We start from the raw sequence: 72089 nt of genomic DNA on the forward strand, positions 1-72089 counted from the left end.
ACTCTGTATCTAGCTTTGATAAAATAAACATCAAAAGAGAACGATAAGACTTAGAAAGTGAAATCAGCAAAGCACTGATTATCTGACCGAAAAATAACGCAGCTCACAATCAGCCAGAGAAGGCTACAATGGCCCTTGTTAGCACAAATAAACGAAAATTTACCTAAATGGTCCTGTTAAGTACAACATGCAAATATGGTCTAGCTATTCGCTGTTTCCGTCTCAATTCCGCAAACTGTAAACTGAAATGTGGAATAGACACAAGCGTTACAGAAAACTACCCCACATGGAAAATAAATCAAATTCCAGCACTTCTAAACTTCAGAACTGACAGGAATAATACGAGTATGTAAGTGGCCAGTACTGAACTGTTACTTGGCTATGCGATCTGTCACTATGTTAACACTAATCAAATTCAATCTACTGTAAACTATTACACATACATGTTACTGCGATCATAAAAAAAATAAAATAAAAAAATATGCTGGGTTGCCCAGGCTGAAGTCCATTAGTGAGGGCTTTTACTCCATTTCTGGTCAGATATTGAAACTTGCAGGTAAAATGTGCTGCAAACTCTGCATTGGCAATTTTATTTGGCCCACAAGGCTTTTGACAGAGAAAGGCATTGCCTTGAAATTATAGTTATGATGTTGTATTTTAATGATTACAGATTATGTGCTATAATATGGGAAAGAGACATTGTATTTTAAGTTTCTTCCCTGAAAGAAGTTTGAGTTTTGTAATCATACGGCCACCTTGCGTGTGTGTAAAGTTCAGCCCAGTCGGTCGGGATTCGATGTAGGTAGGGCATTTGGACGATTGGGAGCACGCCCAGCTTTCGGAATTATTGTAACAGTTTTCTGAAGTGTTGTCAGAGGGATTGGGGGTTACTGATAAAATGAAATACGAGATTAAGTAACCAGATCAGGTGCCAGTGAGGCAGGCTCCCTACCGTCTCTCGCACTGTAAGACCAGGGAGCTCAGAAATTTAGTAAACTGCTTACTTCAAGATCGAATCATAAAGCCATCCGTTTCTCCGTACGTCAGGCCTTTCTTCCTTGTGCCGAAACCAATCACCGCAGGAGTTAGTTGCCACTGACCACCTTTTGTAAAGCCTGCAACCTGTTGGGCTGTCTGTCGGTGTGGTTGCCTCACTTTGACTTCTGGTTCTGTACTGAATGACTTGCAGTTCAAGTGCGTATGTAACTATCTGGACGATGTAGTCATCTACAGTGCGAACTTTGAAGAACATCTTGAGATTCTCAAGCAGGTTATAGAGTGCATGAGAGAAGCTGGTTTAACTCTCAAACCCATGTCTCCATAACTGTTGACAGATGGGTTGGACCAATGGCATGTTGGCCCGCTCACAAATATCGTTTCTGGGGCATACTTTTTCCGCTAAAGAGGCGGCAGCCAAGGAACACCCGCGAGCCCTTTATATCCATAAGATTCCAGTGCTATGTAATAAGGACATTGGTAGATCCGTAGCCACGGTAAATGGTTTTAGATAATTCTTGCCGAATTCTGCCCAGCTCTCTGCGACTCTAAATCGAATACGGCGAAAAGTAGTTTAAGTGGTGTGACAACTAGTAAATAGGTATTGAAGCAATAAAGAGTGGGCTCAGCAACACACCAGTGCTGTGGACCCGCGGTTCCAACATTCCATTCGTGGTCCAGACCGTTGCCTCCAACTCCGAAATATTGTCGATCTTGCTCTTAGAGCAGGAGGGTGAATGTCGCTCCCTGGCGTATGCACCGAGGGCTCTGTTTGGCCCCAAAGTTAACTATTGAGCATATGAGTTTGAGGACCTGGAGAAGTTCAGGTTGTACCTTGAACACAGACGGTTCAAATTGGCAACCGTCAATGAAGCTCTGAACTGCGTATCGGCAAGGCCACGCAAAACCGGCCACATGATATGCTGTCAGAATTTTCGCTTTCCAATTTGATGCAGTAGACACAATGGGATCACAGAATGAGAGGACAGATGTGCTTAGCCGTGTTTTCAGAGAGGAATAGGGAAACGTGGCGGGAAAGGAACAGATGGTGTCGATTTCTGTGGGGGGGGGGGGGGGGAGGGGGGGAGGGGCAGAGGCCACCCTTGCAGGTGGCCGCCGCCGGCTTGTCAGAGATTCCCGCGCTGTTTAACTATCCTGTAGAAGAGTAGAAAAGCGATAACGATTTGGGGGTTATCTGAAAGCACTTGGAGCTCGGGTGACTAATAAGAGAGGATGTGCTATGCTACCACAGTCGGTATGATGGAAGGCTGAAGGTCTGTCTGAGCTCACTACAAGCAGTCTTCAGTTATTTCCATCAGCACCTGTGATGTGGGCACTTAGTGCTTCAGAAAACTAAGACGTAAATCCGCAAACATCTAACCTGGAAGGGCACTGGGGCAGAGATACAGAGACTTGTTAGAAGATGACAAGAGCGTAAATTAGAGAAGCCAAAGAAGGAACTAAGATGGGCTTTTTGAATCCACCAGGGAGTTCCGATCTATCGACAAGCATTTTCTGGACTATTTAGAGGCCTTTTTCGTATCGGACGGAAAATCGCTTTGTCTTTATCGTCGTTGGCGCGTTTACTAGATTCGTGCGACTTAGGAGTACCACAATTGTCTGAGTATTCAACACCTGTTGACTATCTTCACTAGTCTCTGACCTCCAAGAGTATTGATCAGTGATAATGCGGCCTCATTTGCATCACGTGATTATTGGAAATGTTTCAACGATGGAATTAGAAATGTTACTACTACCACCTACTACCCCAACCAACATTCACTCTTCGTATAAACGGAAACTTAAAATCGGCCCTTAAAGTCTACCACTCAGGGTCTCAGGAAAAGTGGGATGACTCTAATTGGCTTTGCGTTTATCCCTGTTTGTCATGACTAAAAACTACTACAGTTAAATACATGTTTTCATTTGCTATTAACTCTCGTTTAAGCAATCTCTGGTCGTTAAGGTATCTGTTGCCGGAGCATGTGAACCTGGAGGAACTGAAGTCCAAATGGAAGGCTGCAAGGAGATGCATCATGCTTGCTCATCAGCGAGAAACTCAGGGGTATAATGTATGGTGACATGCAGTGTCGGTAATAGTGGGTGACAGTGTATGAAATATGCGGAATCAAAGCAATAGTACCTAAGGGATTACTGGTAAAACACTGCACTCTTTGTGGGTCCCTACACAGTCGTTAAGGTTCTAACTACCGTCAGAGTCCTGGTCCAAAATACGCATACACACAGAAAGATCTCATCTAACTCACTTTAAATCGGACAGTGTTGAGATGGATGTCTAGGAGTGAGGGGATAAGGTAAAGCTGCTGCCTCCTCCCAGCCCAAGTTTGGGTTTTAGGGGAGGAGGTTGGACTATCGTTAGATAGTTTTGGTAAGGTTCTTGAACGTCCTGCCGTTGCGAGAGGGCGCGTGAGGCAGCATGGAGGCCCTTCTTAAGCCGTGCACAAGCCTGGAGGATTCAGATAGCTGGAGACTGGACAGAGCTAGCGGTGGTGCCGGTGTGTGGTGGAAAACTTGGACTCCGGATGTGATCTTCCCTGGGACAGTGCTGCGTGATCCAGAGGCACCAGCCGAAGAGGGCCCCAGTACTGTTGACGCCGTGAACACCACAGGCCAAAGTGACCTGCATTTTGACGACGATCGGCGTGCCGTGGGGGCTTGGTAACCACATCAAACCGAGGGCCATCATCCTAACAGCCCTTTTGCTGATCTGTAACTGGTTAGTATCTGGAGAATTTTTTATTCCTGCGGAAACAACGTCGCCTCTGCTTGTGTCTTCGACTGTTAACATAGGCAAATTAAAGCGTATCTGTGTAGACTGTGTCTATAACATTAGAGCAAGATGGGTGGTCAGCTGTGGTGTCACTCATGTTCATATTCTCCAAACCAAAATAAAACATTAGCTTACGTCCATAATGTTCCGTTCTATTGACAGATCGCCTGTCTCATGGTAGATACGGCAGTTAGTGGCCCAGTGTTTGGATTCAGTATTAAACTGTGCACTATTAATTTTCTACATCAGCTAAAATTAAATCAAATGTGATATTTGTGTGCCGTTACTTGTGAGGCGCGGTAGAGGACGATTTCGGTGTATAGGTTCAAAATATGTGTGGAACCTTATGAGGCTTAACTGCTAAGGTCATCAGTCCCTAAGCTTACACACTACTTAACCTAAATTATCATAACGATAAACACACACAACCATGCCCGAGGGAGGACTGGAACCTCCGCCGGGACCAGTCGCACAGTCCATGACTGCAGCGCCTGAGGCCGATCGGCTAATCCCGCGCGGCTCGGTGTATAGGAATGCTTTATATTGACAGATAGGCTTACTGTGTTATTTCCGTTATAGAGATTTAATTCTGTATTGTGTATCGTAAGGTGTCCCGGCACAGGTTGTGGCTCACGAGTTTGTCTTACTTGCTTACTGATTGCAAAGGTTGGCTTCGACCTGATATACAACCTTCACGTGCAACTGCCACCACTACGTTTTTCTTAAAGATTATTACAGTAACGCCGTGTCTATAAATATTGTATCTTGGTATGGCCAGTTTACTGATATCATGCCTAATCATTTTGGGCAGTGCCGTAGTTGACCTGTCAGCTGTAGTTTATTGTTTCCAGACAATTTAATTTCGCACTCTTTCTGCAGTATCGCAGAAGGAACATCCAGCTACTCGTAGCCGTTTTACACGACATTGTTCAACTTCAGTGAGATGTTGGTAACGGCGTCTTCGTTGCCTTACAGGCTTTCAACTCACCACGTCCAGTATCAAAAGTTACTAACTCTCATACCGTTACAGCATCCATTTAAAACAAACCTGATTGGCAGCCCGATAGTGTTGCCACTCTTACGCCGCTCGCGCGAAATTTTAACATACATCATCTGTCAGATATAGTAACACGCTTACCAACTTTGATTTACTTCACACAACTCGTTCGTGGTGTTACTTATTTTCCATCAGTATATATTCGTTGAACATAAATCTATGACGAGGAAAAATAACAAATTTTATATAAAAATGGAGACTGAACTGCTTCTGAGAGGTTTTTGACAGACGATTATTTACCTAATCTAGAATGGAAGACAAAATTTAGAGGTAAATTAATATTTTCTCTGTTTGCCTCTCATTACCGAAGAAGGAATACCATGCTAACATCCCCTTCGATTGTCTTGTGGGAAAAATGTAGGACGTAGTTGAGTGGTATTTTTTTAATCAAACACCCTTCTGCCAAACAATACGTAGTGTCCTACCTGAACGTAACGTGTAGTTACCTGAGTGGAAATTACGCCTTTGCACTTGATATGCAATATTATTTTTTCCAATATTTCGAGACAAAATTTAAGTTAAGTAACTGTGGAGAATTATTTCGTGGCTGTGCATAGCGTTTTTGTTCTGATCGAGTTATTTTCTAACATAAAACAGGTAAGTTCTTTGCCACTTTGCTAGTAAAAGAAATCCGCAGACCGCGCGGGATTAGCCGAGCGGTCTGGCGCTGTAGGCATGGACTATGCGGCTGGTCCCGGTGGAGGTTCGAGTCCTCCCATGGACATGGGTGTGTGTGTATGTCCTTAGGATAATTTAAGTTAAGTAGTGTGTAAGCGTAGGGAATGATGACCTTAGCAGTTTAATCCCATAAAATTTCACACATACTCGTATTTGAACATTTTTTTTGAAATCCGCAGTTGCAAGGAAAAAATAATTTTACTCTAAACCAATTTCTCCTAGTGTAGCTTCTCGAAAAAATTAACCAGAGCTGAAATTCACTATTTCTTTTTACTGTAGTTCAAATTTTCAAATGTGTGTGAATTCCTATGGGACCAAACTGCTAAGGTAATCGGTCCCTAGTCTTACACACTACTTAAACTAACTTACGCTAAAAACACGCACATACACACCCATGCCCGAGGGAGGATTCGGAACCCCAGCGGAAGGGCCGCACAACCCGAGACATGGCGCCTCAAACCGCGCGGTCACTCCGCGCTACTTTTACTGTAGTATTACACACACGACGCCGTTGCCTGGAGCCATGGATAAAATCTAAAATCGCAGACTATCGTCTGAGAGAATAGAACATACTTCCACTTTCAGAGAAAATACAGGAGACGTCAAGTTTTAGGACAGTGAATCAGCGCTGCCATTGCGAGTAGTCAAAGAGGGACTCGCCACCTGCAGCAGAGAGAAAAATTTTCGTCTGGACGTAATGCATTACAACTCACTCATGGTACACTTCTCGGCTTTATAAATGATTTACGTGCCATTCTGTACAATTTTTGGGAATTTTAGTCCTTGTTAATCGAACATCTACTCGACGTTACAAATGTCTAACGGAAAGTATCTACCAAGATATACTTAATGCATCTGAAGCTTCGTCAAAGATCGTTACTGTACATAGAATCCAATGGATAATACATGAAGCCTAATTGTGACTGGAAGATGTTCTCTGTTTATATACGTAGTAACAGGAGAAATTTTGTTTTTAACGACTCATTTCGGAAAATATAGTAATATTCAGGACTGCACACATTTCAATGGCACAGCACTTGGCGGCCAAATTGCCCCGAATGGTGTCTCCCGTCCAACGATGGCATACGCTCACTTCATTTCCACGAGCATTTTATAGTAAGTACATAGGAAATATTCATGAATTTTGTTGTATTCAGTAACGTTTTACCTGATGTATGACTAAGTCAGCAGCGAGGGATTAGCCGAGCGGTCTGGGGCGCTGCAGTCATGGACTGTGCGCCTGGTCCCGGCGGAGGTTCGAGTCCTCCCTCGGGCATGGGTGTGTGTGTTTGTCCTTAGGATAATTTAGGTTAAGTAATGTGTAAGCTTAGGGACTGATGACCTTAGCAGTTAAGTCCCATAAGATTTCACACACATTTGAACATTTTTTTGAACATTTTCTTGTGGTTGTGTAGAATATAATTTGGCTTACCTTCACGCCAGTAGCTGAACTTTGTCACATATTCGAAAACACATTTTGAAATATGTATAAAGTTAACTGAATCTTCCTTTAGTGTTTGGTAGAACTTAATAAGACTGAAAAGGAATACATTTCCTAACTTTCTACAGAATTATCATTATTTTGACACGAACGGGCTTTCGGATTCTCAGGCCATCTTCAGGTGACAACTGAAGACGGACTGAGAAACCAGAAGCTGGATCTTGATAAAATAAATATAATTTAACAGAAGATTGGGAAGTGTTTTCCTTTTTATATTACGTAGGAAGTGTTACTCTGTGAAAAGATTGCTTGTCACCGAGGCTGAGAGACCGAGTATTGAACACAGAACTACCCAGTAGAAAGTTAAAACCCAAAATAATCTAACGCCATTAATATCATCTTTGACAGCAAGAGTTACAGGAAAATATAGCGACGACTTTGCTTTTGTGTTTCCGAGCGAGGTAATAAATTCAGAAGGAAAAGCTTTGTTCGTAAGTAGAACTGCCCCTGACGTCGTTCCACGTGATTGTTCCTAGTGTCTTGACAGCTAACACAATTAGCAAAGCACAATGAACATTCGTTAAAGTGTCAGTTTCCTTTGACTTACTATCGTGAAAGTCTCTCGCTGTGACACGTATTCTGGTGATTTGATGGACTAGTGACTGGTTCGTGTAAAATATAGCTGTCATTCGTTCCCTGGCAGCACTTGTCGCAAACGAGGAGTATTTCTCATTGTGTTTACTAAAATACGTACAAAACAGAGTGTTTATGCATGTCATATAATGGTTTCTTTTGTCCCTTGAAAAATGGCTTATGTCTTAAGGACGTTTTGTCGATATTATATGATTTCTTGTCGCCTACGTTTTAGGTAACAAATTCCTCTTGAACGTCCATTACATGGTGATTTCCATCCAAAGTCTATTTCGATTGAATTTCAGGATGCTTCGTTCCGCCTGCCGGAATAGCCGAGCGGTTCTAGGCGCTACAGTCTGGAACCACGCGACCACTATGGTCGCAGTTTCGAGTCCTGCCTCGGGCAGGGATGTGTGTGCCGTCCTTATGTTAGTTAGGTTTAAGTAGTTCTAAGTTCTAGGGGACTGATGACGTCAGCAGTTAAGTCCCATAGTGCTCAGAGCCATTTGAACCATTTTTGCTTAGTTCCATATCCTACTAATTAAACACAATAGCGACTTCAGACTGAATACTAACGATAATGAGGCAATAACTCTCACGGTACGTTTGCTACGTATGATTTTTAGGTTTTTCAAATTACGGATACGTCTGGATTTGAGTGTGATGTCATTAAAGCGTGACGCCTCCAATCCCTCTTCTGGTTAGACGTAGCACGTTACGATTTCTGAAAATGTGCAGACCTCTTCGTCACAATCAATACATCCGAATAGGTTTCTATTGTGGAAATTAGTCCCTTATGTCTTGACACATATCCTATAGTTATTTCCCTTCCATTATTTGTTAAATCAATTTCTTCCCTCTACGATTCAGTGGAAAACTTCCACATACCTTATTTTATCAGTTGTGACGTTTACGATTATTGGAGTTTGTAAAAGTAAAGCTTTATCCCCGATTCAATCCTGCCACAAACCCCACTTGCGGATTTCATTAATTTAATATGAAAAAATTAATGACCGCAGTCAATGCCAGGTCTCTGGTCACGATTTTCGGTCTCAGGTCTTGTAGCTATATGCAGTTAAATGTTGGAAATACATGTTTTCATAGCACAATATTAATTTCGTAACCAACTTACAAAAAACGCTCACAGTCTCAGTTGACATCGCAGATGCGTTTGCACTGTATCTAACATACATTTGGCTGGCATTCACAAAAATTAATCTAGTTCAGGAGTACATGACATAACCACAACATCAGTTCACTCTGAAATGGCGTCTCTGAAATACATTCGCGTACAAAACTGAAGGACAAAAATATCCATCGCTTGGCGTGTCATACCCAAGTAACATAGCTTGATAAAACGTGGATCATAGACAGGAAGAACTGACGCAGAATATTACATGAGATAACTGTAAGTAATACGCAAAGAGACTAACAGAACTCACACTTTCATTCAAAGACATTTATTACATTGAAGGTTCGCCGATGACATTGTAATTCTCTCAGAGACAGCAAAGGACTTGGAAGAGCAGTTGAACGGAATGGATAGTGTTTTGAAAGGAGGATATAAGATGAACATCAACAAAAGCAAAACAAGGATAAAGGAATGTAGTCGAATTAAGTCGGGTGATACTGAGGGAATTAGATTAGGAAATGAGACACTTTAGGTAGTAAAGGACTTCTGCCATTTGGGGAGCAAAATAACTGATGATGGTCGAAGTAGAGAGGATATAAAACGTAGACTGGCAATGGCAAGGAAAGCGTTTCTGAAGAAGAGAAATTTGTTAACATCGAGCAAAGGATTAAGTGTGAGGAAGTCGTTTCTGAAAGTATTTGTATGGCGTGTAGCCACGTATGGAAGTGAAACGTGGACGATAAATAGTATAGACAAGAAGAGAATATAAGCTTTCGAAATGTGGTGCTACAGAAGAATGTTGAAGATTAGGTGAGTAGATCACATAACTAATGAGGAAGTATTGAATAGGATTGGGGAGAAGAGAAGTTTGTGGCACAACTTGACTAGAAGAAGGGATCGGTTGGTAGGACATGCTCTGAGGCATCAAGGGATCACCAGTTTAGTATTGGAGGGCAGCGTGGAGGGTAAGAATCGTAGAGGGAGACCAAGGGATGAATACACTAAGCAGGTTCAGAAGGATGTAGGTTGCAGTAGGTACTGGAAATGAAGAAGCTTGCACAGGATAGAGTAGCATGGAGAGCTGCATCAAACCAGTCTCAGGACTGAAGACCACAGAAACAACAACAACACTGAAGTCACCACAATTTGTAGTTGTCCCCTGGTTATTACATTGCGTTTCAAGGCGTATGTCCCCATGCTGTCCACAAGGTTTTTACGGTGTTCTTGTAGTAGGGCGTTGTATACCACCACCAGCGAGGTTAACAACTGGTGGATGATTTTTGGTGCACATATACGTGCAGTAATGCGTCTCCTCAACTCTCCCCACATGTGAAAAATGGTTCAAATGGCTCTAAGCACAATGGGAGTTAACATCTGAGGTCATCAGTCCCCTAGACTTAGAACTACTTAAACCTAACTAACCTAAGGGTATCACACACATCCATGCCCGAGGCAGGATTCGAACCTGCAACCGTAGCGGTAGCACGGTTCCAGACTGAAGCGCCTAAAACCGCTCTTCCACAGCGGACGGCCATCTCTCACCTGATCTTGGGCATTTTGGTCGGGGGAACGGAATGGAAAGTCCATTCGCCGAATAGACTGTCGTTCCAAGAGCTACTCCACCTGCACTGTTATATGCTAATTGTCACCCAAAAAAGTGAAGCCAGCGTCGAATGCACCCGTGAGACGACGTACATTGGGAAGTAGTATCGTGTCGCGTTAAACGTGGCCAGTGAATACCGCGTTCAATCATTGGGAGGTTATTACGCCCTACTACTTACTGGTCCAGTCCCGATGCTTTCGGTAACATCGCGAACAGTGCCGCCGGTGTACGCATATCAACAGAACACAAGGTACTAGTCGTCGGGCAAAGCGACTGACCCATGCAGTCGCCGTGGCACTATGAAACGTGAGATTGCATGCCTTGGTGTTCTGTTAAATGTGGTTGTAATTGCACCCGTTGTTTGACGTTTGTAGCTTCTTGCCAGTTACACAATGTAGAGTTATCTGCTGCTGTAGTTGATATCTATCGACCACCTTCTGTCTTTCGGGCAACAGCGCCTGCGATTTGGAACGCTCCCCATGCACGCATAATAACGCTGTGAGCAACACCAAACTCCTGGACGACACTCGTCACACTTGTACTGTATAAGAAAGTGAAACATCTACAGCTGTCCTTACGATGCCATTGATTGTGTACCTACAAGTTTCAGTGCTTCAGTGCACATCTTCAGCCCTTAGCTGATGCCGAGAGGGTTAACACCATCCGTATACACGATGTATCAGAGGCCAACATCTATAACTGGTGTTCGCAGATTACCGCTAAGCGCAATGTTCTCTCTCCAACCATCAACTATCAATGCTGATGGTTGGAGAGACAACATTGCGGTTACAGGCAATTTGCGAAAACCAGTTATAGATATTGGCTTCTGATGCATCGTGTATACGGATCGTGTTGACCCTCTGGCATCAGCTAAAGCCTGAAGATAGTGCAATGAAGCACCGAAAATGGTAATCATACAGTAAATGGCATCAAAAAGACAGCTGTAAGTGTTCCATTTTCTTACATAAGTGAGTGGCCGAAGTCCTTTAGGCCTCCAACCTCAAGTATGGACAAAAAAAAAAAAAAAAAAGACTTGTCACATTTCGTCCTTCTTCCATTTTCTCTGATTCTTCCTTGTGCGAAGTCGTGTTGTATTTTGGGCAGGTTGTAATAAACAACACCACCAAAGTGCACCCTAACTGCTAGCTAGGTTATACATACTCTCTTGGCCCTTCCTTCAACTCTTTGTGTGCGAAGCCATTTCCGTTTGGTGCTATAGTAACGCTGACCTCACGCCACGTGAAGATCAGTTTCCTGTTCCGGCTGGGATGCCTGTGGCAACATGCTCACGAGTTTCCATTTATTTACACGAAGTAGTTTAAAAGTGGTTCAAATGGCTCTGAGCACTATTGGACTTAAATTTTGTGGTCATCAGTCCCCTAGAACTTAGAACTACTTAAACCTACATCCATGCCAGAGGCAGGTTTCGAACCTGCGACCGTAGCCACCGCGCGGTTCCAGACTGTGGCGCCTAGAACCGCTCGGCTCCCCGGCCGGCACAGAGTAGTTAATATGTTTCATTGTTTTATCTGTTTCGTCCTTAAGATTTGCAGAGCAGTGTATATTTAGATACATATGTCCCCAGCTATTTAAGAGACGTGACGTTAATAAAAGGAAAATAAACGTGTGTTAAATAAACTGCCCAAGGCTATTTTAATTAATATTAAATAATAGAATGTTTCTGTAACACATCAAATTTATTTGAATATGTATTAATGTGCTAGCCACCTTACTGACGCCACTATTGGTTCCGCAAACCTGTCTTCGAAAAATAAATTAAGTTAAACTCAAACCAATATTTGTGGTTATTCCAACACTGGATTTCGATTATTCGAATTTATAAAATTTCCGAAGTTATGGAGAGTTTAATACTTCAGTCTGTAAATTTAGTAACATTAACTCAGCTGATGCGTCTGGGTGACAGTTGTATGCGTAAAACTTGATCTTTCTTCCTTCTACATCCGCTGAATAAATTTTCCTTTGTAAACTGAATTTTAGTTTTGTTGTTATCGCTATCGACTAGAGATAATGAAATTATATAGCACAGCCCACTTAATTTTCAACGTTCTTGTCTAACATCAGTTCAAAACACTTAGATTCTCACCTTTACAATTTTCCCGAACTCTTATGGTTCATTTCCACACTATGTTATAGTGTGGACTTGTTTTAGCGAGGAATACTCTCTTCCTCATTGTAATCTGCTTGTTATGTCATCCTTTCTTCATCATTCATGCGTTCTATTTCTTCCATCCATTTCAGCTACTACATGTACTCAGTTTTAATGTTCCGTTTGTCGTTAACCTTTTTTACTGTTGGTTAGCAATACTTTTATCATATCGTAACTTTAGTTTACTATCAGTCAATATTCTGCGCCTAGCAGACTATTCGTCCCATTCAATATTTCCCGTAATTTTTTATTCAGTTTCAAAGAGAAAATCAATACATGAACGAATATTATCATTGATATCCTTGCTACGAGAACTTTTATCCCACGCTTGAATTATTATTTCCTTCGTTGTTTCTTCGATATACGGGTTGAGTAGTAGAGAAAAAATGTAGCATGTTTGCCTTACGTCATATTTAATCCGAGTACTTCTCTCATGATCTCTCAATAAACGTGATTAAAAATCTCATTGAGAGATGAATTTTTCTTCTCTTTCCGACTTCTTTTTTTTTTTTTTTTTTTTTGACTAAAATCTATTTTTTCGTGCACTGTACGTGCGAACCCATCCACCAGTGGCAGTCATAATGAGTGGATGGCACATGAAGCAGCTCCAGCTCCACAAAGTCAATATCGTGGTAAGTCTTAACTGATAACGACAAATTCTGCTTTGGTAGAACACCGTCAGATGAGGTCGATGGGTTTCCGAAAGGTTTACCTGTATCATAGCTCCACAGAAATAGCTTGCATGTCCCAGAAAGTCATTTTGGCATTATTTGGTACCATTTGATACAAATCACATTTTTGTTTTACCTTGAATTCCAAATAAATCACTGATCTGAACACTTTCTCTTGTTAATTTATGCACTGAGTTGGCCATATCTGAAGTATTAGCAATGGGTCTCACAGTACCTCTACCAGTTGAGCCATACAAGTAGGACCTTTTAACGTTATTAAATTTCAGTATGTCACTGACTCATTTCCAGAAACGACTGAGGAGTGTTGACTATCCTAAACTCTTCTTCACTAGCAAAATAATTCAAAACTTATTCCTTGGCACTTATGTTCCTTGCAATTCTCTAATCACAATGTTAAGTAACTAATTATAGTGTCATCCCTATATCTATGTGTGGTAAAGAGAGTCCTCCATCTCTTATAGCCTCTAAAACTTGAACGATCATTTAGGTCCAACCAACAATTCTTCTTGTTTCATACTGAAACACTTTGGATTTTCTGGGCAGTGAAGGAAAGAGACCGCCAAATTAAGAGTCCGATTCAGCGTTTGATTTTTGTGTTGTTTGCACGGTATGAGTGGCAGTGCCAAAGAAGAATATTGATAAGATTCATGTCTTATCAGATGATGTTCGATGAACGCAATCGGTAGTAAAAATTAAAACGTTTCCTTGACTGAAATTGAGCCGGTCAATTTGACTATTACGTAAACTTGAAAGCACGGTCCCCCTAAGTTCCCAACATGTTAAAGTGGCCCAGCCTCCGCTCTTAGAGAACGGGGATTGAGCCCACTTTTACAGAGAAAGAACAGCCCAGAACATTCAGCAAATTAGATCATAAATATTGACCTCGGAGTGAGCGAGTCCTTTCTATTATTTGTATCGCTAATAAGCTTGCCACTGCCATTTGTGAAAAATTTCTAGTACTTTTACTTCACAATTGCCTTGCTAATATCTTATCTCTTGAGTAATAGAGAATCCTGAAACAATGACGACGTGTGTCTGCGCGACTCAACGAGTTACTGTGTGTATGTGTAATCAACTACACACGTATCCACAGGGTTTCTGATTTCAGATTTGTCAGAGAGACAAGTTCTTACCCGTTGTGTTATTCGTTGTTTACTAGCCAAACATTTAATTGTATTAAGTCTGGTGCAAGACATAGGGATTACGAAAAATTTACTTCGAGCAGATAAAAAACCAACTTGTAGACGTAAAGTCGTAGTAACTAGTAGACGCGTACTTTTCGAATCAGATGGTGTAAGGAGGGTATTAGTAATCATAAGGCAGTTACAGCATCGTTGGATACACTCTAAGACTCATTCCTTTTAGTGCCTCTAGTACCGTATACTTCTCTATTTTTTCAAACCCATACCAGTATCTAATACACTGAAAAAGAAAAAAAGACGCATCGCAAAGGAATTACCGAATGGGATGGAAATCGGTAGATGAGACGTAGATGTGCAAACAAAAAATGACTACAGTAGCAGGAAAAGTGAGTGATTTACTCCAGAGAAATAGATTTAGAGATCGAGAAAGTCAATAATGCGTTAGTCCACCCATGGCTGTTAGTCAAGCATTTATTGGGGTTGGCATTGACAAAGTAGTTGGATGTCGTCGTAAGAGACATCACGCCGAATTCTTTCCAGTTGGCCCGTTAGATCGTCAAAACTCCTAACTGGTTCGAGAGCCCTGCCCATTACGCTCGGAAAATTCTCAACAAAACTGGGCCTAGAATATCGTCGAGCTACCGCTGTGCTGTATGGACGCTGGGGATGGCAAGCGAGGGGGTCCTGCTATGATGTTAAATGCCATCACAGATCATCACTCCCAGATGTCGGGCCGTATGGCAGGCAACAGTCGTGTTGGTATCCCATGGCTGTCCGGAGAGTCACTACACACGTTTTGTGGCATCGCATCTCATTCACTGGATTGCAGCTGCTTTCACTGAGGAGCCTCGATTGGAGTTGAGCTTCGATGACCAGCGTTGGCACCCTGGGCAGCGGTGGGATGCCACCAGGACATTAACCGCCATGTTGCCCGACAGCCACGAATAACGTCCAGAATTCAATTTCATTTCATAGCAGGACCTCTTTGCTTGTCATCCTCGGCACCCTTACAGCATATCACTACGTCGACGGTATAATACACCCCATTATGTTGCCTTTCATGTCGACACATCACGAAGTAATGCGCGCTCCCATATGGAGAGAGTTTCTACTGCTTTCCTTCGTACTTGTCAAACCCTAACTTGGCCAGCTAGGTCGTTGGGTCCCTCCTCTGTTGAGAACATTTGGAACAGTTCGGAGGTTTGACGATCTAGCGCATTAGTTGTACAGATTGTCGCACGACATCCTCCAGGAGGGCATGAAACAACCCTGTCAGTCAATATCAAGCCGGAAACTTGCTTACATAAGGACAGGGATTGGATCGACGCATAATTGACTTGCTCAATTTGTGAAACTCTTTCCCCTCAATAAATAATCAAATTTTCATGAAACTGTAATCATTTGTTCGTCTGTACATGTACATCACGTATTCCAATTTCCGTCCCAAACGGATATATCCTTCATTGTGTGCTTTTTTTTGTCTAAGAGTGTACATGCGTTGCAGGGAACCTCAAGAAGGGTAGGAAAATGGTTTAGGTTGTCAAAAGTGATAGGAAACAAATCGCAAAATATCTCAGTAGTCAATCGCAAAAACACTGCGTGATAGTCAAGCTCTCAGAAGACACATCTGGATATGAATTAAACTTCATACACATGCTCATCATCGGCGGGCATGCAATAATCCTCTGTGACAAGTTGAACGGCTGCCAGAATGTGTTAGTGTTGTTCATGGTTGGTCTTGTTAACAGATGTGGTCGGATATATGAGGAACATGAACAGCGTCAGATGTCGAGTGATCGCTTCGAAGGACACTCTGATGCTAGGTATTCCTGTGAGGCAACAATATCAGCACTTGACACGATTCAGATATGACAGTGATCCGATGTTGGACAACATGGGAAACAAAAGAAACGCATACTCGTCGACAGGGTTCCGGTCGACCATGTCTGTCCTAACGGAGGCTTGCCTTATTGTGCACTAAGCAAATCGTACCTCCTTCACATCTGCGTATGCCATCCGAGATTCAATAATGAACATCCTGAGACGTTCTGTTTCGGCCAGCACCATTGATCAGAGACCAGCAGCAGCCGGACTGGAGAGTTGCTTAACACGATAACATGAAACACAGACTACCGCTGAATGGCGTCACATTGGGTTCAGCGATGAATTGTTTCTGAGCCTTACCCACCAAGTATGACCATCGCCAGCGAGCGTGACGGTGACCTGGGGAGAGGTCAGCAATGATCCAAACGTTGGCGAGGGGCAGAGTTGTTACTCCTGGTGTCAAGGTGTGGGTGTGACCTCAATTCAAGGCTGGTAACGGCTGATGGAACTCTGATGAGACCACAGTTCGTTACGGACATCTAGCGCCCTCCTATGCCTCACGTTCAAGAGTATTGAGGTGTAAGTTAGCAACGGAAAAATACTCTTCCACACATGGAGTGTGCGTCTATCAACACTTTACTTGATACTAAATTACTTCCGCGACCGCCATACATTCGGATTTGTCTCCTACAGAACATACGTGGGATAAGTTGAGATGTCAACTCCGTCCTACTGCCAGCATCCAGAATATCAAGGACTAGGCTTTATGATAACCTTACCAACCAAATCAGTGAAAATCCTGGTCAGAGGGCGTGCAACGTCGTACTGATAAATGGGGTCTTACTGCTGAGCCCTTTGTATCATTAACTCCATTTGTAGTCATTGAAAGACATCACTTAACGATCACAAACCGTATAGTTTCGTTTCCTTTCCAACGACCCTACTGTGTGCTTCACTTTTTTTTTGTCAGTCGCATTGGAACGCTGTAAGGACGAAGGTGTGTTTAAAAAATTGGTGAAATTCTGAACAATCTTACAATATATTTTAGACATAGATATGTCTAGCAAAGCTATGACTGACAGAAGGCATTCGCCGTGGTTGCCGCGAAAAGCAAAGAAAATCTCGTCACAGATTTAGGAGGAGTAATGGTTTGCCTACAAGAGAAGTTTGAACGAAACCTAAATAAATGTAGGGATAGCATTGCAAGAAGCTTTCAACGAATTCACAATACAATTTCATTAATAACCTAATTCAGAATCGTATGACCTATCTTTACTTAAACCCAGAAAGCTGTTCTAAATGACGAAGATGTCAGAAAGAAGGTCAAAATTGAGAATTGAGTTTCGCTTTAGAGGATCATAATTCGGTTCCTCCTTTTAATTATCGCATGAAAGTCGAAACGCTACTCCCGTCGGAGGTTCGAGTCCTCCCTCGGGCATTGGTGTGTGTGTTGTCCTTAGTGTAAGTCAGTTATATAAAGTTGTGTGTAAGCCTAGGAACAGATGACCTCAGCAGTTTGGTCCCATAGGAACTTACCACAAATTTCCAAAATTTCCGGAGCACATGTATTTAATTAAATGACGGCGAAACAGAAAATCAAGTGAAATCTTTCAGCTGGATTAGATACCTGTGACATTCTTAAGAGATTTTACTGAAAAACTTACATTCAAGCACTTGAACAACGAAGGATACCAAGTTATTGGAAGAAAGCACAGATCACTCCCGTTTTGAAGAAGAGTCGTAGAACTCGTAGATAAAATTATGTGCCTGTATCGCTGAGACCTTTTGTTGTAGAATCATGGAAAGTATGTCACACTCGTGCACTACGCCACTATTGGGGGACGGCAATGTACTCTATAAAATACAACACGGATTCGGTAAACGTCGATCTTGCGGATTGCTGTTCGCCGATATACTTCTGAGTGCGGTAGATAAAGGGGACCAGATTGTTTCCGTCTCCCTTCAGTTTCAGAAGTCATGCAGGACAGTTCCGCATTATTGTACAGTGAAGAAAAACCCTGTTTACGCAGTATCGAACAAGATTTGTGATTGGATTCAGAACTTTCTCTCCGGGACCGCTCTAAAAGCTCCAGTGTATTTCGGTATACAGGAGAAAATGAAACTGCAGATGGAAACTCTTCTCCAAAGCTGTCATCCACCAAGGCAACAGAGCATCGCGTTCATAGGAGATAAGGCCTTTCTACCCAGCAGCTGGCTACATCGTCTCCACTGGCGATCGTTGCAGTCAGTCGCTACCCCTGAATGACAAGTAACATCGCAAGACGTTCCGCCTGCGGGCCAACAACACGTATGGTGCCGAAGGGCTGGCCTATTGGCAGGCGCCTGCTTCTGTAACTTAGATGCTCTGCAGCACAGTTGTTTGACGCTTCGGAAATTGCTTCCCACTCGCGATTTGTTCTTCAGGAAAGCCTCTAAAATAGTTCGATGTTGGTCGTAACATTTCTGGGACACATCGTACATCACTGACCCGTGAATTGTTTGGACATGTAAATTCAAGCAAGATATAACCTACACTCCTGGAAGTTGAAATAAGAACACCGTGAATTCATTGTCCCAGGAAGGGGAAACTTTATTGACACATTCCTGGGGTCAGATACATCACATAATTACACTGACAGAACCACAGGCACATAGACACAGGCAACAGAGCATGCACAATGTCGGCACTAGTACAGTGTATATCCACCTTCCGCAGCAATGCAGGCTGCTATTCTCCCATGGATACGATCGTAGAGATGCTGGATGTAGTCCTGTGGAACGGCTTGCCATGCCATTTCCACCTGGCGCCTCAGTTGGACCAGCGTTCGTGCTGGACGTGCAGACCGCGTGAGACGACGCTTCATCCAGTCCCAAACATGCTCAATGGGGGACAGATCCGGAGAGCTTGCTGGCCAGTTGACTTACACCTTCTAGAGCACGTTGGGTGGCACGGGATACATGCGGACGTGCATTGTCCTGTTGGAACAGCAAGTTCCCTTGCCGGTCTAGGAATGGTAGAACGATGGGTTCGATGACGGTTTGGATGTACCGTGCACTACTCAGTGTCCCCTCGACGATCACCAGTGGTGTACGGCCAGTGTAGGAGGTCGCTCCCCACACCATGATGCCGGGTGTTGGCCCTGTGTGCCTCGGTCGTACGCAGTCCTGATTGTGGCGCTCACCTGCACGGCGCCAAACACGCATACGACCATCATTGGCACCAAGGCAGAAGCGACTCTCATCGCTGAAGACGACACGTCTCCATTCGTCCCTCCATTCACGCCTGTCGCGACACCACTGGAGGCGGGCTGCACGATGTTGGGGCGTGAGCGGAAGACGGCCTAACGGTGTGCGGGACCGTAGCCCAGCTTCATGGAGACGGTTGCGAATGGTCCTCGCCGATACCCCAGGAGCAACAGTGTTCCTAATTTGCTGGGAAGTGGCGGTGCGGTCCCCTACGGCACTGCGTAGGATCCTACGGTCTTGGCGTGCATCCGTGCGTCGCTGCGGTCCGGTCCCAGGTCGACGGGCACGTGCACCTTCCGCCGACCACTGGCGACAACATCGATGTACTGTGGAGACCTCACGCCCCACGTGTTGAGCAATTCGGCGGTACGTCCACCCGGCCTCCCGCATACCCACTATACGCCCTCGCTCAAAGTCCGTCAACTGCACATACGGTTCACGTCCACGTTGTCGCGGCATGCTACCAGTGTTAAAGACTGCGATGGAGCTCCGTATGCCACGGCAAACTGGCTGACACTGACGGCGGCGGTGCACAAATGCTGCGCTGCTAGCGCCATTCGATGGCCAACACCGCGGTTCCTGGTGTGTCCGCTGTGCCGTGCGTGTGATCATTGCTTGTACAGCCCTCTCGCAGTGTCCGGAGCAAGTATGGTGGGTCTGACACACCGGTGTCAATGTGTTCTTTTTTCCGTTTCCAGGAGTGTATTTACGTGTGGCTAAGTCATTACGAGTACTTTCCAGAGTCTAATATTCTGAGTGGGCGTGAGTGTTTTTGACATGCCCGAGAAGCACGCCAGCGGTTTTGGAGGCCTGGAAGATGACATTACCAGGTAATCTGCCTTGTGGTATCTACAGAAGTTAAGGGCAAAGTGCGATTGATGAGTGTATGATGCACTTTTTTGCTGAGCACTTTGATGTGTAGCTGTACGAGTTGCTATTTAGGACTATCCGTTCTTCCATGAAGTTCTCTGTACTATATGAGTTAATACTTCAGCTAACCACAGTGCTATTGAAAACAGTTACCCGTTGGAATAGTTCACGTTGGTAAAATTCTTTATCTCACAGTTACACGTCTCTAAAAGTTTTTACCATTAATGATAATTCATGAACATTACTTGAATTACTCCCGTAATTTATTGTGTACTTGGAATAAATCCAAGTTTAATTTTACTGTCTGCTATTTTAGTTGAAGACATGTGGGCGTTCTCGTCCAAATTTTACTTGTACGCTCTTTACCAGTCTCCATTTATTTCACAGTGTTTTCAATAGTGGTACGTTGCCTGCTTTCATGCAACTAAATGTTTACTGGGTTTATAATTATTGAGCATTTGTTACTTGATACGTTCTTTTTCTGCATTCAGTTTATGACGAAACAAAACTACTGGAGTGGGACGAAACTGTACGCAGTGTTATGATTTGAAATGGTAACTTAAACTGCCGAGTTTCTGATTCTAAGTCTGTGTTGTTGTTTGGCCGCATTTATTTTCATTTCTCGGACCTTACTTGTTAACGAAGTACATGATAACTATTTGAAGTACCTTATTAATACATTTGTCATTCTTATGTTCGAATTGTTATGTTTTCTTCGTGAGCTGACCTGAAAATGATAGTCCGCGGCTCGTGGTCATGCGGTAGCTTTTTCGCTTCCCGCGCCCGGGTTCCCGGGTTCGATTTCCGGCGGGGTCAGGGATTTTCTCTGCCTCGTGATGACTGGGTGTTGTGTGGTGTCCTTAGGTTAGTTAGGTTTAAGTAGTTCTAAGTTCTAGGGGACTGATGGCCATAGATGTTAAGTCCCATAGTGCTCAGAGCCATTTGAACCATTTGAAAATGATATTTCATTCTGAAGTACGTAAACATATGAAAGATGTGCTGTCCACGGAAAGACACGCAGTTCAGACATATACGGAACTATTCAAAGAACACAATGAATGCATATTGTACCAACGAATTTAATGTGATCATTAAAATCGTTTTAGAAAAGAACCGCATATAAAGTGCTGATCCCACATCAGCACATTACGACGTCTCCAATAGTTATATCTTTTCTATACATTACGTTCATACACTTGCAATACTTCTCGTTAACTCGTATATACCCTACCTTTAAACTAGTCATTCTCTATAACAATTTGATTCTTAACAATTTACCAGTACAGCATCCAGTATTCACAATAATTTACATCCGTCCTAAAGAGCAACCTGCTTTTCAATATTCTGTCGTTCAGTGAGGTGACTTTCAGTAAGTGTTCTGTTAGCAACTTCATAACACTGTCTTCATTGCATCATGTCTCTGTAGCAATCTCTAATGCATCTTTTTGGGACACTGCCTATATACTAGTATTAATTTGCAGTCTAAGAATGTTACCTGTTCGGCATGAATACTGAAGTACTGAAGTCTTGGGATGCTATTTTGCGCACATGTTATGTGTGAATCTTATCAGAGCATCCACAAAATTCCTGGAATCTGTACGTTTGTTCAAGTAATTCCGACGGCAGACTTAATGGTTTTAAAATAGTGTGTGCAACTTATGTTCAGTTTTGAAATATGTTATATACCCATGCTGTGAAGGTAAGTGGGCTTTGGGATGACATCATCGATGCCACTTATGTTCTGTGTTAGACTATCGGCTCGTAATCAAGGCCCAGATGATCGGGGCAACGAAATGAATTACTTGGACGCCCATCGATCAGCACTGCATATCGAAATTTGGTTCGACCTTACGTATTGTGGAGTTGGCCAAAATTATAATTAAAACACATTAGCCGGCTAGGGTAGCCGAGCGGTTCTAGGCGCTACAGTCTGGAACCTCGCGACCGCTACGGTCGCAGGTTCGAATCCTGCCTCGGGCATGGATATGTGTAATGTCCTTAGGTTAGTTAGGTTTAAGTAGTTCTAAGTTCTAGGGAACTAATGACGTCAGGAGACAAGTCCCATAGTCCTCAGAGCCATTTTTTTTAAAGCACATTGCCACAGATAATCTTTATAAAATGTGTAAACATGTAATCATGTAAAAGACGAGCTGTACCCGGAAAGACACCCAGTTCAAACACGTACAAATCTACTCAAAGAACACAACAAATGCCTATTTGATCGAAAACGTAAAGATTAATGTCCTTCAAGAGAAGCATTAATTTAGATGCACATTCGGAGAGTGGAGTTGTCATTTTAAGTGAATCTCATACTTAGAAAAAAATTTTTGGGTGTGTCTAATAGTATGATTCTACTAAATCGATGACAAGGGCTGTATCGACATGGATACATCGATTCTCGTCAGATCAGTCATGTGAAGATAAGCACTACACTTCGCTACACTACACACAGATTACAATCACATACACTTAGTAGTGACAGCTACCTACTTAACTCTCATACTCCCGAGGGAATGGTGCCTGCGGACGCAATACATAGGGAAGCCTTTCCAATTAGGCGATTTTCTTGCCCTTCGCGGTGTCCCAGCCGTCCATGCCATATGATTTTATTCTACTATACCAAACTGATTTCTCTCAGTAAAGTTATCACAGAAGCGTCGGACAGGTAGGCTGCATATCTCGTGAGGTTCTGAAAGAGGACTGTGTACCAATAAATAATAAAGCGAGATATACTTTGACCAGGGTGCCAAACTTACTGTAAGGTGAAATACAGGACTCAGAGAGCTGTCTCATGATCTTTACTTAGTTTTTACGTGGTTACTATAAATAGATCAAGAGAAATGACAACATGGTACCACTGAAAAGGACGTGGCAGACATCGTTCCTTACACAAGCTGCACATGGTCGCAAATCTAACAGTGATCCGAATACAGAATAGATTTCCTGTACTTCACGTTTATGGTCACAATTTTATTTTTTGTCATCAGACTACCGGATTCTGTCTATGATGACCATCTTCAGTGCTGTTTCATAAAAAGTGCCACTATGGCTCCAGTATATTAGGACATGTTTTTATAAAACAGATCTGAATGTGGTCATTATAGACCGAAACCGGTAGTCTGATAAAAAAAAATCGTAACCATAGACGTGAAGTAAAGGAAATCAATCGTTCCTTACGCTCGTCAAATCCAAGCTCCTATACCATCCACTTCTTTTTACTTTATCGTAAAATGTAACTTCATCCTAAACGTACTTTCCTGATTTACTACCCAAATATTAGTTTACTGATTATCGCATGAGATTTCTTCTACTCTTTCTTCCTGTGGTTCATTGATTATGACTTAATAACTATATGAACAGTGAGTTATTGGAAAACATAGCCTGAAAACATTCCGTGTCTTTGTCCATATGAGAGAAATTTAATCACGTTTCTTTCCGTTGATGATCACGTTACTCATTTCTGTGAGTGTATCAAGATTTATTTCGTAGCTTGGTGACTAGTTTACAATATGCGCCAAGATACTAGCCAATAACAATGGACGAATTTCGTGACATTAAACGACAATAAAATTACTGCAAGATGTATGAAATTTTATATATAGTCGTGGTATGATGAGCAATCAAATGTATGACTGCCACTACAAACGTAAGGTTTTGTTGATGTATAGTTGATGTTTCTGTCGAATATGATACTTGAATGAATTTAGCCAAAAGTAGGCAGCCTTTCGTTTTGTATTCAGCTACTCGTGTGTAACTCTGAGCTGCCACTTCTCGAACTGCACCTACATTGCTTGGTTTATAACACTGTGTGATAACATCGTTTGTTCATTCGCTATGAGTATGCATGAACACTAAAAAGTAGGAAAAATACTATCGGGGACCATACTGGTGCATGCGTTGATGTCTCAAACGCTGCTGTGCCCGTTGAAAACATATAAATTCACATAAATACACACACGTGAAAACATACTTGGTGTTTCCCATATGAGGGTGACACTCCCTTGTTTTCTGTGAATCACGTAACATTTTTACTAAATCGTGCTAGAATTTTCGTCAAATTATTATAAAACATTCACGTTAATTTTAAAATGATTTACTATGAAATGAAACAGGTTAATGCAAGTAGGTTGAGGTTATACGTGAATGCTAGTAGTTCTGTTGTCCTCGAAGACGTATTAATGATAAAAGTGTATAAAACTATGACGGAAACAAACATCAGTGCGTATTCGTTTAACAGGTTAATGACCGTGTCATAACGAGCAACAAACTAGCATTATATACCGGTGTGATACTTTAGTTATAGATACATTAATAGACAAAACTTCTAAACATAGTTCGAACGCACAATACAACGTTTGAAATGTTGGTAAACTGGTTATAGTCAGCAAAGGAAGGAGATTAGTTCTACTTTTCGCTAGTTTTGTATACGTATTTCGAAGGCTGTTTAGCGAGCGTTGAAGTGCGGGGTGTTAAAATGTATATTCTGGAGGAGTTTGTCAAAAGTGGAGTCTTATACGAAGCGGAACTTGGCGACAGAGAGTTCAGAGAGCAGATGCTTTTGAAATGGATAAGATGTATCGAATAAGTAATATAGAGGTGTGGACTGTAAAGAAAATAAATTTAAGTGATATCGTGAGGAGTCAAGAAATCTTAAAATCAGTAACAAAGGGAGGGGAGGGGAGGGGAGGGAGGCGCGATAGACGCTGGAGACGAAGTTAAGACCACTATATCTAGGTTCAAATGGATGTAGGTGGCAATAGTAACGAAAAGATGAGGAGACTTGTACAGGATAGAATAGCGCGGGGAGGTGCAAAAAGCCACAAAATCAACAAAGATTTGAAGAACTGAAGTTTGGTTACTGTGCCTCAGTTGAAGCTATGTTTAATAAAGTAGCTCTGGGCAATGAAATATAGCCCAATGCCATACTATAGTACTACAGGTTTCTGTAAACCGCTACAGTGTAAGTTTCATGTAGTCAAGTGTACTTCAGAAGTATGTCCAACAGACTGTGGTCACCGGACTGCAAGATATAAAACATAAGCTGCGTTTTGGAGTTAATTTTATACTCACATAGCAGTCTTGATTCCGGAAATTATCGAAAAGTTAAAGCGGTTTGGTTGAAATGAGAGCTGAGAACCTTTCATATGATGTGAGTCCAGTATTTTTTTTCTTCAGAATTAGCTTTAGAGAGTAAGCTGTAGAGTCGGTTCGCAAATTGCACTTCAGTGGTATAATGAAGACAGTAGCAGAAATTAATCGTCCGTTTTGTGGTTTATTTACAATTCAGTTCACAAAAAGGAAACCATAAATTTTATGTATGTCTACGTCTGAGTCTTCTTGTTACGGCAGTGGGCTATTGAAGTCGATTGGGCCTTTCTACCACGGCCGATGTGTACGAGACCGCCCCCCAGGGTGTCCCCAGGTGTGTCTCCTACATCGCCAAGGGTGCCTCCCAAGCCGACATCTATCGCAACCGATTTCCGTGGGCCGGGTTGTCCTACGCTTTCACTGGGCCTCTCATCTCCAGTACAACAAACAGCACCAGCACTGACACCGCTGTCATCGCCGGCCGAAGTGGCCGTGCGGTTAAAGGCGCTGCAGTCTGGAACCGCAAGACCGCTACGGTCGCAGGTTCGAATCCTGCCTCGGGCATGGATATTTGTGATGTCCTTAGGTTAGTTAGGTTTAACTAGTTCTAAGTTCTAGGGGACTAATGACCTCAGCAGTTGAGTCCCATAGTGCTCAGAGCCATTTGAACCGCTGTCATCTGAAATAAAAGCAGATATCGATAACAGTTGGTGATCCACATCATACTGCAACATCATCGAGTTACATTTGCAACGACTCACCTCCCAAAAATACTGGAGTGAAACAATTTTTACATACGTTAAACAAAATTGTAGGTAGAGCACTTGGCAGGATCCGGTGCGTTGGTAGGATACTGAGAAAATTCAGTCAGAATCAAAATGAGATACTTGAACGTTGGAGTATTAGAATATTGCTCAGGCTTGTAGAGCCCATACCAGATGGGACTCATGGGGGCAACACGAATCTTCACAGTTTTGTTCCGTGGCAATTATCCGCAAAGACAATAATACACTAATTACAGAGGCCAGAGAGGTGTTTAATCAGTGACTCTCCCCATGATCCATATTGCTACTTGAACTAGAGGAAAACCTAACAAGTCATACGATGCCAATACCCTCAGCCATCTTTTCACCTCGATTTGCGAAGTATGGATGTATGTGGTGCCATACAGGTTTAGTAGAAGTACAGTGTTCAGATGAAAGTGTGGTGAATTTCAAAAACTTCACCGGATCCTGTGCCAATAGTTATTCGGTTGAGGGGGAGGGTAGGAGAGAGACTAAGTGGTAACGAAGACATTGCACCGCCTGTATTGTTCGCAAAGACGATGCAATGTTCCTTCGGACATGCATGTATGTCTTAAGGAACAAACTCTGCAACGACTACAGACATTATGGAAAATATGAAATACATTCACCTTAGCCGCTTTGGATATCCGTGCACGACTCACGGCCAGACCTAAACTCCCGTAAGTCGTCGATCCTAGGTCACAACCTGTACTCGTACACATATTATGTAAATCCCACACAAGGAACGGCATTTTAATTGAAATTCTCTGCCTGATATAGGCGGATGAATACAATCTTGCAATGCCTGTGCTGTTAGGAAGAACGGTGCAATGTTAAATCATACAACGTAGGCTTTCACAGCCGGTGTTGTCTTCAGTTGAAACTTCCGGGCTGAGAGGCCGTGGTCGATGTATAAAATTTCCACCTAACGTTTCGTCTCCATCTGCGGGATACATCTTCTGAGGAGATCTCGGTGCAGTGTGTTAATACTGGAGCAGATTGTATGGAAGTAAGTTGCATCCGTCACAAAACAACATCCTGCTTGAAGTAAACTCGCCAGAGACTGCAAGTGAAACACCATATTGAGTCGCCGGTATTCTCAGCTCCTAGCATTATCTGAAAACGGAGTCGCCAGACGACCTCAGAAGATGTCTCCCGCAGATGGAGACGAAACGTTAGGTGGAAATTTTATACATCGACCACGGCCTCTCAGCCCGGAAGTTTCAAATGAAGATGCAATGTTCATTCGGATCAGACACTGCGGTGACTACAGCCGTGGTGAAATACATGAAATGTACTCGCAGACGGGAATAGGAACAAACGTCAGCTGTATAAGAGAATGACGACAGTGAAAATTTGTGGCAGACCGGAACTTCAACCCAGATTTCCCGTGTTACACAAGCAGTCGCTAAAGGCTTGACAATCCATTCACGACTCACGGCCAGACTCTAACTTTAGTATGTCGTCGTGCCTGGATCACAATATCTGTGAGATTACAGGTTGTGATGCAGGAGCGCCGACATACAGAAGTTTTGGTCTAGCCGTGAGTTGTACACGGATAGCCAAAGCTATTAAGAGAACCGCTCGCGCAAAAAAGGATATGCGGTTTCGAGACCCTGTCCAGCAGAGATTTTCATCTTTGTCATTCCTTTATACAGCAATGGTTTTTCATATCCACAACTGCAAATACATTTCATGTAAGCGGTGAGGACAGCTATGAGAGGTCGTCTATGTTCAACAGTTTATCGCGCTTAAAATACGTAAAAGGAACGGATAGTATCATCCAGTTTCGACACGAGTACAAGTGGAATAATACAAAGGAATCTTTAAGAATACAGAAGAAGAGAAATGTCTTACAGCATTACAATACCTGAGTAGTGAAGAGAACGGTGGCGTGCTGCGATAGAAAGTACTCTTTGTTCCGTCTTCATACGATCTCGATGCGGTGTGTTAATACTGGACCAGATTGTATGGGTGTAAGTTGCATCCGTCACAAAACAACATTCTGCCGCAATTATACCCTCCAGAGAATTCAGGTGAAATACTTTGTTGCGTCGCCGATCCTCTCAATGGCTTGTACAATTTGAAAACGGGGAAAAAAGCGAGCACGGTACACGCCTCCAGTCAGCTGTATGCAATTTCCCGATTTCTTTGTCCCACCGAAAACATGCAGCTTGTGACAGATCTTATTTTGACTTAGCGATAAGTTAGATGTCATTTAATAACTATCGAAACATTGTGCGGGAAGAGATGCAATGTAAACATGCCCGAACTAATGTTTCCTTTAGCCGATATCAAGTTTTTTGTCTTAAACTGTCTGCCTCTTCCCGTCAGTGATTCTGGATGGATTATTGCGTTTGTATCAGACAACCGTATACATATGTTTAAAAGCTTTTGAAATATATCTTCTGGAAAGGCAAGCAGTTTCTTTCGTTTCTAAATCGCTTCATCCTGAAAATGATACCTGGATACACTGCAGCCTGCAAATTTCGGAAAATGTGGCTACATGATTTATGATCGTATTATAATGCTATCTTTACCGCGGCTCTGGACGGTGCATCATTTTATTCAACAGAGAAGAGGTAAATATCATTCTGTTCACCCGGAGAGTTAATATGTCAATCAATTTAGACTACTGCAGAGGTAATCGTAACGAGAGGATGTGAAGGTGCGAACTTAGACGCGTGAATTGCTGCTGGTAAATGCATTCGCCAGCCACACACTTCGAGTGGCGCTGTGCGCAATGGCCTCTTGCTAGGTACAAGACTCTAGTAATGTCCATTGCATGCAGTTCCGTTTACAGTGTTCGCTCTGATTCAGGTTGTGGTAGACGCGCATCTGCTGATAGCAGAATTTCTTGACGGATTTGGAGCCGATTCTGATTGACACGGGGTTACGTCCGTACCCAGTGAATTCTGGTTAACATCTATTTAGGACCAGGGCGTAACAGGGCGGCGTGTGGTACAACACATTTTCTAGACATTATGGACAGTACGCGTTGTTACATCAACAAATCGTGCAACGTAATACACGTCGTGGTCATGGGAATATCTTCCCGCCTGTCACATCTCCAACCCCATCCAGTTCACAGCACTGATTCCATACATCATTTGGCTCGTTCGCACCACACGTTGGACGATCACTTGACCACCAGCAACCGGTTATACACCATCTACAACATTTCAGAGACCAGTGATCGTGTCTGGTGAGTTTGTGTCATCTTTTGACATGTAATTCTTTGATCCTGAAATACATTGTCAAAAAAAAACCGCAAGTCAAAAAGTAATTACTGTAGAGTAATGAAATATTGGGAATACATTTGTGTAAGCAACATATTTAAGTGATTAAAATTCCAAGATCAAAGGTTAATGTAAATGTAAGAAAAGCCAATGTAAATATGAAATGTTGATAGATTAACAACCGATGTAACACCAATAATGTTGAATGCAAGCATGAAAAAGTCTATGCATTGTGTTGTACAAGTGTCCTATGTCAGTTTGTGGGGTTGAGTTCCAAACCTATTGCACTTGGGAAATCAATACAGGCACGGTTAATGCTGATTGTGGGTGTCGCCGGAGATGTAATCTGATGATATCTTATATGTGCTCGACTGAAGAGATGAAGTACGAAAACGTGCATGCGTTGTGTTGTACAGGTGTCAGATGTCAGTTTCTGGGGTGAACTTCCATGCATGTTTCACTTGGACGGTCAATAGAGGGACGGTTAATGCTGATTGTGAATGACGCCACAGTTGACGTCCGATGATGCCCAATACGCGCTCCCTTGAATACAGACGTGGTGATCTAGCAGGCCAAGACAACTCAGGACAGCACACTTGGGTTTCAAGAGCGGTATGTGGGTGAGCGTTATATTAATGGAACACAACCTCTGGAGTTCTGTTGATGAATGACAGCACAATGCCGAACAACCAGACATACAAATTTGCAGTTAGGGTGACAGAGTGAACCACCAGATTGGTCCTGTTGTCATACGAAATCGCGACCCAGACCATAATTGGAGGTCTGTAGTCACTCTAGTGTCTCTAGCACGCAGACAGGTAGGTTTCAGGCCTTCTTATAATGAAGACACGGCCATTACTGTCACTGAGGCAGAACCAGCTTTCATCAAAAAACACAACAAACTCCCACTTTGCTCGCCAGTGAGATTGCACTTGACACCACACAAGTTTCAAAAGGCGATGATTTGAGATCAGTGGTATTCATTCCATGGGGTGTCTAGCTCGGTGCAGTCCGTGAGGTAACCGATTTGTAACAGTTCTTTTTATCACTGTGGCGCCAGCTGCTGCTCAAATTGCTGCTGCAGATGCAGTACGATGCACCAGAGCCATATGCCGAACACGATGGTCTTCCCTTTCGGTAGTGATACGTGGCCGTACGGAGCCCGGTCTTCTTGCGACAGTATATTCTCGTGACCACAACTATCAGCCATCAAGTACAGTGGCTACATTCCTGCCAAATATATCTGCAATATGGCAGAAGGAACATCACTATTTTCGTAGCCCTATAACACAATCTCGTACAAACTCAGTAAAGTATTGAAAATGTCGCCTTTGTCATTTTAAAGGCATTCCTGTCTAACACAATCTCACCACGCCGCATCTCAGAGCTATCATAAGATCACGATCGAGTATTTACAGCAAATCTGATTTGCATTCATATAGTGGCGCCACTAGCGCCACTCTTATGAGACTCGCGCGAAGTTTGAATAGACATTATGTATCAGATGTGTAGAGGCGCTTACCAACGTCTGTTTATATCGCACAACTCCCTCTTGGTGTTGCGATTCTTTTCCGCCAGTGCATATTAACACCATTATGGAATGGTAAGCTTTCCACGCTCTGCAATTTGTAAACACGGTCACACAAAAATCGGAGAAGAAATAAGATGTGGATAGAGATATACTGACTTCCATATCAAATAAATTACGAGTAGAGGTGCCCCTCGTAGTTTAGTGTAGTCCTTGCATTCTAAGAAAGAGCTTATAAAATATGAGGTAAAAGAAACTAAACCCAGCCCGAACAGGTTATGAAGGCACAACAGTACCGACCGGCCGCCGTGTCATCATCAGCACAAAAGCGTCACTTGATGCGGATATGGAGGGGCATGTGGTCAGCACACCGCTCTCCCGGCCCTACGTCCTTTTACGAGACCGGAGCCCCTACTTCTCAATCAAGTAGCTACTTAGTTTGCCTCACAAGGGCTGAGTGCAGCCCGCTTGCTAACAGCGCTCGGCAGACCGGATGGTCACCCATTCAAGTGTTAGCCCAGACCGACAGCGCGTAACTTCGGTGATATGACGGGAACCGGTGTTATCACTGCGGCAAGGCCGCTGGCAAAATATGAGGCACCTTACTAATTTGTAAGTTGTTTTACGGTTTAAAGGATTTCTCAGCTACAAGAATTGCTATTAGAAATTTGGAACCACTGAAGTATAAATATACAGGCGAAATCATATTAACCTGCCTCGCATTTTTCACAAACCATTGTTCTATTTTCTGTAACAGTGGACACATGGCCAAGAAATAGGATATATATACCATACCCTGTCGCCTCACGTTTCATGACGTCATTGCAATAGGTGAGGTCGCAGCAGGTGGCCGCGTTGATAATGACTGTAGAGGAAAAGACATTGTTCACTAATATTGGCTAGTTGTCGCTGTTATCTTTTAACACTTAATAATTTATCAATTTTAGGCTCCTATCTGAAACAGTTTCAGACGTCTTCACATTATCTAGATAGCTAGAATCCTTCAGCCGAATTTCACTACAACGTTCTCCAAATATATGTAGGGATTAAGACAAAACTTAATCCACCCTGGTAAATTCAACACAAGATACTTAAGTGACTACGCCGTAAAATGAACTGATTAAGAATGATAATTAAATGGAACCCACACTATTAATATTTTCAATTAGCCCACGATTTCTTCAAATAGTGGACGATTTTGGTGGCAGAGATTACACAGTACTACGGGGATGGGAAAGATTATGGTCATATTGACTAGCGTCTTGTGTATTCACCGCAATATTGTGAATAAATGCAAATTGTCAATACGTAGATGCCTACGGTCTGGATGGAATATGTTTATATTATGGGGTAGTTTTATTACTGTTAGCTCAAAATGTTTCATTAATGAACTGGATTAGATGCATGCATATGTTATTACGGAGCTGTTCAAAGAGGTATGAGGCGCCATATCACTAATCGCGTGGCCCCTCCCGCCGGAGGTTCGAATCCTCTCTCGGACATGGGTGTGGGTGTTGCCCTTAGCGTTAAGTTAGTTTAAGTTGTGTGTAAGTCTACGGACCGATGACCTCAGCAATTTGGTCTCTTAGGAATTCAAACACATTTGAACATTTGAAAGAAATATGAAAGACAGAGGAAAAAGTGTATGCAGAGTTTGTGGACTGTACACTTAGAGCTAAACTAATCCTACATGTAAAATAGCATCAAAAGCGAGGAAAGAAACACACCTTGCAACACATGTCAGAAGCATTCGAAAATATTATGATGATTTATACAGTGTCACTGAAACAAATGTTCTGATTCACGTTCTTTCTTTTCTGTCACAAGAAGCATCAAAAGGTGTAAGACTGAATGAATGTGCAAACAAAGAAATTTATAGGTCCGGAGATTTTATATGTAACCGAGGGGTTGTCTAAAAACTGGAGAATGTAGGGGCTAAAGCAAAGTGCTGATTATGAAATCCAGACGAATCTCAACAGTATTTAAACTCGTTGTTTCAGGATTTTTATTGCTCAGCATACATAATTCTTATCATGTGATTCGCCTAAGATCGACGGAGAAAAATAATATTTTGAGCAATTCCCGAGAAGACCGCTGGACAATCTTAAATAAATGCTTGAATTGCTGAAACCCAATGACTTTTCTAATAAAATTTTGCACCAGAATCTCATTGCTTCTAAGAGTTCTTTCTTTCAATATTCTCTCTTATTCGTCTAGTGTGAATCATTAACATTATCTTTCATACTGACTACGACAGCATCGAAAAATCTGTCACTGTGAAACCTGGTATACCTACATGCTATGCTTCAATTTCTCTCAAAAAGAATTCACCTGCATGGAAACAATGCACAGGTCTACTTCCATGTTACGATTACTTAATTTACAGAGCTCTTTCAGATATTCAAAAGAGTTGCGCAGGAAATATGAGCCGCCCAGTGATATCTGACAAAGTCACATTTGTTGACGTTTAGCGGATGTAATTAGCAAAGATTATCGAAGAATGACCTTCCCTCTGGAATCACTATCAACTTACCCACCCGCTGCGGCCACGACTCTAGTGGTGACTTACCGACACGCAAGGAGATAATCCACTGTATATAAACCTACACTTCGCAGCAGCGTACACAGTGCAACAGAAGTCGAAGCAATGGTTAGTCAAAAGTTGAATGCAACGGTAAGAGAACCTCACTTCTATGCCATTGTCAGTTAGAATTTATTGATGTAACATTTGTCTTTGCGAAGTTTTAAGTATATAATATTTCACGGTTCCATAAAAAGGTTTCTTCTGTTGTACAAAACGGAAGTAGCAGAGGTTAGGGTTTAACGTCGAGGTCAGGTCATTAGAGACGGAGCAGAAGCTCGGGAAGGATACGGACGGCGAAGGAGATCGGTGGTTGCCTTTCAGAGGAACCATTCTAACATTTCCCGCAAGCAAGTTGGGGAAACTGCAGCAAACCTAAATTGGAAGATCTGTATGTATCTGGTTTTCCTCCTGACTGCGGGACCACCGCGTTAACCCCTGTATTACGTCGCTCGGTACCTATTTTAAAATATCATTGTTAGAGCGGCAGTGTGCTGGAGAGTTTGTCGTTTTCTCTGTTATTCTAATTTGTTTCGTTTGAATGTCATGCACCTCACATTCTTTTTCTCTCTATATCTTATCAGCAGATTTTTGAAATAATGAGACAGTAATATTCCAAAGATGTCACATTAATAACGAAGTCAACTTTTGTTAATCGCAATGTTAACTTTTCCTAAACGCCTTCGTATTAAGTTTGACTCAGTTAGTAGTGTGTATGCTCTAATGTGATTGAAACTTCAGATACAGGATTGCTAATTCGGAGGACCTGTCTTCAAAGACATTTCGGTTGAGTGTTTTGCACTAGAGATTGCTAATTCTCATCGCTAACTGTATACCAAAAATTGGCGCGGAGACGCACTCGCAAAGGCTATCGCTGCATGAGAGACGTCAGTCGAGTTTATAGCCCTCATAGAATGTTGAATCTGCTGTCCGCACTCGCATGCGTAATGGTGACACTACAAGCGCGCTCTCTGTCGGAATGAACACTGGCGGAGATAAAAATCAAATGCCAAATTAATAAAATTAAATGTCACTAGACGTGTCATCCGTCACGAAATGTTTTCTTCCTGCACAAATTAAAGAAATTGCTGGGTTCCACGCCTTATCCGGTTGAACGCGGCATCACGATTAACAGGATGTTCCGCTAAATGTATTTCCTGTGATTCTTTAATAGCGGAGTGCATTTTTGTGACAGGGTAATCCACGAAATGGTCTGTGGAGATACGATGCATAGCTATGGCTTAAGTCATTGGGCTGCAAAGGAGAGTGTGTCGATCGTGTTCAAGGCGTCTTTATCACATTATGAGTGTTGTCTGACCTACGTAGGCTTTGCCACACTGGCAAGGTATTCCGTAGATTCCAGCCCTTCACAATACCAGATCGTCCTTTGCCAAGCCGTGGAGAGTAGAAGTCTTTGCATATGGGCGGAAGATTACTTTTTGACGTAACGTTTTCTTTAGATTGCGCCTAATCTCGACGAAAGATTTCCGACGTACAGAAGGAATACCCTTGACTTGAACCACTGCCTCTCCTCTTGTTCGTGTAGGTGTTCACGTTCCTTCTTCCTTGAACCTGTGGTAATCTGATGTGGAGAATATCCATTATCTTTGAACGCAGACTGTAGCTCCTTTGCAAGGCTAACTCTATTAGCCCAGTGCACCAAAGTTCAGGAAGGTTGAGCAATTTTTAGAGGACTAGAACCCATATTTTTCGATACACTACTTTAATTATGTACATAAAAGCGGTCTGTTCACAATTAACTTAGTGTCCAAAACTGCATCGTCACATGAGGAATTCCAGAACACACTGCAGTGATTATTCGTTTGATCGAAATTGCACTGCCTACTACAGATAACTACGTCGACGATCGATGAACGAATTAAATTCTAAAGCAACAGCTAAATAATTGGATTCAGTAGGGAAATACGAGTGACCTCCCGCTATATTCACACAAGCACATTTAAATTTCACAAAAAAAAATTTCAAATGTGTGTGAAATCCACAGTCCACGACTGCAGCACCCTAGACCGCTCGGCTAATCCCGCGCGGCTAACTTTTACATCGACACAGGAAATGATATCCATGTGAACTATAACCCTATCCGCTGTCACTGTAAAAGCGATTAATTGTTTCTTGTATAGAGTCAGGCAAGTTAATTTTTTCCTTTACCAGATAAATTACAACATTTTAACAGATAGCGTAGTTATAATCCAATGAAGTCATATTTTCGAGAGGTCAAAATTCATGCACGCAATGTGTACTCTAATCACAATATTAATGTACCTAACAATGTTTCTTAACCAATCGACTTGGGCATAAGGACGTAGGATTCGTTACTGCTATCTTAGCTCCGTTATACAACCTACGTAAATACACACATCAATAAAAAGTTTTGCGTCACCTCGGTTCCGTGACTTCCGTAACCAGTACAGAAAATTGGAATAGAGAGCAACATAATCATCAATTCCTCCCTTTTTATTGCTCGTGAAAACCACACATTGCACGTTGTACCGCCATACAGCGAGACCTTCAGAAGTGGTGGTCCAGATTGCTGTACACACCAGTATGTCTAATGCCCAGTAGCACGTCTTCTTGCATTGATGCATGCCTGTACTCGTCGTGGCGTACTATCCACAAGTGCATAAAGGCACTGTTGGTCCAGATTGTCCCACCCCTCAAAGGCGATTTGGCATAGATCTCTGAGTGGTTGGTGGGTCACGTCGTCCATAAACAGCCCTTTTCAATCTATCCCAGGCATGATCGATAGGGTCCATGTCTGGAGGACATGCTGGCTAGCCTAGTCGAGCGATGTTGTTATCCTGAAGGAAGTAATTCACAAGATGTTCATGATGGTGCGCGAAATGTCGTCCCTGAAGACGAATGTCTCGCTAATATGCTGCCGATATGGTTGCACTATCGGTCGGAGGATGGCATTCACGTATCGTACAGCCGTTACTGACCCTTCCATGACCATCAGCGGCATATATCGGCCCCCCATAATGCCACCCCAAAACAGCAGGGAGCCTCCACCTTGTAGCACTAGATGGACAGTGCGTCTTAGTGGTTTAGCCTGACCTGGTTACCTCCAAACACTTCTCCGACGAGTGTCTGGTTGAAGGTACTCTTATATGGGACACTCATGGGTGAAGAGAAAGTGATGGCAATCCTCAGCGGTCCATACGCAATGTTGTTGGGCCCATTTGTACTGGGCTGCATGGTGTCGTGGTTGCGAAGATGGACCTCGCCATGGAAGTCAGGAGTGAAGTTGTGCATCATGCAGTCTATTGCGCACAGACTGAGTCGTAACACGACGTTCTGTGGCTGCACGAAAAGCAATATTCAACATGGTGGTGTTGCTGTCAGGATTCATCCGAGCCATAATCCTTAGGTAGCAGTCATCCACGGCAGTAGTAGCCCTCGGGCAGCCTGAACAAGACGTGCCATCGACAGTTCCTACCTCTCTGTATCTCCTCCATGTCCCAACAACATCGCTTTGGTTCACTCCGAGACACCAGGACACTTCCTTTGTTAAGAGCCCTCCCTGGCATAAAGTAACAATTCGGACGCGATCGAACCGCAGTATTGTCCTTCTAGACATGGTTCAACTACAGATAACACGAGCCGTGTACCTCCTTGCTGGTGGAATGACTGGAACTAATCGGCTGTCGGACACCCTGCGTGTAATAGGCGCTGCTCATGCATGGTTGTTTTTATCTTTGGGGGGGGGGGGGGGCGCTTAGTGGCATCTCTGAATAGTCAAAGGGACTGTGTCTGCAATACAGTATCCACAGTAAACGTGTGTCTTCAGGAGTTCTGAGAACCGGGGTGACGCAAAACATTTTTTTATGTGTGTATAAATGAGTAGTAGCATCATTATTCTAGACGTTAAACTGTACGTCCCTCGTTACTTGATCCGCTAAATTAGTTCCAAAGTCGTATAAGTGAAATTGAATTGAAAGCTGTTAAGATCACGCACCTCAGAGATAACGAGCTTGGTTATCAAGGGTACAGAAGCTCGATGATACGTACCAGAACTTTACAACGTGTGAAAATGGAGGACGTAAACTGGAGGTAGGTAACAGTGATCAGTTCAACGCTTGACAGACACTCGCTGGAGCAACTACTCTAAGTCATAGCTGTATATCTTGAAACACTCAACTACACAAAGTCAGCTGTATGGAGATTCATCTCATTTAGTTCATAGTGTATGATAGTGACTTACTGTAATTTTAGTTAATTATTAGTTACTTACCTAGAGGATATAATTTAACCATTAACATATACAGTTATTCAGCTGGTAAATGTCTATATTGTTATATCTGTTGTTTTTAACCACCTTGCGGTTGTTCACACAAGTGTTACCAAGGCACCACTTTTTTACTTAGAGGCGTCCAGGTATGCTATGGCATCAGTTAGCATTTGCAAAGTGCGTGTCTTTTTCCAATGAAGAAACAAATCCAGATACTTCCTCGTTCAAAATTTAGCAAAGTATTTGTCACGCCTGCATCTCTGTCAGTGCGAATTACGAGCTGCAGTTACTATGTCAACTAGTATTACTATTGCACAGGCATCATTTATTTTTTACCAATTACTACTAGTCAGAGTAAGCTGAGAAAACTGGATTAGGAAATGAGGCCGTCGAAGTAGTAGATGAATTTTGCTATTTGGGCAGCAAAATAGCTGATGATGATCGAAGTAGAGACAATATAAAATGGGAAGAAAACCATTAATGATGAAGAAAATTTTGTGAACATAGATTACAGATTTATGTGTCAGTAATTCTCTTCTGAAAATACTTGTCTGGAGTGTAGCCTTCTATGGAAGTGAAACATGGACGATAAACAGGTCAGACAAGAAGAGAACTGAAGCTTCTGAAATGAGACGCTACAGAAGAATACTGAAGATCAGATGCGTAGATCGTGTAACCAATGGGAAGGTAAGATATAGGGTTGGAGAGAAAATAAATTTCTGACATGACTTGACTAAAAGAAGATATCGATTGATAGAACAAATTCTGGGACATAAAGGGATCACTAATTTAGTACTGGAGGGCAGCGTGGAGGGTAAAATTTATGGAGGGAGGCCTAGAGATGAATACAGCACGCAGATTCTGTTGGATGTAGGATTCAGTGATTATGCGGATTGAAGAGGCTTGCTCAGGATAATAAGCGTGGTGAACTACATTTAACCTGTTTTCTGAGAGAAGACATCAGCTTCAACGATGAATGCTAAAATCAAGAAATATATTACAAAAACTGACTAGTGCTAGAAGCGGCTCTAAAACAAACATCTTACGAACGACAGTAAAAGAAAGTTTGAATCATGTTGCCGAATAATGTTCTCCTATTTGGAGTAGAAGGATCCATGTCATCAACATCGATATCCATCTAAGTGATGAAATGTAGCCGGCCGATGAGGCCGTGTGGTTCTAGGCGCTACAGTCTGGAACTGCGTGACCGCTATGGTCGCAGGTTCGAATCCTGCCTCGGGTATGAATGTGTGTGATGTCCTTAGGTTCGTTAGGTTTAAGTAGTTCTAAGTTCTAGGGGACTGATGACCACAGATGTTAAGTCCCGTAGTGCTCAGAGCCATTTGAACCATTTGACGAAATGTAGATCATGTCAGGAACTCATAAATTGACTCGAATACCATGGCTGACAGTACTTGCAAATATTGTACAACCAAATCTCCGACGACAAATGCGTGGCCGAAACTCAAAAAATCGAGAGATTTACCAATTTATGTAAGACTGAAAAATGTATGACTCACCCAACTAAAATCTAGAGAAATCTGTGTAAAGAATAGCCAAGTCGCACCAGAAAGCTATAATGTAAGAGAGTAGTAGACAAATTAGTGGATCTCATTCCATGATTGTGAGAAGATACTTAAAATATACGCAACCATCCAACCCTCGGGAGCGAAGCAAAAAGAAAATTCATGCGTACCTGGAGAGACTTTGCAGACGCAACACTTGCAGCAGTCAACTGGCTGGAATCCAACTAAGGTGGCAAATGGCTGCCTCAACTTCGTTCAGCTACTGTCAGTTCTTCAGTTTTTATATTAACCTATCGTGCATGCACACGCACTTATAACGGAATATAAAATAATTTAAGTGGAACATGTAGGTTTTTTGTACAGAAATGAAAACTACAGGTAAAATTAGTGACGGCAGACTGGTTTTCACTGTTCTAAACTTCATACCTTCTGAAATACGTAGACTTTAAAGGATGGCAACGGCACCACAGTTTCTACCATAATGATAACAGAAACAGTTGCCTACCGCAGACTTTCGCATGATGCAGCCAACCCACATTAAGCCATTACGCCATTACGGCAGTAACTGCCGCATCGTTTCCATTATTTCAAGTGTTCCGCAAGATATAATGTAAGCAAGTGTGCCAGCACTAGATGTACCTTTAGCTTTCCTTTTGATAGAAATAATACATGTGCCATTAAAAAAAAAGGGAATAAACGTAACTTTGTGTTGAACGTGATGTTTGTTCACTTGCAGGGATTGTGAATTCTTAGCCTTCGTATGAGACCCGGACATAGGTGAATTCCTGATCAATTGCACTTCTCAAATTCGGGTTATTTGAGAAATATGAGGTGGCAGCGTTAGGTGGGACACCTTGCTCCACCTGCTTCACATAATCTTTTATCGGTTTGAAGTATATGTTTGTATACTATAATAATGTCAGTCTAAGTAGATAAACGTATAGCTTGAGTTGATCCATTTCCCCAAAGGCTACCATCCATGACGGAGCTGAAAGAACAGGAATGAATGAATATTAACCCTTGTAGTACTACCTGCTAACGTAAGCTGTTATCACATACGTCGAATTTACAGCAGTCACAACTGTTGTTGGGGTTCCAGCATAAGAAAGCATGTTAAGTACAAGTAGGTAACTGAAAGAAGTTATTCGCAGGTAATTGTTTTCTTACAGAGTTTGGTTATGGCAGCGCTGGTTGTCACTGCCATACTGGTGATGGCTGGCCCAGCGGACGCCCAGAGCACCACGACGCGAAGATCGGCCGTGGTGGACGTAGATCTGGGAGACACCGTTGGCAGTCTAGGAGGAACACTTGGGAACACCCTAGGAGGAGGCGTTCTGCACGTAAGCCGTGCTGCGAAGTCCATATCGACATCATCAGCACACAGCCGTTCGCAGAAGAGTCAGACGTAAAGACAGAGAAATCAATTCAACTACTGTTATTCCATATTCTAAAATGTTTATAATGTTGATGTTGAATATCAACGTGTTAATAAATGACATAAATGTGTTTTTACTGTGGTCATATTATGTTTTGCTTGGATAATTTGGGAGGAATTAGGAATAGTCGCAAGATGGAGACTCGACGCTTCGTCTTTCACTGATAGTAGTAGATTCTCCATTGAACTGATCTACCCCTTTTTCATCCTTAAACTTCATTTCACACTTCTATCCATTCGAAACGGATGGAAATTCCTCTCGTACGGCAGTAATTAGAATTTGAGATTATTTTTGGTTCAGTTTTACCAAGTGTCTCGTCGCTAACAATCTCAGATCGTGGTCTTTCAAATTTGGCTGGCTGTACCTGGTGAATATTTTTTGTTATTAATATTACGTCAATAGAGAGAATCTCCCTGCTGCTGAGAGTATAATTTGTGTGTGTGTGTGTGTGTGTGTGTGTGTGTGTGTGTGTGCGCGCGTGTGAGGGGACTTGTAAATCTTACATGGGAGAAATGGCATTGTGGCAGAGGTAATATACCACTCATTACATATTTATATTCCTAAACAATCTTGCCTAATTTAATTTAGCCCTGCAAACATCACGACGCCGTTATTTAACTACTAAACAACACCCAAAAGGTTTACCGTCTGCACTGTCTAAACTAACTGCCAATCAGGAAACAAGTATCAAGACGCAAGTTCATTTAATCATGAGTTACCATGTAATAGTTTTGATATTCAGCACAGTAATCCACAATTCCGTAAAAATCTTGTAAAATTCATTTATTAAAATCCTTAAAAGTTCAATATCTTGGCATGAAATAATGTCCAATATTCCAGACATGCTCCGACATCTCTACTGTAGCCTCTACATAAACCTGAAGCATTGATTAGACCCTCGATAGCATACAATTTCCTTATTCTATTTCGATCAGTAGCCCATCTCTAACAAAGGCCAGGTAGGTTAACATTTAGATGGTAATCTCCCAAATCAATTAATACCTCCAGTGGTAATATATCGTTCCCACATAAAACTGGTACCCCTCACGCCAAAGATTCAATTAACAATGAACTACCTTAATAAGAATATATAATTGTAAGCTCAAAAAAACGCGGACTCACCTGTTTATAAGAGTTTCTGGAAGTGATGGCCATGGGCATAAAGGCATCGCTGACTTCGTGTGGTGGCGTTACCAACAACACGTCGTAAATCTGTAGGCACGATGTTAATTTCTCTTTAAATCTTCCGTTTAAGATTGTCTACTGTGCGAGGATTGTCAACACACATTTTGCATTGTAAGGTGCCAAATACATGAAAATCAGGCGATGTTAAGTCCGGGGACGTTGGTGGTCAGACGCCTCTACTGACAAGTCTGTCTTTAGGGAACACCGTGATGTGGTTCATACTTAGTTTGGATGTGTGAGCTGCGCTCCATCTTGTTGGAATACTGCATACAGCTTTCTTGCATATGTTAATTGTGCATAGCAAGAATCATAGATCTATACATATCTGGCACAGTTTAACGTGTCATTGAAAAATGAGGGGCCTAATATGCATGCCGGACAATGCACACCAAACACCTATTTTCTCTGAGTGGAGAGGTTCTTCAAGCAGAATATGTGGTTTGTCCTGCTACCTGCACCTGCAGTACTGGGAGTTAAAATAACGTGGCAGATGAAACCAGGCTCCATCTCACATGTAGTGAAGCAAGGGGTCCAAGAAACTGTTCGCAATTGACAGCCACTTAAAATAATGAACTCTTTATTCCTGATATTCAAATTTCAACTCTTGCACCATACTCGCACGAAAGGCTTCTGCTTTCATATCTTTTAGTACTCGATGACACGATGCAAGGGATACAACAACCTGCAGCGACAACTTCCTTACCGACTTGCGAGTACATCTCGTAATGTCTGAGCAAATTCTGTCCATAGTTTCTGGCCTTCTCACTGTCGGTCGCATATTCCTCTGCACATTCTGAACAGATCGCACAGCCTTCCATTTCTTGTGCAGATGCTAAATAACGCTGGTCGTGGGAGTTTCCTCCCTGGATACTTCGGCTGAAACATTTCACCACAAGCCTTGATGGAGCCTATCTTTACGTAACAGTCCACAAACACAGTTCGCTTTTCTAAATCAATTTGCTCCATTTCATTAACACATGAAAAATACGAGTTTCTCACAAATACTGAAGCTTAAAGCGCAACTGAACTCAATTTTTCTCGTAAAATGCAGTGTAGCCATCTTCCGGAACAGTGTTGCCACTGCACAGGTGATTAACCGGTTTGTTAGGCGTACTGGTTTTATGTGGACACTCTGTATACATGTGTTATTTCAATTAAATCTCAAAGGAGGCGACCTGTCGTTATGCGCATCAGCTGTGTCACGTATGTGTTAAGATTTAAACCACTAGGAACTTATGAGCCAAACTCCATTTGACACGATACCTCACAAATACAGTACAATATAGACCACCTCTACTCAAGTCTATCCCAGGGAGGTTTTTCTTAAAGAAAAAAAAAGTTGGTTAAATAACCACTGCGCCCACTCACCATTAATACAACACAACTGCCCATATAAGTAACAACATGGTCAAATTCGGCAAATTGTGGGAGGCATAATAACTGTCCAGTCACCACATGTTATGCGAAATAAGAACTATGCACAAATCACTGATGTAGCTTAAGATATGTTACGGAAAGGAAACCAAAAACACCCGAATAATAGTTTGCAACGCACACGAAGTCTCTAATTCATCCCTCTGCCGGCACTATGGGTACACAAAGCTCCTCACGGCAGCAGTCAACATCCGTTATTCGGAAAAGAATTCAAGTACATTGAAATTTGCAGCTGCAAAACGTACTACATGGCCCTCATTCCTTCAGATACCACCGTCAAACAGTACAACGTCTAGATCTAGCTCAGAATACAATAAATCATCCAGTCAAAATTATATAACCAAAAGATTCCTATTTCTACATACTGGCCACTCTCGTTATTTGCATTGGTTACTGACACATTACGATTCATTTCACATCTTCAAAACGAAGTTACATAATTACGTGCAGCAAAACCCCTGTCACCTGTCCACAATACACCTGCAGAGCACCACCAGATTCACTCAGATGGTTCAGATGGCTCTGAGCACTATGGAACTTAACATCTGAGGTCATCAGTTCCCTACACTTAGAACTACTTAAACCTATCTAACCTAAGGACATCACATACACCCATGCCCGAGGCAGGATTCGAACCTGCGGCCTTAGCGATCGCGCGGTTCTAGACCGAAGCGCCTAGAACAGCTCGGCCACAATGGCCGGCAGAGTCATTCATCCCCCATCCCGCGTGCGCGTGTCGTTCCCATATGCGGCCTGCACATATCACCAGCTGCCGGTAGACGGCGTGGAACGCACATTCCTCCGACACCAGAACAAGCGGCAGATTGGAAATGTGCTGGCCACCGGCACCCACCATGAGCAGAATATTAAGAAATAAAGCAAGAAAAGAAACTTGAATTAAATCATGTAAAAGTATAAGAATTCCTCAACTCCTCCACGGCAGTGAGACTTGGACACTTACCAAGCTACGGAGACATCAAATTCAACGATGTGAAATGCGATTTCTAAGAGAAACAATGTACAAAATTAGATAAAGTTAAAAAAAAGCAATTAGGGGGAAAAAACTATAAATCATCGACTAATAAACGATGTAATATCGGAATATAGAGTTAAAGGAAAAGACCAGGTGAAAAGAATATCACAGCAGCGAACAGCACCGCAAGTTTGAAATACAGACTACATGCTAAAACAGGTCCTTGAGGGCACAAGAATATAAGAAAGTCTGACTCACGAAGTTGGTACAGGCGAAACCCATAATGCTGAAAAGTGAAGATTATGAAAATAACGGTAAAGTTGGGGTGGTCTGTCACAAAGTACACAAATTTTCGAAAGAAAACTTCTGCTTGAATAGATAAGTTTACAATCATGTGTCACTAGATTGCATTTATGACATTCAGAAGTAGACTTATAACGTGAAAACAATACAAAGTTGCGGCATTCTCACTAAGCAGTTGAAGTAACATGTTGTGAGTTACAAGGAAAGACAGGAATTTAATCAGATGGATCAACGAGATGGCTGCGGGGAGAGAATGAAATGGAAGTGTGTGTAATTAGGCAAATAGATGGTGGACTGAGGACGTTCATTGAAGGATTACAAGTGATAACAATATACCGCGATGATATCTGCGGAAAGATGGGTAGATGACATCAGATAATACGCAGGAGGAATGTAGATGCGCCGGCCGAAGTGGCCGAGCGGTTCTAGGTGCTTGCGTCCGGAACCGCGAGACCGCCACGGTCGCGGTTTCGAATCCTGCCTCGGTTCGTTAGGTTTAAATAATTCTAAGTTCTAGGGGACTGATGACCTGAGATTTTAAGTCCCATAGTGCTTAGAGCCATTTGAACCATTTTTGAATATAGATGCATGTAACTTAAAAACGTAATGCCTGCAGATTTTCTGGAAGACGTGTTCGTTCTACACTAAATGTGAGATGGCTGATCATGACGAGACTGATCAGGCCTTAAGAGACTTGTATAGGGATAGAATGGTCTACAGGACATAAGTTTCGCATAATATAACATTTCAGTATTTAGAGCACATGCTGGTTGAACGTTGATCCCTGTGCGGAACCAGGAAGGTTATTCACTTTTACTTTACTTTACACGTGGCTACGGCCTTATCGACCATACACTTGCTCTACGAGCCTCTTCCAATTATTTCTATCCAGGGAAATTGTTGTCCAATCAGAGTTGATGCCCATCCTAGCTGCATCTTCCCGGATATTCTCCATCCACCTAATTCGAGGTCTTCCTCTTCTTCTCTTTCCTTCTAATCTCTTAGTGGATGCTATTTTGGGTAGTCTGTTCTCCGGCATCTTTACTACATGACCAGCCCAGTTCAGTCTTCTCTTCTTTAACATTTCCACAATGGTACTATGTTTGTACAGCTCCCGTAGTTCTTCATTTTTCCTTATCCTCCACTCCATGACATTTTCATCGAAGATTGGTCCAAATATTTTTCTTAGTATTTTTCTTTCAAATATCAACAGTTTTTCTTCATCTTTTTTCCTGAATGTAGTAGCTTCACATCCATATAATGCTACTGGTACAATAGTTGACTGATAAAAACGGATTTTGAATTCAGTACTAAGTGATCTCATCCTTAAAATTTTGATACAGCTGTAAAAAGTTCTATTAGCTGCTGCTAGACGGGCGTCTATTTCTATTTCTGCTCTATTGTCTCTGCTAAAATGACTCCCTAAGTACTTGAAGTGGTCAACTGCCTTGAAAGTGAGACCATTTACGGTCAGTGGTGTATTCTTTTGGAGTTATTTACTTATGACTAGATATTCTGTCTTTTCTTCATTCACATGAAGTCCAGCTTTCTCAGCTATTTTGTAATAATTTTGCATCATCCTGATTAATTCAGCTTTTGAAGTGCTTATTAAGGCTACATCATCTGCATAAGCAAGTCTAGTAATGTTCTGTCCCTGCAGTTGGATACCTTGTGGATTAGTTTTGGTGAATTCTCTATCAATCTTCTCTAAGATAATATTAAATAGAATAGGTGAGATGGCATCCCCTTGTCTCAGTCCAGTGTACACCTTAAAATTTTCAGTCTCTCCTGCAGGTGTCTTAACTTTGCATATGGTTTCTTCCAAACATATTTTAACTAATTTGATTAATTTTAATGGTATTTCAAATTCTTTCATGGTGTTTAAGAGTGTCTGTCGGTGTATGCTATCATAGGCCTTCTTGAAGTCTATAAATAGTATATGGATATCTACATTAAATTCCCATGCCTTCTCATTTATTTGTCTCAATGTGAATAAGTGATCCAAAGTGGATCTGTTAGTGCGGAAACCACATTGGTAGTCCCCAATCAGTTCTTCGGTTATGAGAATCAGTCTGTGTAGTATACACATCGACAAAATTTTATTCGTGACATCGAGTAGGGCAATTCCTCTGTAGTTATCACAGACAAGGGGATCATTCTTCTTAAAGATGGGGCATATAATTGCAGTTTTCCAATCGGCCGGTATGTTTTCTGTCTCCCAAATTGTTTCAATTAAGGAATGTAGTTCTATTTCCAATTCTGGTCCTCCATTTTTTAAAAGCTCAGCATATACCTGGTCTTCCCCACAGGCCTTGTTGTTCTTTAATTTCTTTATTGTTTGTCTTATTTCATTTACTGATGGTGTGGTGACTTGTGTATCAACTGTATCTGGTTCTTCAAATGTAAAGTAATATTGTGGATCATTGCAGTTGAGCAGCTGTGTAAAGTATGTCTTCCATGTTTCTTGTATGTCATTCTTGTTTGTAAGTATTTTCCCATTATGGTCCTTTATAAACTGTTCCCTTTTAGTGAATTTTCCCAAGGACTTTTTTATATTCTGGTACATCTGCCTTGCTCTGTGATGCTTGAAATCATCCTCCGCTTCTCCTACCATGTTGTTGTAGTGTTTTCTCTTCTCTTGTCTTAGAGTTCGTTGTGTTTCCTTGCGGATTTTGTAGTATCTCTCCTTTAGTGTAATATTGTCCATGTCTTGTAACCATGCCTTCCTCGCATTTTGCCTCTCCAGTACTCTTTCTTGGCACTTTATATTAAACCAGATTTTGTTAGTTCGTTTTCTTTTACTTATAGTTTTGGAAGCTACATCTTGAATACTGTTTCTGAGGTGTCTTCATCTACTTTCCACGTCTTGCTGGTCACTATGTGTCAGTATAGATTCCGATAGGTTAATTTCCATTTCTTTCCTAAAGTTTACTTTTATTTTTTCTTCTGCCAGATTTTCTACATCGTACCTTTTAATTTCAAGCCTATTTGTACTTTGTTTATTTTTTAGCTTTATTTTCATTTGAGCTATGATTAACATATGATCTGTCTCACAATCTGCGCCCCTAAAAGTTCTAACGTCTTTAATACTGTTTTGAAATCGTCTTTGGATGGCGACATGGTCAATCTGGTTCACTACTTTTCCATCTGGTGATATCCATGTCCCTAAATGAATGCGTTTGTGTTGGAATTTTGTGCTGCTTAATGTGAGACCATTTGCCATTGCAAAGTTTATGAGTCGCACACCATTCTCTGAACTTTCATCATGTAAGCTGTAATTCCCAATGGTTGGTTTGTAGATTTCTTCTTTTCCTACTTTGGCATTAAAGTCTCCTAACACTATTGTTACGTTATGTCTACTTATTGAATTATATGTCTGTTCCAGTTGACTATAAAATTCTTCTTTCACGTCATCTTCCTTATCTTCTGTGGGTGCATGAACATTTATAAATGTAATATCAAACCACTGAGCCTGAACTGTAATGTGTGATATTCGGTTATTAATTGATTTGAATTCCTTTATTGTGTCAATTGCTGTTTTATGAATGTAAAAGCCCGTTCCAAATTCATGGCGCTGACCGCAGTCTCCATACATTATTGTCCCGTCTCCTATTTTCATTGATCCCGTTCCCTGCCATCTTATTTCTTGGAGCGCTACCAGTTGTACCTTGTATTTTCCTAGTTCGTTTATGAGTATTTGTGCGCTTCCTGGGCGGTACAGACTTCTGACATTCCACGAGCCAAAAGAGAAATCCTTGTAACTTTGCCAATTTCTGTTCCAGTAAATTCTGTCCTGTTTCCGAGGCATACCTTGAGTGTCCTGACCGGCCATTGTTTTACATGAGTGGGTTGGTAGCCCTCTGCACAACCCCCAACCTGGAGGACCAGGAGTCTTGATTTTGGGGTACTCTACCCCTATGGATTTGCCTTCACCATGGCTTAACGAGTCTTCCCTACCCGTGCTAGTTTTGGTCCACACCGGGTATTTTATTTCCCCGGTACCCCCCATATCTGGAGAGCATTCCCCAATCCCCCACCCGGGGAGGCGCCCGATGGGGGACTAGCAACCCCACACGGGGGAAGGTTATTCACATTCTAAATATTTCCTATAATGATAGTGCAACCATTTCGAAAAGGTTTCTACTAACAATTTTTTAATTTGGTTTACTTCCGTGGATAACGAAGTAAGGAATGGATGTATTTGTACTTGTACGTCCTATAGTCTGGAGATTCTAAACTATCATTTAGAATTACATCTTATTGTGTTTCAAAAAGTTGGGAAACGAGTTACATCTCTGTAAGTAAAATACGCTATTAGATAAAAAACATCTGGACACCCGTTAGTGGACCTTAATATGGGGTGCGACCACTCTTCACCTTTACGTAGCTACAGCTGTGTTGAGTACACTGTCCATAAGGCGTCTAAATGTATATGTAGGAGTCTCAGCCCATACTTCAAGAGCTGAAGCCAGAGAAGGTGGTGAAGTTGGACGCTGGAGTCTAAAGTCGATGGTCTAGTTCAATCATAAAGGTGGAAATTCCGGACAGGCCAGAGCATTTCAAGAATATTATTGTCAACAAACCATTGCCTCACATACGCTGCTTCATGACAAGGGGTACTGCCATGCTTATACAGTCATCGTCTACGAAGTGTTCCACTACAGTAGCTGGCATCCGAAGGGACCATTTCTTCACTTTGTGCCCTCGATCCCTCTCCCCTGGAAACTTTTGGGGCGTTTCCGTCTGTTTCGGGAGGGTTAGGGTGGTATCCGTATGCAGGTTTATGGAAGCTGCATGCTCACCAGAGGAAACTGCCCTAGATGGCCGAGGGCATAGTATGGTCGCAATACTGCATTCACAAAGCAAGTGCGCCACCTGTTTCACTGCGTTAATAGTGTTACTTGCGGCCGGTATATACAGGGCCACTCGCGGACTTCAATTCAGTACTCGCGTTTAATATTTTCTGCTAGTGTCATAGCTGTACTACGGTCAATTGGAAAAGAACATCACTCAGCACTTGGTTCTTCTCTCTCGTCACGTTTGGGATTATGTCTCTCTTCGTTCTTGGGCTGCTGATGTAGAGTAGAGTATATGGAACCAAATTCGCAGCATCAGCGGCTAAAGTAACTTATATGCAACAAATACGTAATATAGCTACTGCCACTATTGCCTATGTTCGTCTGTGAAATTGAACTCGATAAGCTACCTGAGCTATCAGTAAACTGAATATGACCTGCACAACATTGTGTGCGTGTTGTATGAGTGTCAGTTTCACTGTCACTGAAACCGTCAACCGATCGTTACATGAAAAACTTAAAACTAACATTTGGATAAGCTATCTGAGTGCGTGTTTGAACAAGAATTTACAGGTGATACAGAATATGACTTGTGCAACGGAATTTACTGGCCTGGAGTACATGACATGTTGTGGTGTGTCAGTGTCTCTGTTTTGCCACTAAGTTTTGCACTCACTTCTTTAGATGACTCCCTTTCTCCATGTGGTTTACAGCAATGAACAGCAGCCAACAGGAGCAGCGTCAAAAGCTTATTCTTACTAAGAATAACGTAATAAAAAGGGGTTTGCTTGGGTCCTGTTAACTACTAAATAACTTTTGGAAAGGCATTTCATCAATTAAGTCTACTTGAAGCTTCAGTATCATCATGAACAAGTATTAATAATTACAATTACAAATGACATATGTGTCAATAATGGCTGAGTGCCAGATTAACAAATTATTTCAATTTCATAATGGCATTAACATTTAGTAACCACAGCAAATTATATAGATGTGGAGAATAATTATTATTATTTGGAGGATAAGGAGTCTTCTTTCACTGACAAGCAAAACATGGGATTATTGCAAACTCGTATTAACGATTACGAGTCTAACCCTGTGATTGCCTTTGCGCTATGCTTGCGAATTTTACCTTGTATTCCATTTTAAAGTGCAGCTAAGCCATCTAAACGTCTACTGCCTATATAAAGGAAATCAGGCCTTGAGTGTGTTAAGATCTGCCACCACCGACGTGAGGGCAGCGTGAGACGCTTCTGTCTCCGAGCTCTCGACCGACACAATTACTTCCACTCTCACAGACAGGCCTCGTCTCAGAACATTGCTTAGAATCGCGCTCCCATATTTCGCCCTCATACTGTTACTATCGATATCTGAGTGCTTACACAATGCAAAGAATAGCATTAAGTTGGATATAGTGTTTTATGTAATGGAGAGTTCTGACTCACTCCCTACAATAGTTGTGGGGATGTTTCTCGCTTTGTTCTTCATTGTTGCAAAGACTGTTTTGTGGCTGAAATTGTCCGAGTCTTGTCCTCCGTCAGAAAGCCGTGCTTAGCTCGACTACCGCTTGGTCCCTGTTCTCTTCCGCAGTTGACCTTTCCACCTCGCGGCTACAACCATTTGTCTTACGCATTCTGACGCGTGCGACGATATCCAGCTACTCGCGGATATAGTAGTTTCTTCCTTCACCGCAACTTCCAGGTCATTTACGTTAATGTAGCAGGGTTACTAAGTAACCTTATTCGGCTATAAATGTATGTTTAATATCGAATTCCCACTAAAGCGATGAGTAAAACTCTTCTTTGTGCGTATAACAGTACACCCAGCGATGTAAGAAAAATGTTTAGGAAAAATAAACATTAATGGAACGTTACGCCGAAAAGAACTCGTCATTTCCATTTACATAGCCATGAAATTTCTGTCATGTTCCGTCACACCATCAAGAACTATAATAGCACCTACTGTCATGAACTTAATTAGAGTCTCTTCATGAACCGTCCTACGAGCAAATGTTCACATAGTAGAAGCATGCTATTACTGATAGGAAGCGGAAACGACGGATAGTCCTATCTTTCCAGTTGTACTGGCGTTCCTTATCGACCACATATTTTCTAAGGCCAACGACTTTAGTGGTGTTACCAATGTAGTGCCACTTACTTTGTGTTTGCTACTGAGACCTAATGTATGAGGAAGAACAAACGTGCCGGCCGGTGTGTCCTAGCAGTTCTAGGCGCTTCAGTCTGGAACCGCGTTACCGCTACGGTCGTAGGTTCGAATCCTGCCTCGGTCTTGGATGTGTGTGATGTCCTTAGGTTAGTTAGGTTTAAGTAGTTCTAAGTTCTAGGCCACTGATGACCTCAGATGTTAAGTCCCATAGTATTCAGAGACATGTTTATGAAGAACAGACGCTCTGTCCAACGATACCATTGTCCTGATCTGACTCCCTTCTTATCAAATGTCGTGAAAAATTCTGGTAACTACTGCAAGTGCATAAATTACCACCAGCACAACTTTTGCAAATACTTGTGGCCGACTGCATTGTTCTGATTAAAACATCTGTTGGCTTAATATTCGTATGTCGAAAGTAATAGTTAGGTTGATAGTATAAATAAAAAGGAAATGAAACTTGCCGCCTAAAATGTCAATGTGGCATACGGGCGGACGTGATAACGGCCGTAGTGTGTACTTGAAAATACTAGAGATTCTGTAGCTTAGGAGGAGCTCGGCAATAATTATTGCTTTATTTAAAGCACCCCAAAGGCCTTGCCGCAGCGGTAACACATGTGCCGCCAGATTACCGAAGAAAAGTAATGTCGGGCTTGGCTAGCAGTTGGATGGGTGACCATCCCATCTGCGAGCGCTGATGGCGAGAGAGGTGAACTCAGCCCTTCTGACACAAAAGTGGAGCTACTCGACTGAGATATAGATTCTGGTGATGAAAACTGACAACGGTCGCGTAAGCGGTGTGCTGACCAAATGCCCCACCATATGCGCATCCAGTGACGCCCATATACTGAGGACGCCAAGGCAGTCAATCAGAACCGTTGGGCCTCAGATGTCTGTTCGGACGGAGTTGTAGTGTTTTATGGAAAATATGACTACTTAAGACATCGGCAGCTAATGATACTTTATGTATCATTTTTAATGAAATCTTCTTCTGTTGCCTTTATATCGTACCTACATCAGATAGGCCTATTTATAATCGAATTTGACTGTTAATGTTAGAGCTTGACAGCATGCTCTTACTGTAGCCACCTCTCACCACCTCCAGCCCCCCCCCCCCCAACCTTCCTAAAGCCCAGGAAATATTTCTATCTGCTTGTAATTTGATCGATGTGTGCGAGCGATGCCCAAATGTTTGAGAACTGAGGTGAGACGTTTCGCTACAGGCAATATTCAGGCATTTACACACACACACACACACACACACACATACTCATATATATATATATATATATATATATATATATATATATATATATATATAGGGTGAGAAGTATTTAAACCGAGAAACTCTGGGAGGTTTTAGGGGACATCAAAACAAACAGTTTTCCCTAATGCCATTTTTCCCTATGAGGAGTATTTAAACCGGTAGAGGAAGATTTCTTTGGCGGCAAGTTAATTAAACCAACAAACAATTTTCCATTTTTTATAACCAAGAGACAACACATTAACACGACCCAATTTCAATTACAGTAGAGTTTCAAAAATGCCTCCATTGACACGTAAACAAACGTTACACCGTCGGATCATGTTCTGTCTGACACGTGAGAAAATCCCTGGAGTACCGTCAATTGTTATTGCTGCTGCTGCTGCTGCTGCTACTGCTGCTACTATCCAGGCAACCAGATCCTCTTCTGATGCAACAGGAGTTGCGTAAACAAGGTTGCGCATCTCTCCCCACACAAAAAGTCCATAGGGGACATGTCTGGGGATCGAACGGGCCATGGTGCAGGACCACCTCTGCCAATCCACGTTTCTGGGAATCGTCGGTCCAGGAATCGACGCACGACTGAAATGTGGCGGCACCCCGTCGTGTTGGAACCACATGCGTTGTCTTGTAGGGAGCGGGACGTCTTCCAGCAATTCTGGCAATGCTCTGGCGAGAAAGTTGTAATAGTGCCTGCCATTTAATGGCCTAGGTAGCACATACGGCCCAATTAGACAGTCCCCAGCAACACCGACCCACACATTAACGAAGAACCGAACTTGATGAGCGCTAGTAACTGTGGCATGTGGGCTATCCTCACTCCAAACATGCGAACCGTGTATGTTGAGGACTCCATCACGCCCGAACGTTGCTTCATCGGTAAACAACACAGAGGATGGAAATGTAGGATGCATTTCACACTGTCCCAGATACCACTGCGAAAACTGTGCTCTGGGTGGATAATCAACTGGTTCCAGGTTGTGGACACGCTGTATGTGAAATGGACGTAACAATTGCTCTCGATCGACTGTTCTTACATTCGTCTGATTCGTCCCCATGTTATGTGCAATTGCATGAGTGCTGATAGAAGGATCCCGCTCCACACGCTGCAAGACAGCTTCCTCAAATTGTAGCGTTCTTACCGTGCGACGGCGTCCCTGCCCAAGTAATCTGCAAAATGACCCGGTCTCACGCATACGTTGGTACACAGCAGCAAAGTTCGTATGATGCGGGATACGGCGACTAGGATATTGTTGTTGATAAACGCGCTGTGCAGCTCGTCCGTTGTGTTGCGCTACGTAGTACGCACCAACCATATCAGTGTACTCACTCCAGGTGTGTCACTTCATTAGTAAACAGAGACAATGCACTACTACACTCGCGGACAGCAGTTGCCTACAACTGAAGAGCGTAATACGCCCTCTTAACAACTGAAGATCGTAATACGGCCTCTACCGGTTTAAATAATCCTCATAGGAAAAAATGAAATTAGGGAAAAATATTTCTTCTGATGTTCCCTACAACATCCCAGAGTTTGTCGGATAAATACTCTTCACCCTGCCAATACCAGAATGAAAAATGCTTGTATTATAGCACAAAAATGCGTCTATGTGGCGAGCAGAGTTACGCTTGTAAAAGAAGGGAACTAGCTTTTCGACTTTTAGTGCAGCTTCAAAGATATTTGAATTTAAAAATCTTGATATAGTCGTGCTCTTTTACGACTGAACCCTACTTCCCCAGCGTAGTAAGCTTAGTTGCAAGGTGTTGGCACACTTGCATCTTGCAATTTGTATACTGAACTTCCTGAACCAGTGACCAAAAACCGGAAGATTCACTAGCCATATTAAAAAATTACGTGATGATGTGTGTTATGATATACGTTACATGATGATTAATATCACTCTACTTGACACCATGCGTTCCATAACATAATAAGGGTGCCAATACTTAGAAGTAAAATAGCGCGAGTATGTCAAGATGTTTTGATTTAAATGTCTTTGTAGATGTCAATATTCCGAAGAGCTAGTCTCCTTACATTCCCAACTCTCTCGAAGACATAATCGAATTTTCTTGTACTGTGGTAGGAGCAAAGACATTCTACCATAATTTTGGCGTTAGACCATCATAGCTTGGCAACCGATGTAGATTTTTGTACACTCTTCCAACGACTGATCAGGTAAGTTTCTTATTGCCTTCAGTCAATATTGCTTATATTGTGGCAACGGATAAAGGTTTCACAAAACAACATGACGACCATTAATAACATGTATTGAAAGGTGGCTACACTGAGTCACAGCGCCAGAGATTGCGGCAAAGAGTATTATTCAGCCGCCTCCACTGGCAGTGCTTGTTGAGATGTGGTAGTGGAGAGTGCTTGTTGAGATGTAGCAGTGGAGAGTGCTTATTGAGAAGTGGGCAGTAGGAGTTCTGCTGCAGCCGTGACTAGTTGTGAGCATGTTGCATGCAGTTGTTCTGATGGGCTAGACAGCCGATGCTGTTCGATTGCGGATGTTGTAATGATCAGAGTGTATGTTTCGTCAGTATATATGAAGGTAAAGAAATTTCTTTTATTTTTTCATTTCAAATGTCCTAACTAACAATGTCTCTTGGTCACAGGCTCAGTCAACAAAGCATCTGGCTTGTGTTCATGTATTAGAGTGTAATTCTGGTTTCTATGTGCAATTATAGTATTTCTGTTTTTTTAATTATTTCAGTGTAAATGGTGCATAAATTACCTTGTCTTATTGAGGAAGAACCGTGCCAGATGTGTACGTTGAATCACACTTCCACACACAGAACAGTTACACTTGTGTTTTGTTGTTTCGTAGATTTTATAGTTGCTGGGGACTTAATTAATTAATTGTGTTAACGGAAGTTTTGTTTCATTCTTTGTTGTTATTCTATGCAGTCAGATTGCGTACTAATACCAGTCAGGGCCAACCGGTTACGAGACTGCGTAACCGGACAGTCAGCGACTAAAAAATTAAAATTACTTGCATTCTATACAATTAAGCCCCCATGCACGTGGCGACCGCTGCTTCGGATCGTCCCTTGGAATCTTCTGTTAGTAAAAATAGCAGACAGTAGTATTGTTGTAGTAATTCGTAGTTTAGTAATTGTAGTCTATATTGCATGTGTAGATTTGGTTACTGAGCATTTGTAGTTGTCTTGTTATTCTTTTAATGGTATTTTGGCAGAATTTAATTTTTGATGTCTTGTATACGGGTTTGACAATTTTGTGCAATTATGAAGATATCAATTGTTCGTTAATCGTGTTTGTCGGGAAGCATTTCGTGTGAATGGTATTGTTGGAGATAAAGTGTCATTGTGTGTAATTTTCGTATAGTGACGAGTTTTGTATGTTTCGTAAATGATTACGCGGTCGATGAAAAAGGCAAAAATGATGTACAGTGAGAATGACGAAATTGTTAACATGGCGAACTCGCCAACACATGAGAACGGTGTGATGAATAATGAAGTAGAAAACAAATTAATAAGTCGGGAAAGTAGTCTGGAACCAGTTCAAAATTTTTCACAATGAAAAAATTTTCAGAAATCGAGATTAACGGCAGAAGATTCTGGAATAGTATCGAACACAGATAACTTTATGGTTATTTCGAAGGAAGTTAGTTTTGCGAGAAATGTTAGGGGCGAAAAGAATTTCGAACCAGTTAAAATGTAGCAGTTGATGAGTGCAATATTTAATTTGGGATCTGAATTAAAAACAGTGAGATCACGGATGGGAACAATGGAAACACGGTTAGACTCACTGGGATCGCAGTTAGGATCTGAATTAAAAACAGAGATCGGAACTTTGGCAACACGGTTAAAAACTGATATGGGAACAATGGAAACACGGTAACACTCACAAATAGGAACAATTAAAACAGAGATGGAAACAATGGAAACACGGTTAGACTCACGAATAGGGACATGTTTCAAAAACATGAAAGATGAATCAAAGAAAGAAATTAGAGAAGAAGTACAACCGATTTTGAATGTTCACAATAATAGATTAATTTCAATAGAAATCAGACAAAAGGAACTGGATAGAGAACAGGAAGAAAGAGATCGCGCGATAGTACAAAAATTTTCAGAGTTAAATTTACAACGTGCACACGATAGGGAAGAAATATTTGAAAGAATCGAGGAATCCGTACCAAATGACAGAATAAATAACTTAACACAACAGTATGAACAATCAACTACTAAATGTGTCAATACTGAAACCCGAGTCGCTACACTTACGGAAGACGTAAGTAAACAGTAAGAACAAATAGATGACTTATCGGAAAGAGTTGAGGAGATTGCAGATAAATTGGCAAGTCTTAGTTTAAATGGGGACAGAGATTCAGATGATACAGCTCCATTGCCATTTGCAGAAACAGAAGAGTACCAGAACATCAATAAACATGCGGAAAATATGGGAAAATTTAGTGAACGCATTAAAAGGGAATTTGAGGCATTAGGAAAGCAAGTCAAACAAATTCAAAGCGAAATCGTAGGAAAAGACAGCAGAAGAAATTTAGATTCACAGATAGCAGAGGGGTTTGAAGAAAGTAATTTATTTCATTTACGAGAAGCAACAAGAGAGCGCCAGGCGCGCGAACTTGACAATAATCGACATTGGGACTGGGACAGATGCGGTAGGTCTTTGTCGCCACGAGGCGAAAACTTTGACTATAAACACTTTTTAAATTTTCAGAAATTTAAGATCTTTCGCAATTCTAAGAATGACATACATCCATGTGCATGGTTAGATCAATTTCCGTACGCACTTCCACCAAACTGGCCAATAAGTCACAAACTGGAACTTATGTGTGGCTATTTATGTCCTCAGGGGTTCGCTACACTGAGTGAATATGTGCCGTAGCGTGCACAGGGCCCCGAGCTGTAGTGGTGCTATTTCCCTTTTAGTTTTCTGCACTGGTGCCTACTCTTTTACTATTCATTGAATCTACCAAAACAACTCTTCAACTATCAATCTATCTAGACAGTCGGTAAAGAATAACCGGATATGACTATTTTACCCAAAAGTGATTTTGGAAATTACCGTTTGGACTTACTATACTTTCTGCAGCATTCATTCGTAGTTTAAACGAAATTTTACCTGTTTATCTTCGTGACAATATTACTTCATATGTTGACGATATTCTTATTGCTAAACGTTCTTGGAGCGAGCATAACAAAATTTTGGGTTCATTATTACGAATTTTTGCAAGAGTTGGCATTACAGTGAACTTGGAAAAATCTGAATTTGGTCGTTCTCAGGTGAAATTTCTTGGTCACATTATTTCTACAGAAGGTATTCTTCCTGATCGAGAGAAACTAGACGCTATTCGTAATTATGCTGTTCCTACCACAAAACGTGATGTTCGTAGTTTCCTTGGTGTCTGCAATTTTCTTAGACGCTTTGTTAGATTGGACAATTTGGCCACACCTCGTTTATGTGAACTATCTGGAAAAAATTCTAATTGGTGTTGGGATGAGGAAGCTCAATCAGAATTTCATCAACTTCGTGATGCTTTAGTTGCTGCTCCACTTCTTTCACACCCGGATTTATCTAAAGATTTTTGTTTGGCGACGGACTCATCATACAAAGGCCTAGGTGCACACTTATTTCAAGAGATAGAAGAAGACGGCGTTGAGGTACAGAAAACTATTGCATTTGGAAGACGTGTTCTCTCTAAATCAGAAAAGAATTATTCGATTACGGAACTTGAAGCTTTGGCTGTTGTATGGGCTTTCACAAAATTTCGCATATTTTTGTATGGCAGGCATACTAAGGTTTACACCGATCATCGAGCTCTGGAATTTCTTATGTCAACAAAATTAACACATGGAAGATTGTCACGATGGGCGCTGTATCTACAGGAATTTGACTTTAGTATTGTTTACATACAGGGTTCTTCAAATATTATTGCTGATGCTTTATCAAGTGCACCTATGGGTTTGAAACAAAGTGCTGAGGAGGACTGCAAAGAAAACAATTATTTTTTGATGTATATTCAAGGTGTTGCGTTTGAGAATTTTATTTCGTCTTCGCTCCAGGACATCGCTAAGGAGCTAAACAAGGATCCAATCTGGAAGGACTTTAAGGAGAAGTGAAGGAGAAAGGAAAGCGTAGCGATTAGACAGTATTATTTAGTTCGCAATGATATTCTTTTTAAACGAAAATCGGTCGACAAATCTGTTTGGTTAGTTTGTATTCCTGATGAGTGGGTCAATAAATTGATTTGGTATACACATTTCAGTTATGCACACTTTGCTCCCCGAAAATGCTTTCATAAATTGCGAGAAAATTGCTACTTCAGTAATATGGAAAAACGTATTCGATCTGTTCTTGCCAAATGCAAATTATGTCAAAAGGCTAAGCCGCCAACTATTTCTCACAGAGCATCGTTGTTTCCTATCATTCCAGCGAAATTAAAGGACACGGCTGCAGTCGATTTGTTCGGTCCAGTGGTTCGTTCTACTAATGGTTTTGCGTACATTTTGGTAGCGGTGGAATTGACTTCAAAATATGTGTGTTTTACACCTTTACGCAAAGCAACAGCTCGTTCAGTATCTAACGCTTTCATCAAACATTTTCTTAAAGAAGTGGGTCATGTTGATAAGGTTATATCAGATAATATATCACAGTTTCGCTCAAAAATTTGGCTTCGTACTCTACGGCGTCGTAAGATTAAACCAATTTTCATTTCACTTTTTCACCCTCAATCTAACGCTTCAGAGAGATGGATGAAGGAAATCAATAAATTGTGTCGACTTTATTGTCATCAGAATCACAGAACATGGGATCAGTATCTTCATATTTTTCAAAACATTCTGAATGAACTTCCTAATGATTCAACTTCTTTACCGCCTATATTGATATTAAAAAATAAAGCACCGACAAATAGCATTTCTGAAATCGTTCCTTTTCCGCCTACATGGAAACTGCGGCATTCTGAAGTTGTGAACCTGGCTCTGCAATATATTGCATCTGGGGCTGCTAGAAGAGAGAAATCAGCTGAACGTCCTGGTCGTTTAAAAACCTTGTCAGTTGGTCAAAAGGTGTTAATTAAGTCTCACCGTTTGTCTCACAAAGGAAAAGGCTTGTGTCGCAAATTTTTTCTGCTTTATAACGGTCCATATAGGGTTCGCAAAATCATTCATGATAACACTGTCGAAGTAGAAACTCTTAAATCTCGGCGCTCTAAGGGAATACACCACATATCTAACGTTAAAATTTTTGTGGAATGACATACTATTGAGAAACTAACAGTTATACGTAAACACGCAGAGAGTACAAGGATACCGCGCCGTGTTCCGGCGGCGGCACATACTCATTCTTATCTTTTGGTCTTTTGTAGATGACACATTTGTGGTTTGGTCCCATGGCAGAAAGGCCTTGGACGATTTCTTTGATTATCTAAATAAAATTCACCCAAAAATACAGTTTACTATGGAAATAGAAAAGAATAGCAGAATATCTTTCTTGGATGTCTTAGTTATGAGACGGTCCGATAGAAGCTTGGAATATAAAGTTTTTCGGAAGGCAACACATAAGGACAGATATTTACATAAAAATTCTAATCATCATCCACAACAAAAAAGGCGTGTCATAAAAAGTCTTGTCGATCGAGCGGAACGGATATGTACACCTGAACATTTGGATGCTGTAGTGAAACATCTGAAGCAGGCTTTTGAAAAAAACGGCTACTCAAGAAAAGAGATAAATAGAATTTTGCGTCCAAGAAACAAAAGGCCAAAAGATAAGAATGAACCACAACGACAGAAAAATACAGTAGTTCTCCCTTTTATTAAAAAAGTAACAGATCGGATCGGTAAGATTTTACGAAAACATGACATAAAACCGGTCTTTAAACCAACAAAGAAAATAAGTCAAGTACTACGATCTGTGAAGGATAAACGCCCTCCCCTGTCGACATGTGGTGTGTATAAAATTCCATGTACTTGTGGTAAAGTTTATATTGGTACTACCAAAAGAAGCGTAAACAGCGACTGAAAGAACATAAAAGTCTTTGTCGACTTGGAAAAATAGCAAAATCAGCTCTAGCGGAACATGCTCTTCAACCAGGCAACCACCAAGTGAAGTTTTCGGATACCGAAGTTTTATCTACAACGTTAAATTACTATCCACGGTTATATAGAGAAGCTACTGAAATTTATAAACATCACGATAATTTTAATAGGAAAGAGGAGGCTAAGAAACTTAGCGATATATGGACAGTGGCTCTACAAAATTGCAAACAATTTTTATCTTTGACAAGGTGGTAATCGATAGTCAACCTTATCTTTGCTATGGATTATCACTGCTCATCACGTGTCATCTGATCCACGCCCCCCTTTCTCACAATATATAAGTCGCTCTCAGACACCCGACCAGTCAGTCGGCAAGACTCAGCGGAGCAGCGCCTCTGAGGAAGTCCAGCGCAGTCCTCGACGAAACGTAAGGAGCAGAAAAGTTCTTGCACCACGACCCTACATCCCGGAAAGTATATCAACAGCCTTGCTTAATGTACTGTAACATAGCTACAGTAAGACAGATGACTACACAAACGTCCAATGGTACGGGCTAAACCATAACCTTTCTATCCCATCTTCGTAGCTGAAATAGAAAACGAGCACCAAGACCCCACCAGTCCTTAACATACACACCATCTTTTTTACATGTTTGTTAGAGCGCTTTCGCGTTACAGCGATAGTTAACTACTTTAATTTACATCCCTCTCAGGATGCAAATTTTAGCTATATAAAAACTCAGTTAACAATGAGGTGTTTCTTTTAGGTTTAATAGAGGAAGACATAATTATTGATAGAATAAATATAATAACTTTCCTCTTGAATTCCTTTTTTATATTAGCGATTTAATGCAATATTACAAAGTTTAAACTGTCTTGGCCACATTGTGTATTGATTGGAACTGCCTTACATTTTACAATTATACCTCACTTTCAAAGACTAAATGACAAATACTATATACATAATAGTATTAGTGATCAAATGGTTACAGGGAATCCACAATAAAGCTGAAACGTTTTTGGAGAAGTCTTACCATATTCAAAAAACTTCGTATTAAAACATTTTGCATACTAAATGTGTGGGTATATAGTTTCCAGTCGTTTTATGAGCAATAGACAGGTGTAAAATCTATCATGGTGGTCAGTGCGATCTTAACAAGGATAGCAATATGTCTAACATTCACATATTGTGATGTTACAGACATATATAATAAATGGTGTAAAGATTAAAATTAAATTAGAATAAAACTGTTGAATTATCATCTTACATTTGTTCAAAGAATTAATTACGCTCTTAAACTCATATGTGTATACTTAACAGGAAGATAGAGGGCATCAGTTGTGAAACAGAAGTTCATTCGATACGTGCAATTCACATTTACATGGCATTCTGTTAGGCGGTGCCGAACCCAGCGGTCATACATCTTTGAGTGTCAGCTGGTGAAACTGTCCGTCAGTATAACCAAAAAAGACGTCAAGTTTAGGAACGAGGAGTTGTGATGCGTCGATCAACTCGAAAGCTGGCACGCAGGGGATGGGACAGGTTTACGAGACCTTGTTGCGGTGGACAGGCGCGCCGCTCAACGACTCACCTTGCTTTTGTTCACTGCCAGATCTCTGTGGACATTCTATAAGGGGCTAGAATATCTGTGCGATTCTCTGGTTTACTGCAAAAAGAAACTCAGTGACACCTCTCTGCTTGGAACTCACCTCCTTTACAGACGGCATTTAGAAGGGTACGTAAGGTGCCGCTACCTATGCGAACCACGTGAAACTATAGAGGCTGTAGCGCAGATATTCCGCGATGCCCAACAACGAATTCCAAATTTTTCAACCGTCATTGGTGAAAAAAAAATGCGTTGCAGTAGTTGTTGAAGGCCCCTCGTAAAAGAGGACCCGCTACGGAAACAGCTTATCGTTATTTTCCTGTTTTCCGCCTGTGGCGTCGATAGTTACCTCCCCACAGCATAGGTGCTCGTAAGTTGACACTACGAGAGAAGACTAATCACTCCGAGCACAGTGCCCTCTGGCCGACGCTGTGGAGCTCAGCGAGTACCGTCTTGATTTCCGCCCATTTTATAAAGAGCAGACGGCCGGGCAACATCGCTTAGACTACCGAGTAGGCCAGCTTGCTATTAAGACTTTGATCCGACATGGACTACGGCTTCACACTTAGTGCTCATCCTAGCCAAAGTTATGTAAGCATTTGTTATTTACTTATGTATTTTGACTCTAGTAAAAAAGTGTTAGTTACATGCAGTACCGAAGTGATTCACCTCTCCTGCTCCTACTCGCTCCCTTCACTCTCGGCCTATATTACAGAAACAGGTCACAGGAGCTGACCCACGCGCTTCTATCCAGGCGGGATACAAAACCGCCCTTCTGATCTTCCGATTACATGGCGGGTGAGGTTAATTATCACGGCTGCAGCTGCTACTTGAAAGTACTCAGAGTGTACTTACGACGAGTTATTGCCTTGAATGGAAAGATGAGTACGGATACAGCTTACCATGACAGGAGTGTAAGGTTTCCAAAAATATTTACCATTATTTAACAGGCCACCTAATTAGGACTGGCAGAGGAAGTGGGTTGAATTGTGACAACACGCATTTGTAGAACGATCAAATGACTTAAGTTACAAAACTAGTATCCCAAACAGCTGTCTAAGAATTTTGAAATGCAGACAATTTAAAAATGTCTTCATGAAAACTATCATGAAATCGATGTGTCTGAGTAACGTACGTCAAATTTTGATATTAGCAACACAGTGTTGCCAGAAAGAATGGTGAAAGAACACCACAAAGCAAAATATATTAAAAGGTCCTAATCAATTATGGCAGCGAATAACGTATCAGCCACTTACAACCAAAGCAGTAACTCCTATGCGACAGGCCGAAAACACTGCCAGGACCGGAAATCGCTCGTACGCAGTACACACACACACACACACACACACACACATACACATGTACACGTGCAGACCCAAAGCCTGGCCCAGTCATCAGTTGCGTGGTAGTTGCTTACTCGGTATAGATCGAGAGAGACGTCAACCGCCCCAAGATGATGTTGCTAGGGCCAGAAAACACGCTTGTTCCCTTGCTAGCTCACCGCTGTCGACTCCTCAAGACAGTGCACTTTCCTCAGCCTGCATTCGTCACCCAACTCGATGAGCATCACAGTGGAAGGTTACGGAAGTCTTTGTTCAAATGTGTGTGAAATCTTATAGGACTTAACTGCTAAGGTCATCAGTCCCTAAGGTTACACACAACTTAACCTAAATTATCCTAAGGACAAACACACACACCCATGCCCAAGGGAGTACTCGAACCTCCGCCGGGATCAGCCGCACATACGGAAGTCTCTGTTCAACAGCATCTATTCTCAGAACAAACATTCCATATACAGCTGAGGAAGAAGAGCTCTGTAATGTGCAAAAGCGAAGCGAGCTTTGTCTTCAGATACGCATTCTGGAAAGTACATAATATGCTGCAAACAGGTGCACTCAAACTATATGATTCATTATAGTTTACTAAATGAGTATCGACACGTCTTATTCAATTACGCTATTATTGTTGCCCTAACTAATTACGCACATAATCAGCTACTGCCAATGACTATCGAACCATCCGTCCTAGCCACGTAATGACAGTCTTTGAAGTGTATAACCACAAATGTGCTCTAGCCCCATAAATTTAACTAGACACAAATTTCTAGCTAAATTTTCTCCCAGAATGAAGAATAATTTGGTCGTTTTATTATATTTTTTGTTACCTTCATGAATAAGTATCGTCTGTCCACTACAAAGAAATATATTACCACAAGCCATACATATTGGTGCCATTATTCTGTATACCTTCTTCGTTATGAACAGACAAAACTACAGTCGTCCACCCAGAACAGTGGGTTCCTTGAATACACAGTAAGATGGCTTATCTGAACTACAGTATAAGATATATTAGTTCACTTTGTTACATGAATGATAAAAAGATTTACTTAGGTTGATACAATTCTTCGATATAGAATTGCTTGATACTTCACAAGTGTCACTGACTGTTGGTTCAAATGGCTCTAAGCACTATAGGACTTAACATCTGAGGTCATCAGTCCCCTAGACTTAGACCTACTTAAACCTAACTAACCTAGGGACGCCACACGCATCCATGCCCGAGGCAGGATTAGAACCTGCGATCGTAGCAGCAGCACGGTTCCGGACTGAAGCCCCTAGAACCGCTCGGTCACAGCGGCCGGCTCACTGACTATTAATACGTCATTTAATGCACTAATTTATCATGCAGGAGGCGTCTGCACGGGTAGCAGGGGTTGTGGTATGGAGTGGGCGGCTTCTAGGTTAGAGGGTCTCGGTAAAACACAAAAAGTGTTTCAGTCACAAAGGGTGCAGTTCGAACACAGGAAGAACGTAGATAGTGGAACCATCGGTAAGGCAATTGTAAATTATCGTAACTGTGTTGGGAGACTACCAGAGCTCCAAGCGCTAATAGGAAGCACTGAAGCTGAAATCGTTATAGGCACTGAAAGCTGCCTAAAGCCGGAGATAGGTTCAGCCGAAATTTTTGCGGAGAACGTAACGGTATTGAAAGGATAGGCTAAACTCAGTGGGCGGTAGCGTCTTTGTTGCCGTTGGAAGTAGTTTGTCTTGTCACAATATTGAAGTAGACAGTTCCTGTGAGTTAGTACGGCAACCGGGATAAAATAATAATTGGAACCTCTTACCGACCTCCCAGTTCAGATGATACAATTGCTAAAAGGTTCAAAGAAAACATGAATTTGATTTCAAATACATACTCGACTCATACAATTATACTAGGTGGTGACTTCAATTTGCCCTCGATATGTTGACCAAAATACATATTTAATTCCGGAGGTACGCATAAAACTACATCCGAAATTCTGTTAACGCATTCGCCGAAAATAATTTCGAGCAATTAGTTCATGAGCCCACGCGAATAGTAAACGGTTGTGAAAACACACTTGATCTCTTAGCAACAAATAATCTTGGGGTTATAACGAGCATCAGAACGGATACAGGCATAGTGAACACAGCGTTCTCATGGCGAGATTGAACATTGTAACCCCCAAATCCACCAAAAATAAAGGAAAAATATACCTATTCAAAAAAGCAGATGAAAATTCACTTGACACCCTCCTGAGAGACAATTTCCACTGCTTCCAAATTAACAATACAAGTGTAGACCAGATTTGGTTTGAATTCAAAGAAATAGAATCAGCAACGTATGAGAGATTTTTACCAAACAGAATAACAAATGACGGAGATGAACCTCCTTGATACACAAAACGGGTCAGAACACTGTATTAGAAACAATGAAAAAAACCATGGTAAATTTAAACAGACGCAAAATCTCCAATATTTGCGATCTTTTACAGAAGCTCGATATCTGGCATAAAAGCCAAAGAGATTCTGGTGGTAAATGAAGTATGCTTGCGGTAAGACATCTTCTATGCCTTTTCTGTGTGATAGCAATGCAAAGCAGAGTTACTAAACACAGCCTTCCGAAATGCCTTCACAAAAGAAGACGAAGTAAATATTCCAGAATTCGAATCAAGAACAGCTGCCAACACGAGTAACGTAGAAGTAAATATCCTCGGAGTAGTGAAGCAACTTAAACCAATTAATAAAAGCAAGTCTTGTCGTCCAGACTGCATGCCAATTAGGTTCCTTTCAGAGTATGCTGATGCAATAGCTCCATACTTAACAATCTTATACAACCGTTCGCTCCACCAAAGATCCTTACCCAAAGACTGGAAAGTTGCACAGGTCACACCAATATTCAGAAGGCTTATAGGAGTAACCCCCTAAACTACAGGCCCATATCATTAACGTCGATACGCTGCAGGATTTTTGAACATATATTGTGTTCGAACATTATGAGTTACATCGAATAAAATGGTCTATTGACACACAGTCAACACTGATTTAGAAAACGTCTTTCTTGTGAAACACAACTAGCTCTACTCCCACGAAGTGTTGAGTGCTTTGACAAGGAATTTCAAATTGAGTTCGTATTCTGGAGTTACGGAAGGCTTCTGACACTGTACCAAACAAGCGGCTTACAGTGAAATTGCGTGCTTATGGAATATCGTCTCAGTTATGTGACTGGGTTCATGATTTTCTGTCAGAGAGGTCACAGATCGTAGTAATTGACGGGAAGTCATCGAGTAAATCAGAATTGATTTCTGGCGCACGCCAAGGTAGTGTTATAGGCTCTTTCCTCTTCCTTATCTATATAAACGATTGGGGAAGCTATCTGTAGAGCGCCGGCCGAAGTGGCCGTGCGGTTCTAGGCGCTGCAGTCTGGAACCGCGAGACCGCTACAGTCGCAGGTTCGAATCCTGCCTCTGGCATGGATGTGTGTTATGTCCTTAGGTTAGTTAGGTTTAACTAGTTCTAAATTCTAGGGGACTAATGACCTTAGAAGTTGAGTCCCATAGTGCTCAGAGCCATATCTTAGGTTGTTCGCAGATGAAGCTGTCGTTTATCGTCTAGTAAAGTCATCAGAAGATCAAAATATATTGCAAAACGATTTAGAAAATTTATCTGTATGATTGGAAAACTGTCAATTGACGATAAATAACGAGAGGTGTGAGGCCGTCCACATCAGTCCTAAATGGAATCCGTTAACCTTCGGTTACACGATGCATCAGTCAAATGTAAAGGTCGTAAAATCAACTACACTACTGACCATTAAAATTGCTACACCACAAAGATGTCGTGTTACAAACGCGAAATTTAACCGACAGGAAGAAGATGCTGTGATATGCAAATGATTAGCTTTTCAGAGCATTCACACAAGGTTGGCGCCGGTGGCGACACCTACAACGTGCTGACATGAGGAAAGTTTCCAACCGATTTCTCATACGCAAACAACAGTTGACCAGTGTTTCCTGCCGAAAAGTTGTTGTGATGCCTCGTGTAAGGAGGAGAAATTTGTACCATCACGTTTCCGACTTTGATAAAGGTCGGATTGTAGCCTATCGCGATAGCGGATTATCGTATCGCGACATTTCCGCTCACGTTGGTCGAGATCCAATGACTGTTAGCAGAATATGGAATCGATGGGTGTAGGAGGGTAATACGGAACGCCGTGCTGGTCCCAAAGACCTCATATCACTAGCAGTCGAGATGACAGGCATCTTATCCGCATGGCTGTAAGGGATCGTGCAGCCACGTCTCGATCCCTGAATCAACAGATGGGGACGTTTGCAAGACAACAACCATCTGCACGAACAGTTGGACGCCGTTTGCAGCAGCATGGACTATCAACTCGGAGACCATGTCTGCGGTTGCACTTGACGCTGCATCACAGGCAGGAGCGCCTGCGATGGTGTACTCAACGACGAACCTGGGTGCACGAATGGCAAAACGTAATTTTTTCGGATGAATCTAGGTTATGTGAACAGCATCATGATGGTCGCATCCATTTGGCGACATCGCAGTGAACGCGTATAGGAAGCGTGTATTCCTCATCGCCAAACTCTCGTATCACCCGGCGTGATGGTATGGGGTGCTATTGGTTACACATCTCAGTCACCTCTTGTTCGCATTGACTGCACTTTTAACAGTGGACGTTACATTTCAGATGTGGTACGGCCCGTGGCTCTATCCTTAGTTCGATCCCTGCGAAACCCTACATTTCAGTAGGATAATGCCCGACCGCATGTTGCAGGTCCTGTACGGGCCTTTCTGGATACAGAAAATGTTCTACTGCTGCCCTGGCCAGCACATTCTCCAGATCTCTCACCAATTGAAAACGTCTGGTCATTGGTGGCCGAGCAACTGGCTCGTCACAATACGACAGTCGCTACCCTTGATGAACTGTGGTATCGTGTTGTAGCTGCATGGGCAGCTGTACCTGTACACGCCATCCAGCCTCTGTTTGACCCAATACCCAGGCGTATCAAGGCCGTTATTACGGCCAGAGGTGGTTGTTCTGGGTACTGATTTCTCAGGGTCTATGCACCCAAATTGCGTGAAAATGTAATTACATGTCAGTTCTAGTATAACATATTTGTCCAATGAATCCCGTTTATGATGTGCATTTCTTCTTGGTGTAGCAATGTTAATGGCCAGTAGTGTACATACCTAAGAATTACTATTACGAACAACTTAAATTGGAAGAAACACATAGAAAATGTTTTTGGAAAGGCTAATCAATGATTGCGTTTTATTGATAGGACATTTAGAAAATGTAACTGATGTGATAAGGAGACTGCCTGCAATAAGTTAGTCAGTCCTCTTTCAGAATACCGCTGTGCGGTGTGGGATTCTTACCAAATGGGACTGACAGAGTACATCGAAATGTTCAAAGAAGGCCAGAACATGTTGTGTTATTGCAGCCGACCTTATAGGGAGAAATGATCACCATGATAAAATAAGGGAAACCAGAGTTCCTAAGGAAAGATACAGGTATTCTTCCTTCGCGCTTTTATTCTCTCCCATACGCCATTACGAGTTGTAGCGAGATATCTCAAATGCCTGTGGTATCTATGTGGTGCTGTGATCTTTGGACGATGCCACATTCCTAGCTTCAGACATTCCAAAGATAGATATTCGAAATCCATGAAAAAAATTTTGCCTGATTTGGAAAATGTATGAGCTAAACTGTAGCGACACAAAACGTAACTTTGTAACACCACAGCTCTAATGCTGTACTGTTTTATTTTGCTTTTGTTTCATTTAATGTTACATTGCTGTGCTTCTGTAAATTTGTGTGATTAAATCGATAACATAAAATTGAATACTGCTTTCTTTATACAAACTTTGATGTCATGGTTTGGTTCTATGCTGTGTAGCATATCTTTCATTTAAACCCTTTGTCTCATTTGGAGGGAACAAAACTTACTGTATATAATTGTAATTTTGTGTGAATAATTTTTTTGTAGAGATGTCAATATGTGTAAATGTTTTGTTTTATTTAATGCATTTGGTTGCTGTTATGTAAATTGCTGATCCTCACTTAGAGTTCTTAGTTAGTTTGTATGTAAATGGTGTAGTGGTTCCCCTCGGGAACGGAACTGTGTAGCGCGCGCAAACTGTGGTTGGCCTAGGTGGAAAAGGTGGAACTGTTAGTCAGTCGGGGATGAGCCAGCAGTCGGGGATGAGCCAGCAGTCCGTGCACTGCCATGTAAAAGATGCATATTGTGCTGATTTTGAGAAAGGCTTTTCCTGCTTCTTTCTAAGGCCTCGGACGGATGGATAAATAGCTGGAAATATTCTGGAATTTGTATCTATCATCGCCACCAAGAAATGACAGAGTCCAGCAATTCTGCCTGCAATTCCACCTACCAACATGCAGTTGCCACCACATTGCGCAATCATTACATCGGAATGTTACAATGATGTACAGTGAAGGATCAGCTTAATGGATGTTTTAGTGTGCACAAACACACTCCTGGAAATGGAAAAAAGAACACATTGACACCGGTGTGTCAGACCCACCATACTTGCTCCGGACACTGCGAGAGGGCTGTACAAGCAATGATCACACGCACGGCACAGCGGACACACCAGGAACCGCGGTGTTGGCCGTTGAATGGCGCTAGCTGCGCAGCATTTGTGCACCGCCGCCGTCAGTGTCAGCCAGTTTGCCGTGGCATACGGAGCTCCATCGCAGTCTACAACACTGGTAGCATGCCGCGACAGCGTGGACGTGAACCGTATGTGCAGTTGACGGACTTTGAGCGAGGGCGTATAGTGGGCATGCGGGAGGCCGGGTGGACGTACCGCCGAATTGCTCAACACGTGGGGCGTGAGGTCTCCACAGTACATCGATGTTGTCGCCAGTGGTCGGCGGAAGGTGCACGTGCCCGTCGACCTGGGACCGGACCGCAGCGACGCACGGATGCACGCCAAGACCGTAGGATCCTACGCAGTGCCGTAGGGGACCGCACCGCCACTTCCCAGCAAATTAGGGACACTGTTGCTCCTGGGGTATCGGCGAGGACCATTCGCAACCGTCTCCATGAAGCTGGGCTACGGTCCCGCACACCGTTAGGCCGTCTTCCGCTCACGCCCCAACATCGTGCAGCCCGCCTCCAGTGGTGTCGCGACAGGCATGAATGGAGGGACGAATGGAGATGTGTCGTCTTCAGCGATGAGAGTCGCTTCTGCCTTGGTGCCAATGATGGTCGTATGCGTGTTTGGCGCCGTGCAGATGAGCGCCACAATCAAGACTGCATACGACCGAGGCACACAGGGCCAACACCCGGCATCATGGTGTGGGGAGCGATCTCCTACACTGGCCGTACACCACTGGTGATCGTCGAGGGGACACTGAATAGTGCACGGTACATCCAAACCGTCATCGAACCCATCGTTCTACCATTCCTAGACCGGCAAGGGAACTTGCTGTTCCAACAGGACAATGCACGTCCGCATGTATCCCGTGCCACCCAACGTGCTCTAGAAGGTGTAAGTCAACTACCCTGGCCAGCAAGATCTCCGGATCTGTCCCCCATTGAGCATGTTTGGGACTGGATGAAGCGTCGTCTCACGCTGTCTGCACGTCCAGCCGAACGCTGGTCCAACTGAGGCGCCAGGTGGAAATGGCATGGCAAGCCGTTCCACAGGACTACATCCAGCATCTCTACGATCGTCTCCATGGGAGAATAGCAGCCTGCATTGCTGCGAAAGGTGGATATACACTGTACTAGTGCCGACATTGTGCATGCTCTGTTGCCTGTGTCTATGTGCCTGTGGTTCTGTCAGTGTGATCATGTGATGTACCTGACCCCATGAATGTGTCAATAAAGTTTCCCCTTCCTGGGACAATGAATTCACGGTGTTCTTATTTCAATTTCCAGGAGTGTATAAGGTAATTTATATCTGACTTTATGTACCTACCTTGATTTTTCTCCTCAACATAACACCTCTGAGGTTCCTCTCTGTTTGAACTAAAGTGATCACCGAGTGTCCTTACTGAAAGTACATTAAAAGCCCAATATTTTGGTCATTAATGCCTCTTCAACATAGTAAAAAGAAAGTTAAAATTAAGGTGGCAAGAGAGTGAGTTAAAGTAAATGTTGTTTGCTGGAAATATTCCTATTAAAACTGCTTAATTAAGTGCTGTTGCTAACTTCAAAATTAAAAGTTCTTAAGACTGAGGCTTATAAAGCAAATGATCATATTGTTGTCTGTAGTAAATTCAAGGTGAGTCAATTTCTTGTAATTTTGTCAACATTGTGTTTCGCTGTAGTAAAAG

At 42.1% G+C, this 72089-nt stretch overlaps 1 long non-coding RNA gene across 1 annotated transcript; it reads left to right on the forward strand.

Annotated features, from left to right (window-relative positions):
* The first annotated feature begins 33543 nt into the window (after window positions 1-33543).
* On the forward strand, window positions 33544-40789 carry LOC124619818. Its single transcript, XR_006980137.1, has 2 exons — window positions 33544-33586; window positions 40438-40789. It is a non-coding gene; the product is annotated as an uncharacterized LOC124619818 (long non-coding RNA).
* Window positions 40790-72089: the final 31300 nt, after the last annotated feature.

The sequence above is a fragment of the Schistocerca americana genome, chromosome 6 (assembly GCF_021461395.2).
Source record: "Schistocerca americana isolate TAMUIC-IGC-003095 chromosome 6, iqSchAmer2.1, whole genome shotgun sequence".
Lineage (NCBI taxonomy): Eukaryota > Metazoa > Arthropoda > Insecta > Orthoptera > Acrididae > Schistocerca > Schistocerca americana.